Source organism: Callithrix jacchus, chromosome 2 (assembly GCF_049354715.1).
Source record: "Callithrix jacchus isolate 240 chromosome 2, calJac240_pri, whole genome shotgun sequence".
Classification (NCBI taxonomy): domain Eukaryota; kingdom Metazoa; phylum Chordata; class Mammalia; order Primates; family Cebidae; genus Callithrix; species Callithrix jacchus.
Window position 1 is genome coordinate 66,960,183 of NC_133503.1, and position 72,089 is coordinate 67,032,271.

Here is a 72,089-nt window from a genome sequence, read left to right on the forward strand (position 1 = left end):
GTGTGAAGTTTTTGTATATGATTGAAATTAAAATATTATCAACGTAAAATAGATGCCTATAACTACAATTTAGTTAAGGCAAGCCTTGTGCTATCACAAAGAAACTCTTAAAATAGATACACAAAAGGTAAAGAAAAAAATAAAGCAAATCACTGCAAAAAAATAATAACAAAGGAAGACAGTAAGACAGAAAAGAGGAATAAAACAAGTTTAAAAAGACAGAAACAATTAGCAAAATGGCAATAGTAAATCTTTATCTATTAATAACATTAAATGTAAAGGGGTTAAACTCCCCATTGGAAATACATAGAGTTGCTGAATGGATTTCACGCGCGCGCGCACACACACACAATCTAACAACATGCTGTCTGTAAGAGACTCAGTTTAGATTTAAGGACACATATAGCCTGAAAGTGAAGAGATGGAAAAATATATCTATGCAAATGGTAACCAAAAAGAAAGCAAGGGTAACTATATTTACATGAGAAAAAATAGACTTCAAGTCAAAAACTATCACAAGAAACCAAAGGGGACACTGTATAATAATAAAAGGGTCAGTCCATCAGGAAGAGATAACAATTATAAATAGATGTGCATGCAACACCAGAGCACTAAAATATGTAATGGAAATATTGATATACCTTAAGGAAGAAATTGACAGCAATACAATAATAGTAGGAAACTTCAATACCCAACTTGCAATAATAGCTAGAACAATCAGACATAAAATCAATAAAGAAACTGACTTGAACAATGCCCTGGATCAAATGGATCTAATATATATACAGAGCTTTCCATCAAAAAGCAAAGAATACATCTTCTCAAGTGCACATAAATGCTCTCTAGGATAGATCATATTTTAGGTCACAAAGTGACTCTTAACAAATATAAAATGATCAAAATTATATCAAATATCTTTTCTGATCACAATGAAATAAAACTACAAATCAATAGCAATAAGAAACTGGGGGCCAGGAGTGGTGTCTCACTCCTATAATCCCAGCACTTTGGGAGGCTGAGGTGGGCAGATCACAAGGTCAGGTGTTCAAGACCAGCCTGGCCAATAGTATGAAACTCTGTCTCTACTACAAATACAAAGCTTACCTGGGCATGGTGGTGCATGCCTGTAGTTCCAGCTACTTGGGAGGCTGAGGCAGGAGAATCCCTTGAACCTGAGAAGCAGAGGTTTCAGTGACTGGAGATTGTGCTACTGCACTCCACTCCAGCCTGGGGGACAGAGCGAGACTGTCTCAAAAAAAAAGAAACTGGGAAAATTTACAAATGCATTGAAACTAAACAAACCACTTAAACAACCATTGTGTCAAAAAGAAAAACACAAAGGGTAGCCAGTTTTCCCAGCACCATTTATTAAATAGGAAATCCTTTCCCTATTGCTTGTTTTTGTCAGGTATGTCAAAGATCAGATGGTTGTAGGTGTGTGGCATTATTTCTGAGGCCTCTGTTCTGTTCCATTGGTCTATATATCTGTTTTGGTACCAGTGCCATGCTGTTTTGGTTACTGTAGCCTTGTAGTATAGTTTCAGGTCAGGTAGCATGATGCCTCCAGTTTTGAGAACACATGGACACAGGAAGGGGAACATCACACACTGGGGCCTGTTGGGGGCGGGGAGCTAGAGGAGAGATAGCATTAGGAGAAATACCTAATGTAGATGATGGATTGATGGGTGCAGCAAACCACCATGGCACATGTATATCCAATAACAGACCTGCATATTCTGCACATGTATCCCAGAGCTAAAAGTATAATTTATAAAAGAAAAAAAATACAAAGGGTACATTAAATAAACAAAACAAAACTATTCCTTGAGAGATAAACAAAACTGAAGGAATAGTGCACCAAAACTTGTGGGATACAGTAAAAACAGTAGTAAAGGGACATTCATAGTGATAAATGTCTACATTTTAAAAAGAAGAAAGATTGCAAATAAACAACCTAATTTGACACCTCCAGGAACCAGAAAAAGAACAAACCAACTCCCATATTTGCAGAAGAAAGAAAATGATAACAATGAGAGTAGAAATAAATAAGAGAGATAATCAAAAAAACAGTAGGAAAAATCAAGGAAACCAAGATTTGGTTTCTTGGAAAGACAAACAAATTTGACAAATCCCATAGCTAAACTAACTTAGAAAACAAGAAAGAAGTCTCAAGTAAATAAAATCAGAAATGAGAGACACTACAGCAGATACATCAGAAATAAAAACGATTATAAAGAATTATTATGAACAATTATATATCAACAAATTGGATAACTTGGAAGAAATGGATAAAGTCCTAAAAATATCCAACCTGCCAAGACTGAATTAAGAACAGATAAATTTTAAAAATTTAAACAGACAAATTTTTTAAATTAAAAGATCAGATTTAATGATTAATTAAAGCCTTCCCAAAAAAGAAAAGCCCAGAATTAGGTGGCTTAATGGTTGAATTCTACTAAATATTTAAAGATGAATCAATACTGATTCTTAAAACTTTTTCAAATAATAGAATAAGAAAGAGCACTTCTAAACTCATGTTATGAGGCCAAGATCACCCTGATGTCAAAGCTTAGCAAAAGCACCACAAGGTAAGAAAACTACGGGGCAATATCCCTTAATTAACATAAACACAAAAATCCCCAATAACACAAACCAAATTCAAAAGTACATTGAAAGGATTATACACCATGAACAAGTAGGATTTATCCCTGAGATGGAAGGATGGTTTGACATATCAAATCAATGTAATATACCACATTAACAATGAAAGATAAAAACCACATGATTATCTCAAAAAATTCAGAATTAATTTTACAAAATGTAATATCCATTTATGATTTAAAACTCTGTAAAAAATAGGTATTGAAGAAACTTACCTGAACACAATAAAGGCCATATATGAAAACACCACAGCTAACATTATAATCAATGGGGAAAATTTGAAAGCTTTTTTCTCTAAGATCTGAAGCAAAGCAAAGATGATCAATCTTACCACTTCTACTCAACATGATACTGGAAGTTCTAGCCAGAGCAGTCAGACAAGAAAAAGAAATAAAAGCTATCCAAATGGAAAAGAAAGAAGTGAAATGATCTCCTCTTACAGGTGACATGATCGTATATGTAGAAAATCCTAAAGATTCCATACAAAAAATTATTAAAACTAACAAACAAATTCAGTAAATTTGCAGTATACAAAATCAACTTGCAAACATTAGTGATATTTTTGCTATATGCTAACAACAAACTATCCAAAAAGGAAATTAAGAAAACAGTTCCACTTACGATAGAAACAAAAAGAATAAAATACTTAGGGTAAAGTTAACTAAACAGGTGAAAGACTTGTACACTGTAAGTTATAAACCACTGAAGAAAGAAACTAAAGGAGACGTAGAAGTGGATAGACATTACATGTTCATAGATTAGAAGAATTAAACTCTTTAAAATGTCCATAGTGCCCAAAGAAACACACAGATTTAATACAATCTCTATCAAAACCCCAATGGCATTTTACATTAATTTTTAAAAAAGCAATCATAAAATTCAAATGGAATCACAAAAGACTACACATCTCCAAAGCAATCTTGAGGGGGGGAAAAAAAAGCTGGAGACATCACATTTCCTGATTTTAAAATATATTACAAAGCTATAGTAATCAAAACAATATGGTATGGCATAAAAACAGACATGTAGACTAATATAATAGAACGAATATATTCATATATTTACAGCTAACTGATCTTTGATAAGAATGCCAAGAGCTCACAATGGGGAAAGGATAGTCTCTTCAATAAATGTCATTAGAAAAACTGGGTAATTATACACAGAAGAATAAAATTAGACCCTTATTTCACATCATATACAAAAATAAACTCAAAATAGATGAAAGACTTTAACATGAAGACATGAAACTGTAAAACTACTAGAAGAAAGTATGGATAAAAGGCTCCTGACATTGGCGATGGCAGTGATTTTTTGGACGTGATACCAACAGAACAGGAAACAAAAGCAAAAATAAATGGGATTGTATCAAACTAAAAAGCTTCTATCACATGGCAGCTCTTCACTGTACACTTCGAAGCAGGTACAATGAGTCTTCTGTGGGCTGGTCTGGGCTCCTCAGGTCCTGACCCAACCACTACCCAGCCAGTTTTTGGAGAGGAGAGGTACACTTTACAGGTCTCTAATGAACCAAGAGAATCCTCCACCATATCTGGGCCCTAGTCCATAAGCCCACCTTATCCACAAAAAAAAACAATGGGCCCAGGACCTATGGGGGGGCCTTACATCAAGGGTACCCCTACCAAGGATACACACAGTACAGCTGGCAGGGCAGACCTCAGGAGCCTCCTAAAACCACAGTGTATGTGATAGAGGACCTAAGAAGAGATGAGCTGGAACTATCAACCTGCCTCACAGCCTGCTGGACGGCTCTCTGTTGCTGCTGTTTCTGTGGCATACTCATCTGACCAGCCCAGCTCAGCTATTCTGTCCTGCCAGCTCTGCTGCCACCTTTGATAGGTGTGCCTGCCCCCTTCTGATTGCTGTAATAAATGACTAGCTCTGCAAGACACCTCTACCTTTGGCACTATGGGATTCTAGATTAGTGGGGGTTGCTGCTGTTTAATTTGGTGACTTACCTTTTTAATGTCCAAAACCCATTTCTTACTGATCTTTAAAAATGTTCTAAATGACTTATTTGGGCTAAAGTCTTAGTTTTGGAAAATATATTTATAATTTTTAAATTACATATTCAAGGTAGTGACAAAATGTAACACACTATAGAACGCTTTCTCTGCTAACACCCTGTATGTTTCAACAAATTTGTCCAAACCTCAAAAACAAAAAAGAAAAGAAAAAAAAAGAATCAACAAAGTAGAAAGGCAACCTATGAAATGTGAGAAAATATTTGCAAATCACATATCTGATAAGGAGTTAATATGTGAAACACATAAGGAACTCATACAACTCAGTAGCAAGAAAACAAATAACTGAATTTAAAAATGAGCAAAAGACCTGAATAGTTATCTCTCATTTGTTTATTTTTGCTTTTGTTTTCTATTCTGTTGGTGTCATATCTAAAAAATCATTGCCATCACTAATGTCAAAAAGCCTTTTTTCTATACTTTCTTCTAGTAATTTTAGTGTCAGATCAAAACTTCAGATTGAGCTTATTTTTGTATATGACATGACGTATCTGTATTCTCGAAAGAAGGCATACGAGTGGTCAGCATGGAAATGAAAATGTGCTCAATATCAGAGAAATGCAAATCAAAACAATTAACATATCACCTCACGCCTGTTCTATTATCAAAAAACACAAAAGTGTTGGTGAGGATGTGGAGAAAAGAGAACCTTTGTACATTTTTGATGGGGTTTTAAAAAGGTACAAGCACTATAAAAAAGAGTATGAAGTTTCCTCCAAAAGTTAGCAATAAAACTACCATATGATCCCACATCTGGATGTGCATCCAAAGAAAATCAAACCAGGATCTCAGAGAAATCTGCACCTCTATGCTCATTGCAGTATTGTTCACAATCGCCAACATATGGAAATAACCCAAATGCTCATGGATGGATAAACAGATACAAAAATTGTGGTATATTTCTACTATGGAATATTATTTAGCGTTTAAAAAGAAGGAAATTTTGCTGCATGTGACAACATGGATGGACCTAGAGAACATTATGTGAAGAGAAGTAAGCCAGACACAGAAAGACAAATATTACATGAACCCACTTATATGTGGAATTTAAAAAATGTGAAACTCATAGGAACAGAGTCAAATGGTGGCTGCCAGTGACTGAAGAGTGGGGAAGATGTTGGTCAAAGTGTAGTTTTAGCTCTGCTGGATAAATGAGTTCTGGAGCTAATGTACAGTGTGGTGACTATAGTTAGCGATACTGTACCAGATACTTGAAATTTGCTCAGAAGGTTTATCTTAAGTATCCTCACCTGGAAGAAGGGAGGGAAGGAGGGAGGGAGGGAAGGAAGGAAGGAAGGAGGGAAGGAAGGAGGGAAGGAGGGAAGGAAGGAAGGAAGGAAGGAAGGAAGGAAGGAAGGAAGGAAGGAAGGAGGGAAGGAAACAAGGAAGGAAGGAGGGAAGGAAACAAGGAAGGAAGGAGGGAAGGAGGGAAGGAAGCAAGGAGGGAAGGAGGGAAGGAGGGAAGGAAGGAAGGAAGGAGGGAAGGAGGGAAGGAAGCAAGGAAGGAAGGAGGGAAGGAGGGAAGGAAGGAGGGAAGGAAACAAGAAGGAAGGAGGGAAGGAGGGAAGGAAGCAAGGAAGGAAGGAGGGAAGGAAGCAAGGAAGGAAGGAGGGAAGGAGGGAAGGAAGGAGGGAAGGAGGGAAGGAAGGAGGGAAGGAGGGAAGGAAGGAGGGAAGGAGGGAAGGAAGGAAGGAAGGAAGGAAGGAAGGAAGGAAGGAAGGAAGGAAGGAAGGAAGGAAGGAGGGAAGGAAGCAAGGAAGGAGGGAAGGAGGGAAGAAAGGGAGGGAAATTAGTGAGGTGATGGTCGTGTTAATTGTGGTGGCTGTAATTATTTCACAATGTGCATATATATCAAACACCGGTTTGTATACATTAAACATATATAACTTTTATTTGTTAATTAAACCTTAAAACTGTTAAATATAAAATAAATCAAACTATTAAAATAACATATCAAAATATTAAAATCAACACTGCCCTCTTTCTTTCTCTAATGAGAAACTTGACTTTTGATGTAGCAAAAATTCAGAGAAGGAAGCCAATGCCCCTAAGGAAAAAGTTGATGAGAAATTATTCATTATCTACATATTTGCTAGTATTTTACAGTCATTTGTTAATCACACCCTCTCAGGGTCCCTTGAAGGGAAATGATAATGAATGTGTTCTGTCCATTTCAGAGGTAGGGTGATTTGGGTCACTCAGGGTCCAGGTTACAGTCTCATCCTTAACAGGATTAACAGAGAAAAAGGAAGCCTGTCTCAAGGCAAAGCTTAGGCAGAACGATGATGCCCCCATTCCCAGTACCATCACTAATAACATTAGCGCTTCCCACTGTTTGCTCCCCAGCACGTTGATCAGACATCTTGCCCCACATTTGATTTATTGTTCAGTTGACATAAAACCCAACAATGGTATAATTAGAAGGCTCGCATGAGGTTGCCTGCAGGGAGAGTAATTATTTGCCAAGAGATGAACAGCGATACAGGAGCAGTGTGGGTGTAGGTTTCCTATTGTACCCAGAGCCTGCTGATCATACGTTGTTGATACCAAAATAGAAAGGTGACTGCACTCTTTTTCCTTAGAGGGTGCAACTTATATTTTCTCTGCTTGAGACTAGGTTTGCAGGGCTGTGCCTAATTCCTTTCCCTCCCATCCCATTCTACAGAGAGAGCTGTGAGTGAGCCTCTCAGGACTAAAACTTGTTAGGAGGCCCTGTCATCTCCACGTTTCCTTCCTCCCAGGGTAGCACCTGCCTGCCCAGGATGTTACTGCCTTTCCCAGTGGACACTAGACTTGCTGCTGGATCTAGCTGGAGAGTTTCTGGGAAGGAGAGTGCTCTGCAGGCAGGCTCAGGCATGGACTTGGGGGAATGTGTAAAATGAGGGGAATTGACACTGACTGAGCATCTACTCCGTTGCTTGCACTAACCCATTTGATCCACATGGCATGTTGTGATTCATCTTACAGATAAGGAAACTGAAGCCTGGGGAAGTGAAAAAGTACAACCAAGACAACTCAGCCAGTAGGTAGGAAGGCCAGGATTTAAACCCAAGGATGTTTTCTGCTGACATCCTGCTGTTTCCTCTGATTCAATTTGCCTCCCAACAGTGGGAAAAGAGCCCCCAGAGGGTCCAGGGAGAACAGATCAGAATGCTCTTCACTTCCACACTGTTGATGGCCTCCCTGTGACTGGTCTTTGGTTACATCCTGGTTAAAAGATTGTTGGTTTTGTAGTTCTAATTTATTGTCCTGGCTCGTGTTGATCTTATAGAGTATTCTGGCCCAGGTCACAGTGACCCTGTTGTTCCCTGGCTTTAGGAGTGGTCCCTCCAGAGGAAAAAGACCAAGCTGTGTGGTTGAGGTGTGTCAAGGAATGGGCTGAGTTTCCAACAGCTGCTAGGTCAGGGCTTTATGCTACACCACCTGAGGCCAGATCTCTCTCTATAGCACTGCATTGAAGAGGTCTGGGCTGCTAACATTAGCCTGTGCAAGCATGGTGGCAGACACCATCTCCTGGGGTCCTTGCCTTTGTTAATGATCTCACCCAAGCCTCAAATGTGCTTTTCCAGGTGGAGATCAGCAGCCCCATTTCACAGAGGAGGAAACTGAGGCTCAGAAAGTCCAAGTGACTGGTTATGCATGGTGGTGGAATGGGATTTGAAGTCAGGGAGACCTGGCTTTGAATGCCAAACCTCTGACTTTATAGCTTTGTGCCTCAGGAAATGTCATATGATATATGATTTTCTTGTCTGTAAACCAAGGTAAAGAAGAAAACTGTCTCCTTAATTGTTGGAAGAATTAAGTATATTTTTATTTAAAATACCTGGCAGGTAGTAGGTACCCAATGAATAATGGTTAGTGTAATTAAAGGAATAGTTACTGAGTTTAATGTCACATGTCATTTCTTATGGCACAAGAGGCCTGTGCTGAAATATATTCTGAGTTCATATCTGGGAAGGAATGCTGCTATTGATGATTCACATTTGCTTTGGCATGGGAGGGCGAGTGGCTGCACATGCATTTCCCCTGCTGCTTTAATATTATACCAGGAGGGATTCGATTTGACTCCTGCTCTCACTCAGATTTTAGACCCCAGACTTAGTATCTGGGCTTTAGCCTTTTCTCTCAAGACCGAGTCCCAGACAGGTATTTTTGCCCATATTTCTTCTTTTTTTTCTTTTCTTTCTTTTTTTTTTTTTTTTTTTGAGACAAAGTTTTGCTCTTGTGGCCCAGCCTGGAGTGCTGTGGTGCGATCTTGGCTCACTGCAACCTCAGCCTGCAACCTCACATGCATTTCCCATGCTGCTTTAATATTATATCAGGAGGGATTCGATTTGAGTTCTACTTTTATCCAAAGCATCCACTCTTTCTACTATATCCACTTTAGCTTTCCCTACTATAATTTCCTGGTTGTTTTAATTTCTTATGGTTTCTGTAACATATTACTACAAACTAAGCAGCTTAGAACAATAGAAATGTATTCTCTTATAGTTATGGAGCCCTGAAGTCCAAAATCAGAATCACTAGGCCGAAGTCAAGCGCTTCCAAGGCCCTCTGGGTGAACCCATTCCTCACCTCTTTCAGTTTCAGTAGCTGCCAGCATTCCTTGGCTTGTGGCTGCAGCACTCCCATCTTTGCCTCCATCTGCACGTGGCTTCCTCTGTGTGTGTTATCCACCTCTTCATTTCTCTTAAAAAGACACTGAGTTTGCTTTTAGAGACTATCTGTATAATCTCTCCATCTCAGAATATTTAAGTTAATCATATCCTCAAAGATCCTCTCTTTCCCTATAAGGTAACATTTATAGGTTCCAGGGATTAGGACCTGATGTGCTTAGAGGGCTGCTTTTCAGCCTTCCATACTAGGCTTTACATCCCAATTTCTAACAAACTTTTTAGTTGACAAACTCAGTATCCACTGAAAGGCTATGTTTCATCTTAGAAAGCTAAATTATAAGAATTTCTGGCTGGGTGCAGTGGCTCACACCTGTAATCCCTGCACCTTGGGAAGCCAAGGCAGGCAGATCATGAGGTCAGGAGCTCACATCAGCCTGGCCAACATAGTGAAACCTCATCTCCACTAAAAATACAAAAAAAAAAAAAAAAATAGCTGGGCATGGTGGTGAGCGCCTGTAGTCTCAGTTACTCTGGAGGCTGAGGCAGGAGAATCGTTGAAATCTGGGAAGCAGAGATTGCTGGGAGCCGAGATCATGCCAATGCACTCTGGCCTGGGCGAAACAAAAAGACTCTGTCTCAAAAAAAAAAAAAAAATTATGAAATAGTGGGTCAGCCTGACTCCTGCTCTCACTCAGATTTTAGACCCCAGACTTAGTATCTGGGCTTTAGCCTTTTCTCTCAAGACTGAGTCCCAGACAGGTATTTTTGCCCACATTTCTTCTTTTTTTTCTTTTCAATTTTTTTTTTTTTTTTGAGACAAAGTTTTGCTCTTGTGGCTCAGGCTGGAGTGCTGTGGTGCGATCTTGGCTCACAGCAACCTCAGCCTCCCAGGTTCAAGCGATTCTCCTGCCTCACCCTCCTGAGTTGCTGGGATTATAGCCACTACACCCAGCTAATTGTTATGTTTTTAGTATAGACGGGTTTTGCCATGGTGGTCAGGCTGGTCTCAAACTCCTGACCTCAGGTGATCCACCTACCTCAGCTTCATTTCCAGCCTGCAGTTTGAACTCCCCATATTAAAACACTCCTCTGGATCCCACATGGAGTGTAGGCCCCTAATCCTGGTTTCAAGTCTTCTGTACCCTCTGCAGTCTGAATAGTAAGTAAGTAAGTAGGCAGAGCTGCTGTAACAAATATACCTTAGCAAATAATGGCTCATCACTGTAGAAATTTCCTTGCTGATATTTATGGGTGGAGTAACCTGACTCTCCTCTACATGGTCTTTAGGGAATTAAACTACTTTCACTTTGTGGCTCTGTGTCCTCTGACCACGGTGAGTAGAAGCATGGATAGTGTTTAATTGCTCTTCTCACCTTTAATGTCAGTTCTTGGCGTTCAGGTGTGGTCAATCAGATGTCCCTGCCTAGCATTTTGACTTTTAAGGAAGTGTGACCCGAAGATACTGGGCTAATTAAGACCAATTCTGGCAACATCATCAGCGCCATTCAGTAGCCAGCAGCAGCGACGCCTCAACCAGGCCATTTCTATAAAAACTTTGTGAATCCTGCCTCTGCTAGTTTCCTACAGTCCCTCGTTTTCTATGCCAGGATGTCCAGTCTTGCCATGGACATCGTGAAGTTCTGAAGATCACTCCATTTCCTTGTCTGCTTGAACTCACTGAAATCCTAAGTATCAGTTTCTGGTACCTGAGCCAAGAACTCTACTGAATTCACCTACCTCACAAGGACTCCTGTGCAGGTTTAATTAAATAAGAGATGGGAAAAATTATTCATTTAAATGTTATATCAGGGAAAAGAGATTAAAAGTAACTGCAACATATAAGATCCAGCAATCCTACTTCTAGGTATTTACCCAACTGATTTGAAAACTTAACCAAAACCTGCACCCATATGTTTAAAGCAGCTTTTGTAATAATTGCCAAATTCTGGCAGCAATCAAGGTGTCCATCAATAGGTGAATGGAATAGCAAACTGTGGACTGTGGTACACCCATGCAATGGGATACTATTCAGAAATTAACAGAAATTAGCTATTAAGTTATGCAAAGACGTGGATGACTCTTAAAGGTATATTGTTTAGTTAAAAAAAAAAAAATCTAGGCTGGGAGCAGTGGCTCATACCTGTAATCCCAGCACTTGGGGAGGGATCACCTGAGGTCAGGAGTTCAAGACCAGCCTGGCCAACATGGTGAAACCTTGTCTCTACTAAAACTACAAAAAAAAAAACAAACTAGCCAGGCATGGTGACAGGTGCCTGTAATCCCAGCTACTCGGGAGGCTGACTGAGGGAGGAGAATTGGTTGAACGCAGGAGGCGGAGGTTGCAGTGAGCCAAGATTGTGCCAATGCACTCCAGTCTGGGCTACAGAGACTCTGTCTCAAAAAAATAAAAAAGAAAGAAAAGAAATCGAAAAAGCTTGTATACTCTATGATCCCATTCATTAATATTGTAGAAAAGACAAACTATAGAAATGACAAGCAGATCAGTTGTTTGGGGTGTGGAGTGAGGATTGAATAGATGAAACACAGGGGATTTTTGAGAGTGGTGAAACTTCTATACAGCACCTCAAGGACGGACACATCACATTGTGCATTTGTCAAAGCATTTAGAACTTAGAAACAAAAACAGTGAACCTTAACGCATGTAAGTTTTTTTAAAAAATCATTTAGGAGGTTTGGCAATACCAGGATGGAATGCATATTGTAACAAAAGCATTTTAAATATATTAAACCACCTCATTGAAGAGAGTGGGGAAATTAAGGCGCTGATTTATGTAACTTCGGAAATGAATGGAATCTATGAAAAGAATGGAATCTATGAAACGAATGGCAAAAGGAACTGCACATAAGCACTATACTCTAGTTAGTGAAATTGTTTCCCATGGAGGTACAGTTTGACAATTCTGAAGCCACTTTACGTGTGTACTTAAATTGGACAATTAAGTAAATGAATGGTGGCTGATGGTAGCTTTCTCACTATTGAGTGGGAGGTTATAGATAAGGAAATAGATAATCTGCTCTCAAGGAGGTGGGGTATAGCTCTCACTCCTTTAGCGTGAGCGTCACATAGTGACTCTCTTCCAAAGACTGCAGTACAGAAGGAAAGGAAGGACAGGCAGTGACTCCACCAGGGAGAAACTTGACAAACACAACCTCCGCTAGATGATCAAGGTCAACATCCACAGGGATAAATCATGTTGACAGTGTATGCCCTTGATAGGATGTGATGAAAACAGCACTTCACTTGCATGGACTTTCCCCAACTTTAACAATGAGAAAACATCAGCTAAATCCCAATCGAGTGACATTCTGCAAATTACCTGATCAGTACTCCTGAAAACTGTCAAGATCATCACAGATGAGAAAAGTCAGAAACTAACATGACCAAGAAAAGCCTAAGGAGACAGATGATTAAATGTAATATGGTATTCTAAATGGGATCCTGGAATAGCAAATGGACATTAGATAAAAACTAAAGAAATTTGCATAAACTAGAGGCGTTAATTACTAATCAAGTATCAATATCAGCCCTTTGGTCCTGACAAATATATCATGCTAAGTAAGGTAATATACTACTAATAAAAGACACTGGTTGTGGAGTCTATGGGAATGCCCTGTACTGTCTTTGCAATTTTCCTGTAAATCTAAATCGATTCTAATTTTTTGTTATTGTTGTTTTTTAAAAGTATAAAAAACATTAAAGGAAGTTGCAAATTCAGACTCAGGAAGGTTGCCCAGGAGCCAGTGTCTAAAATAAAACTACTACTACAATATATCAAGGTAAAAATTTGAGCCCTAGTATACAGATGACATGACTGAGGTCTGAGAGAAACAGCAGGTTTCCCAAGGCCACAGGATGAGCAGAGCTGGGCTGTGAACCCAGCATTACAGCCATGGATTCCCATGTTCCTTACTGCATTAACGGCACATCCACCTGCCTCTGGCTGGTTTCTGTGTTTATATAGGCAGGACTCTTGCATGCGCGTGCGTGCGCGCGCGCGCACACACACACACACACACACACACACACACACACAGAGGTAGTCTTCAGCTCCAGCCCAGTCGGCCTTGCAAATCACCTTCAAACATCCTCAGACCCGCAGGATTTGCATTGGCTTTTCTTCCATTCCAAGCATACCTCCATCTCACCTCTTGGCAGGCTAGGCCATCATTTCCCAACCAGCCTCCCCTAAGAGCTGGGTGTGCTGCAAAGACACCCTGAAGCCTCTGTCTACATCCTTGCTGTCCTTGGCCAACTTCCACCCTGCAGTGGTAGGAAGGAGGAGGGTGCAGGAAGGGCTTGGGCCAGGAGTAAAGGAGTACAGGGAATGAGTGAAGGTGCTTCAACCTGGCAGGAGTGGCTGGGAAATTCCTCTCCCTAAGTGCGATATACACACACAGTGCTTAGAGTAGCATCTGGCTTGAGGGATGTCCTACAATTTTAGAGGTAGACATTTTATAGATGTTAGGTGACTGCTGGTAGGAGCCTACACTTAGATGCCTACCCTATCTGCTCCATGAGCCAGGCTCATTTATTTCTATGCCATGTGAGAGCATTTATTCATTTAGTCATTGAATATTTTCTGAATGCATCCTATGTGCTGCGAACCTGTCTGGATAATACTACAGCCACAAGGACATCAGGGATGACGGAGGACAGCAGGCTGTGTTTCTATTAGGCCAGCGTGCATAAGCCAGTGGGTCCTGGGAATAAGTGGCTATTGAGTGAATATATCTCAGGACTCACAGAAAGACCCTAAATGCTCCTTTTCACATTACTGTGGGCTACGGTTCCACTATCTTATCCCCAGGTTGTTGAACGCTATCCTTGAGCTATAGAGAAGGTATTGCAAAGAGGGGTATGAGTCCCAGGAACTCAATATATCACACTACACCTGGTGGCTGGCCTAAAGCTGAGCATGGTGGAAAGGCCTAGTTGCAAATGCCTTTCCTGAACTTTCGAAACCATTTACAAATGACCCTTCCCATCTTACTCCTCTAGTTCTAATTTTGTAGAATATGACCGTAAACCTGGCAAGGAGTCTTTATGACAGAATATGTTAAATCCAAGGCTTAAATGAACAATAGCTCACCGGCTACACTGGTACTGGGTGCCAGACGCTGCATGGTGGACTTGCTTGTGTGTTGTTTTGTTTCATGTTATCCTCACAAGAAGGCGATGTCAGGCTAGAAATATCAGACATAACATACATACCTTTGATTTGTGCATAAGGCTCAAATCCTAAGTGATTTGATTCCAACGTACTGACCTCATTTCTGCCCTGATGGAGAGAAAGAGAAAACCTAGGGGGATATTGAGATAACCAGGTCTGAGTGAGAATAAAGTAGGGATAATTCTCAGGAGGACAGAGTGACTGAGGTGTTGGCATCATGAAGCTGTTGGAATTGCAGCTGCAGACATGCAGAATCTTGGCCCACCTCAGCCTTCCGAGTAGCTGAGATTACAGGCATGAACCACCACACCAGGCTCTATACTGGAGATTTATTTTCACCCAGAAGCCATATGATGGAAAGGTGACAAAGACAGTTGTACAATGTGAGGAATGACCCTTCCACTTCTGTCCTTTTCACAAAAGTCATCCAGGCAACAGGTGGGAACGAGGAAGTAAATGTAACCCCAGGAACAGGAAAAGAATGGGTCCCTGTTGCTTATAACTCACTGACGGGCCTGCTGGCTACGTGCAAAAAGAGGCTCATCAGCAGGGAAAGTTGATGGGAAGTGACATAGCAGCGAGAGACAGAACACAGGAATACTGTGTGACATAGAAATAAGGCAGTGTGGTCCTTGCATCCACAGCACAGTATCCTAAGTGCACTAACCAGCCCTGTCTCCTTCCCCTTGCATCTCACTGTATGCTTTAGAAGCATTCCAGAAACTGCATGGTTTGAGTATCTTCATTTGGTCCATCAGCTTTTCTACTTGGTAGCCTCTCAGATAGCCTGTCAGGCATTATACTTGAAGGCTACCACTGCATCCATGGAATGGAATTTTAAAAACAGGAACTGGGTGAAGTGGCTCCCCTGTTTAGACACTTCTGGTGGTGTCCATTGTATTCATTGCAAAAGGTAACTTTCTTAATGTGGTGGTGCAGGCACAAACAAGCTCCCTGCCTACCTCTCAGCCTCACCTCCTGCTGCGCCCCCCTCTTGCTCAATGCCTGTAAACACACGGGCACTTTTTGAGTTCACCCCCTCCTGCCCTTTCCAGTTCCAGACATTTGCAGTAGCCATCCTCCCTTGCAGAAAGCACCCCTCCCACTTTCTCCTGGCTTCTTCCTGCTCCTTTCTGGTCAGGGAGTCCTGACCCATCTGGGTCAGAAGGTTGTGTTCTTATTGCAGCATTACCACAATGCATAGTTTCTACAGTTGACTGTTTGAGGTCTCCCTCCCCTACTAGATTTAAGCTCAACTAAGACCAGAGACCATGCTTGGCTTTTTTTGGCCTGGTCCCCAGAACGTAGCACAGCGCGTGCTATCATAAGCACTCAATCAATATCTATTGCATTAACAAATACATAAGTGAGTCTCTGCCATTCTACTATCTGCAAAGCTCTTTACATGCATATTTTCAAATTTCAGTGTTGGAAGCTCAGAGAGGGAAAGTCACTTGCTGCACGTCTCCCAGCTGGTAAACAATAGAACCAGGATTCTAACCTAGGTATATCGGACCCCAAGGCCTTGTTCTTAACCAAGGCCGTACCATTCAGAAGGGGTCAGAGTTGCTGGGAGTCGGAAACTTGATCAGCTTGTGGAACAGGAAGCAGTGAGACTGAGTCAACAGAGAATGCCTCTCTGTCCTCTGGAACACTCTCTCCAGATCTTCCCATGTCTGGCTGCAGCTCAACATTCAGGTCTGTTGTGTGTATTTCTTGCACTAATAAGAACATTCAGTTTTGATTTACTGAGAATAAGAGGAAAAAAATAAATAAGGTGGTGGGGAGAAACTAAATAAGAATAGCAAGTAAGCAAGAAGGTCACGAGACCTGCATTAGGCACAGCTGAAGTGAGTGGAGCATGTGTGTGACCAGGGAAAGAAAAGGATAAAGGGACCCAAGAGCACCCAATCATAAATATCTATGGGTACTCCATGTCCACACAGTCTTAAATTGTCCACCATTAGTGACACCCTTTCTGGCCAAATGTATCCTGTGTCCAAAACCCTGAGATAAAAACCCATAACTTCCACTGGCAAGCCACAGCTCAGGCCAGGTGGCCTGGCCTGCCACCTCTCAGAAAGAACAAGTGTGCTGGCTCCAGGCACGTCCCACCTGCTGAGTCCCCTAGCTCACCCTCCATTCTGGTCTTTAGAACCTCACTATCAGCAGAGTAGGCTCACAAGACAGAAAGAAGGAGAGAGAGAGACAGGATGTAGAAGCATTGCATAGCCCAGGACCAGACCCTGTGGGCTTCTGCCCTGTGGCATCCTGTCCTGAGTGTATTAATCAGCGTCTTTTCTTCCCCTTGTTTCTCACTGTATATTTTAGAAGAATTCAATAAACGGTGTGGCTAAGCATCACTGTTTGGTCCATGAGTCTTTCTGTTTGGTGGCCTCTGGGAGAGCCTGCCTGGCAGGCTCCCCCATGACAAGGTCTCAGCTCAAACGTCACCATCTCGGTGAGGCTTCCCCAGCCTCCCTAGCTCTCTCCCTCTACCTCATTCACTACTCCATCACCTGCTTTATTTTCTTGGTGCCACTCACCACTCTCTAACATCTTACCTATGCAGTGGATGTATGCATTTGCTTACTAGTTTGCTGCCCAACCACCCTAGAAAGTAGGTGCAGGAGAGCAAGAGGTTTGCCTTCTAACTGCTGGATCCACAGAGCCCAGAACTCAACCTGGCACACAGGAGATGCTCCTTGTAGAAGTGGCCACTCAATGCATTCAGCAAGGACACCCTACCACTTCCATACACCATGACTGTGCCAGGTTAGGGCACTATCATCAGTAAGCTGTTCTAGGTTGAGAGGTGGTGAGAAGAGACCCATAGGCTATCGGCCGATGATGATTCTGTCACAGAAGGAGAGGAGGGGGCCTTGGAGGAAGGCTTATCTCATCCTGGCAACCAACGATTTTCTTTCCTGGTGTGGCCCAGGAGAGTGAGAAGACGTTTCCTCCTAGCTATAGACATGGAGCCACAGAGTCGGGATTCAAGGCAAATTAGCTGCTGATTTGTATGTTAAACAAGGTTAATTCCATCCATTAGCCAAAGATGTTTTCAAAAGCGCCTGGCACAATTGCTCCTAGCAATTAGTGTCTTTGTATTAGTGGATTTGGGAGTGGGGCCAGGACTTTAAGGGGAGGGGGATGCAATTTATGCACTCTTTATGATATCATCAAAAGTAAATGAATTATGAAAACAAAAGAGGCAATATGAGACTGCCAGTACTAATTACTGGGTAGGACAGAAAGTTCACAGCAAAGGAGGAAAGAATGATCTGAGAAGGACAAGGATCCGGATCATCTGGCCTGCAGGTGTCTTTAGACAAGGTGGGGCTTCCACAACTCCACCTTCCAACTTCAGGGAAATAGCTCTGCTTTTGCTCCACATAAAGAAGCTGGATTAGGAGGGGGTGATTTCAGCTGCTGTTTGTGCTGGTTGTTTCTTGGTTTTGGTTTTGGTCTTTAATTTTTTTCTGGTCTTAGCCTTAACAATGCTGGACAAATTAGTCAACCTGATTCAGAGGCAACTTTAGGCCTTTAGAGAAGTCAACTAATAACAGACCTAGAGTTAGTTGCTTTGGGAAATGACTGCAGAGCGGGTTGCTTTTGTAACCATAATATATCCCCTCAACAAAGGTCTGGCCAGTCTGTCATGCACTACACGGTGGAGTCTGGTGCTGTCCACAGGGCCAGTCTCAGGTGTAGATGGAGGCAGCGGGCTCACACTGATGTGGAAAAGATGGTTTTATGGGCACTGTGGTGCATTCATGTGACTTTAAAAAACGTCAAACTTACCCAACAGAAAATGATTTCTCTTTCATTTTCCTTCCAATTCTTCTGATTAGATCAAGGAAAAGGATTAGGTGCTAGCCTGTCTTAACACCTTCCTCAGCAATGGATAGACATATTTTTAAATAGAAGTCCGGCAGACAATGATATCAAGCTAAAAGTTAATATCCTTCTGTTATTAATGTATTAATTTGTACAATTGCCTTCTGTTCACATAAGATGATTATTTTTTTCCATTTATGGTAATGATATAAAGTTTTATGGAAAAATAGTGAATTGATTTTAAAAAATGTTAAAAGTACATAATTTTATGAGTGATGCAATAATACAGGAGAAGTTATGAAAACGGTGCTTGAATAACTGATGCCTGAAAAACACATGTGTAAGGGAAGGAGTGCTGGCCAGAGGGACAAAGAAAACAGCTTCTTAGCTCCTGTTCCACTGCTGTGTAATCTTGGGCAAGTCCCATAACCTCTCTGAGCCTCATTTTTCCCAAACACACAATGCCAGTTGAACAAGATGCTGTCTCAGAGATGAAGGAGCCATGATAGAATTCCTTCTATCCCCGGGGTTTAGCTGAGAAAATTTAAGGCTCAGAAAAGGCCAGAATGGGCCCGGGACATAGTAGGTGACCAACAAGCTGGTCACTTCCTCCCTCCCCTTCTGATCTTGCCAGTCACTAGAAGGAGAACTCTGTTACCCACAGATAGAAGTTCTACAAACATTGGAGAGAAAACTAAGGGGCAATTTCATTGAAGCAACAAGTTATTTTGAAAACTATTGGTCCCTGTTACAGCTGATTGTTTAGAAAGCAAGAGATGTGTGTCCCACACAGTAAACTTCTGGGAAATGTTACTAGTCTTTAAAAAATTTGGTAACAGTAACTGATTTCAAAATAATTGGCTGTACTACAGGCAGAGAGGAAAAAGAAATCAGCAGAAATGCACTGTATGCAGAAAATTGGTAACAAGGGGCATGAAGTCTCAGCAGTGGGGATTGGAGTGACATTTTATATTCTCATATATTGCTTTCTGTAATTGAAGGAAAATACCCAACAACATAGACATACATATTTCTATATACTTCTAATGTTTGGGAATCAGTTTGGGTGGTACAATGTCTTCAATAGGGATAAAAACTCGAATATTTACAAGGTTCACATATAGAAACTGTCATGAATAAGCCTAAATAGATAAGCACGCAGATAGAAATGGCAGAATTGAGGCGGACCAGCAAGCTTCAAATGATTGCAGCATTTGAAATGTGGGCCCAGAGATGTCAGCTCATTCCATTGTTCCCCCTCTCAAAAAGAAATGATGGAAATCCAAATTTTAATTTGAAACCTTCCATTGTTTTACTGGTAGCTTATATCTTAAAGATTGAATGTAAATTAAACAAACTGACCTGAAGATCACCAGTTGCAAGTGTCTCCAAATCCCTTTAAATCCATTCAAAGGCTTCACTTTTGGTACCTGGGAGAAGAAGCATGGTTCAATCTCTCCATGGACTTTCTGGCTTCTTCAGATTATGGTGGGGTAGGGGAATCTCTGGTGATTATTCAGATGTGCCCCACTCTGTGTCCCCACATTTCTAGTGCCCCAGCTTCCAAACTGGTCCCTGGGGTGCAATTGCTCTCCTATTCTCTACGTTCCCTCTCGGGCTGTGAATGCCCAAGGGCTGACACCTGGGGACTCATCTCTGTCTCCTGACATCTGCACGCTGCAGATGCCTAGCAAAGCTCTGCTGAATGCATGAACAAATAAATAAAGAGAATAAATGAGTTGCTTATAAGGGAAACTTAGTTGAACTTAGGTTAACATAGTGAATGAAGGGCAAAAAAAGAAAAAAAAGGCCGGGCGTGATGGCTCACGCCTGTAATCCCAACACTTTGGAAGGCCAAGGCGGGTGGATCACGAGGTCAAGAGATCGAGAGCATCCTGGTCAACATGGTGAAACCCTGTCTCTACTGAAAATATATTAAAAAAAAAAAATTAGCTGGGCATGGTGGCGTGTGCCTGTAATCCCAGCTACTCAGGAGGCTGAGGGAGGAGAATTGCCTGAACCCAGGAGGCGGAGGTTGCGGTGAGCCGAGATTGCACCATTGCACTCCAGCCTGGGTAACAAGAGCGAAACTCCATCAAAAAAGAAGAAAGAGAAGAAAGAAAGAAAGAAGAAAGAAAGAAAGAGAGAAAGAGAGAAAGAGAGAAAGAGAGAAAGAGAGAGAGGGAGGGAGGGAGGGAGGGAGGAAGGAAGGAAGGAAGGAAGGAAGGAAGGAAGGAAGGAAGGAAGGAAGGAAGGAAGGAAGGAAAAAAAGAAAATCTTGGAATTGTGGGTGTGTCTGTGTTCATGTCTGGGCCATGTTTCTTTACTAATAGGCCTACTTAGTGTTTCACCTTTGAATGCCCCTAGACAAGAATTTCCGTAAACATAGGCTGTAGATGTTACATGGGAAAAGACCTATCCTCAAGGCAGTTTTGAAAATCTTGGGTTTAACTACATTAGACATGCTTTTTAAATTGCAGGACTTCTCTGAGTGCTTAAATGCTAATGATTTCCCAGCTTTATTTCATCTTTTGATTGAACAGTAGCTACTAGAACAAGTGTTTCAGGGTAAACAATTTCTAAAATGTTGTTCTGGGAAATAGTAAGTCTAAGATCGAAAAATATATGCTTGTGTGTATGCTTTACGCATTTGTAAGTATACAATTTAATGGCATTAAATACATTCAAGATGTTGTGTAACCATCTCCACTATCCATTTACAGAAATTTACAGAACTTTTCATCATCCCAAAGAGAATCCCAAATTCTGCATCCATTAAATAATAACTCACCATTCACACCTCCCGCAGCTCCTGAAAATCACTAATTTACTTTCTTCTTTATAAATTGACTATTCTAGGCACTTCATATACAGAATTAGTCCTTTTGTGTCTGGCTTATTGCACTTAGCAAATTGTTTCAAAGGTACATCCATATTATAGTGTGTATCCAAATTCATTCCTTTTTAAAGCTGAATAACATTCCATTGTATGGATATAGCACAGTTTGTTTATCCATTTATCCCTTAATGAGCATTTGGGTTGTTGTCACCTTGTAGCTATTGTGAATACTGCTACTGCTATGAACATTGGTGAACAAGTATATGTTCAAGTCCCTGCTAGTAATTCTTTTGAATATATATCTGGAGTGGAATTGCTTAATTCCACGTGTTTAATTTTTTGAGGAATTGTCACACTGTTTTCCACAGTGGCTACATTGTTTTGCATTCCCACCAGCAATGCATAAGGGTTCCAATTTTTGCACATCTTCATCAGCACTTGGTGTTTTCTGTTTGAGTTTTCTGTTTTGTAATTTATTGTAGTCATAGGTATGAAGTGGTATCTTGTAGTTTTGATTTGCAGTTTCCTAATGAGTGATGCTGAGCATCTTTTCATGTGTGATATGGTTTGGCTCTGTGCCCCACCCAAATCTCATCTTGAATTCTACTCCCATAATTTCCACATGTTGTAGGAGGGACCCAGTGGAAAGATAATTGACTCATGGGAGCAGTTTCCCTCATACTGTTCTCATGGTAGCAAATAAGTCTCATGAAATCTGATGGTTTTGTAAGGGGGTTCCACTTTAACTTCTCGCTCATTCTCTTTTTCCACCACCATGTAAGAGATGCCTTTCACCTTCTGCCATGATTGTGAGTCCTCCACAGCCATGTAGCATTGTGAGTCCATTAAACATATTTTTCTTCCCAGTCTCAGCTGTGTCTTTATCAGCAGCATGAAAACAGGATAATATAGTAAATTGGCATGGTGAGACCCCGTCTCTACTAAAGATACAAAAAATTAGCTGGGCATGGTGGCGCGTACCTGTAATCCCAGCTACTCGGGAGGCTGAGGCAGGAGAATTGCCTGAACCCAGGAGGCGGAGGTTGCGGTGAGCCGAGATCGCGCCATTGCACTCCAGCCTGGGTCACAAGAGCGAAACTCCGTCTCAAAAAAAATATATATATAGTAAATTGGTATCAGGAGTGGGGTGCTAATGAAAAGATACCTGAAAATATGAAAGCGACTTTGAAACTGGGTAACAGGCAGGGGTTAGAAGAGTTTGGAGGGCTCAGAAGAAGACAAGAGAATGTGGGAAAGTTTGGAACTTTCTAGAGACTTGTTGAATGGCTTTGCCCAAAATTCTGGTAGTGATATGAACAATAAAGTCCAGGCTGAGGTCATCTCAGATGGAAATGAGGAACTTGTTGGGAACTGGAGCAAAGGTGATTCTTATTATGTTTTAGCAAAGAGACTGGTGGCATTTTGTCCCTGCTCTAGAGATTTGTTATACTTTGATCTTGAGAGAGATGATTTAGGGTATCTGGCAAAAGAAATTTCTAAGCAGCAAAGCATTCAATAGGTGACTTGAGTTCTTAAAGGCATTCAGTTTTATAAGGGAAGTAAAGCATAAAGATCAGAAATATTTGCAGCCTGACAACGCAGTAGAAAAGAAAATCCCATTTCCTGAGGAGAAATTCAAGCTGGCTGCAGAAATTTGCATAAGTAACTTGGAGCCAAATGTTAATCCTTAAGACAATGGAGAAAATGTCTCCAGGGCGTGTCAGAGATCTTCCATCACAGGCCCTAAGGCCTAAAAAAAAAAACAATGATTTTGCGGGGCCAGGTCCAAGGTCCCATGCTGTGTGCAACCTAGGGACTTACCACTCCAGTTGTGACTGAAAGGGGTCAACTGTATCCCACCCTGCAGGTGGGATGCCACCTGCAGCGCAGCCACTCCAGTTGTGGTTGAAAGGAGCCAACATAGAGTTTGGGCCATGGCTTCAGAGCTGCAAGCCCCAAGCCTTGGCAGCTCCATGTGGCGTTGAGCCTGTGAGTACACAGAAGTCAAGAATTGGGGTTTGGAAACCTCCAACTGGATTTCAGAGGATGTATGGAAATGCCTGGATGCCCAGGCAGAAGTTTGCTGCAGGGGCAGGGCCCTCATGGAGAACCTCTTCTAGGGCAGTGTGGAAGGGAAACATGGGGTCAGAGCCCCCACACAGAGTCCCTACTGGGGCACCACTTAGTGGAGGTGTGAGAAGAGGGCCACCATCCTCCTGACTCCAGAATGGTAGATCCACCAACAGCTTGCATCATTCACCTGGAAAAGCCACAGACACTCAAAGCCAGCCTGTGAAAGCAGCCAGGAGGGAGGTTCTACCCTGCAAAGCCACAGGGGCAGAGCTGCCCAAGGCCATGGGAACTCAGCTCTTGCATCAGTATAACCTGGATGTGAGGCATGGAGACAAAGAGATCATTTTGGAGCTTTAAGATATGACTGCCCTGCTGGATTTTGGACTTGCATGTGGCCTGTAGCCCCTTTGTTTTGGTCAGTTTCTCCTATTTAAAACCACTGTATTTTCCCAATGCCTGTACTCCCATTGTATCTAGGAAGTAACTAACTTGCTTTTGATTTTACAGGCTCATAGGTGAAAGGGACTTGTCTCAGATGAGACTTTGAACTGTGTACTTTTGAGTCAATGCTAAAATGAGTTGAGACACTGGGGGATAAGTTAATGCTAAAATGAGTTAAGACATTGGGAGAAGGCATGACTGTGTTTTGAAATGTGAGGGCATGAGATTTGGGAGGGGCCACAGGGCAGAAAGATATGGTTTGGCTCTGTGTCCCCACCCAAATCTCATCTTGACTTCTATTCCCATAATTCCCACATGCTGTGGGAGAGACTGATTGGGAGATAATCAAATCATGGGGACAGTTTCCCCCCTGCTGTTCTCATGATAGTGAATAAGTCTCATGAGAGCTGATTGTTTTGTGAGGGGTTTCCACTTTCATGTCTCTCTCATTCTTTCTTGCCACTGCCAGGTAACTAAAATTAACTCCAGATGGATTAAAGACTTAAACATGAGACCTAACACCATAAAAACCCTAAAAGAAAACCTAGGCAAAACCATTCAGGACATAGGAGTAGGCAAGAACTTCATGACTAAAACACTAAAAGCATTGGCAACAAAAGCCAAAATAGACAAATGGGACCTAATCAAACTACAGAGCTTCTGCACAGCAAAAGAAACAATCATTAGAGTGAATCGGTAACCAACAGAATGGGAAAAAAATTTTGCAATCTACCCGTCTGACAAAGGGCTAATATCCAGAATTTACAAAGAACTAAAACAGATTTACAAGAAAAAAACAAACAAGCCCATTCAAAAGTGGGTGAAGGATATGAACAGACACTTTACGAAAGAAGACATATATGAAGACAACAAACACATGAAAATGCTCATCATTGCTGGTCATTAGAGAAATGCAAATCAAAACCACATGGACATACCATATCACGCCAGTTAGAATGGTGATCATTTAAAAAATCTGGAGACAACAGATGCTGGAGAGGATGTGGAGAAAAAGGAACAATTTTACACTGTTGGTGGGAGTGTAAATTAGTTCAACCATTGTGCAAGACAGTGTGGTGATTCCTCAAGGACCTAGAAATAGGAATTCCATCTGACCCAGCAATCCCATTACTGGGTATATATCCAAAGGATTATAAATCATTCTATTATAAGGATATATGCACACATATGTTTATTGCAGCATTGTTTACAATAGTAAAGACTTGGAACCAACCCAAATATCCATCGATGACAGACTGGGCAGGGAAAATGTGGCACATATACACCATGGAATACTATGCAGCCATAAAAAATGATGAGTTAATGTCCTTTGTAGGGACATGGATAAACCTGGAAACCATCATTCTCAGCAAACTGACACAAGAACAGAAAATCAAACACCGCATGTACTCACTCATAGGCAGGTGTTGAACAATGAGAACACATGGGCACAGGGAAGGGAGCATCACACACTGAGGTCTGTGGAGGGGAACTAGAGGACGGACAGCAGGAGGTGGGGAGTTGGGGAGGGATAACATGGGGAGAAATGCCAGACATAAGTGATGGGAAGGAAGGCAGCAAACCACATTGCCATGTATGTACCTATGCAACAACTTTGCATGTTCTTCACATGTACCCCCAAACCTAAAACGCAATAAAACATATATTTAAAATAAAAAGAAGTGCCTTTCACCTTCTGCCATGATTGTGAGACCTCCCAAGCCACTTGAAACTGTGAGTTTATTAAACCTATTTTTTCTTCCTAGTCTTGGGTATGTCTTTATCAGCAGCTTGAAAATGGACTAATACAATATGCTTATTGCTCATCTGAATATCTTCTTTTGAAAATGTCTATTTGAGTCCTTTGCATACTTTTGAATTGGATTGTTTGTTTTTATGCTTTGGAGTTATAGGAGTTCTCTACTTATTTTTGAGATTATTAGATTACTTGTTATTCTGATATTACTTAATAATTTGATAATATCCAAAATATGTAGAGAATTCCTATAACTCCTATATCAATTATCAATTACAAATATAATTTGCAAGTATTTTTTCCCTTTCTGTGAATTGTCTTTCTCCTCTCTTGCTAGTGTCTTCTGATGCACAAAAGGTTTTAATTCTGATGAAGTACAGTTTATCTATTTTTTTTCTTTTGTTGCCTGTGCTTTTCATCATATCTAAGAAATCATTGCCAAATCCAATATCATGAAGATATTCTCCTATCTTCTTTCTTAAGAGCTTTAGCTCTTACGTTTGGGTCTTTGATTCATTCTGAAGTGAATGTTGTATATGGTATGAGGTATACAACTTTATTCTTTTGTATGTGGATATCCAATTTTTAAAGCCTCATTTTTTGAAGAGACTGTCTTTTCCCCCATTGTGTGGTCTTGGTACCCTTGTCGAACATCAATTAACCAAATCTGTGAGGATACTGTTATTTTTAGAGACTCTGGAGCATAATATGTGTGATGTCATGTGTTTGCAAGTGGTGATAATGTATCTGAGGTCACACAGCTGGCAGAAGCAGAACTCATGACAATAACATCCATGACAATGACAATGATGAAACAATGACAATTAGCACCTATTTAGCACTGGCTCTGTGTAAGGCACATTGCCAAGAGCTCTTACTCGCACACTCTCATTATGTCCTCCTGACAACCCCATTATTACTTTGCAGATAAGAAAACAGGACAGACACGGTGACTCATGCTTGTAATCCCAGCACTTTGGGAGGCTGAGGTGGGTGGATCACCTGAAGTCTGGAGTTTGAGACCAGCCTGGCCAACATGGTGAAACCCCGTCTCTATTAAAAAAAAAAAATACAAAAATTATCTGGACATAGTGGCATGCACCTGTAATCCCAGCTCCTTGGGAGGCCAAGGCGGGAGAGTCACTTGATCCTGGGAGGTGGAGGTTGCAATGGACCAAGATGGCACCATTGCACTCCAGCCTGGGAGACAGAGCGAGACTGTATCTCAAAAAAGAAAAAGAAAACAAATTATCAGAGAGGCAAAATAACTTGTCCAAGTTCACACAGCAGGTAGGAGCAGAGGCTGATTCCATAGTCTGCTGGCAGCCACTGGGCTGTCCCTCTAGCAGCCATTCTTGGGCTATATAATGATGATGATTTAGAACAACCACAGTCTCCATTTCTGTCCAGTCCTGCTGATGTCTTACCAGAGCTAGTTCCATAATTTGCAGGACCAAGTTCAAAATAAAAACTCAGGGCCCTTGTTCAAATAATAGGGGGAAAGCTTATTTTCTTTCTTCCACCATCTCTCTCTTGACTTGCCATGGTGTTTTGAGTTTGTTATTTAATGCCACATTCCCTTGGGCATGTGGATACTCATGATGTGAGTAAAGACCCTACAGATGCCAGGACCGTGTCTCCACAACTGCAACCCTCCCTGCTTCTGTACCTAGGCTCCTGCCAGAGTCAGAGGATGGCAGTGGTCACTCGGTAGAGACAGAGAAGCGGACGCTGAGGACTCATCCCAGGTAGGCAAGGAGGAAACAGGAGGTGGAACCAGGTGGGAGCTGAGGCTCCAAGTCTTCAAGTCTTCCTTGTCCCATCAGACTTCACTTACAAAACACAAAATCAAAGACAAAGCTACTAAAAGTTGCAGCACAATGACCATGAGCATTAAACTCCAAGTGTGGGGCCCATTTGAGTACCAACTACACCGATTACACAGCCATGTATTTCTTCAGTAGAAAAACAGAAAATGAGGCTTCTCCAGTTCTCTTTCCTCAGTGCACAAAGGGTTTTAATTCTGATGAAGTCCAGTTTATTTATTTTTGAAAGTGTGATTCTCCCATGGTCTGATTCCATCACCTTCAGAAGCCCTTTATCATGGGAATGGTTCCAACCTGGGATTCAGAGAGATTACCTACTCCCATGGCTTGGAGCCACACAATGCCAGAATGTGAAAGGGAAGTCAAAGCCCTTTGCCTCCATTTAACTAATAACTAAGACTGATTCATCTGCCTGTCAGGATAAGAGTCCCACAAAACTCAGCTGGGGAGCATTCACCTTCCTAAAAAAGCCAGGGACTCGGGATCCAGCATGTGTCTGGAGTTGTCCCCTAAGCAGGAGGTAGAGGGCTGGCTTCCCTATTTATTCCAGAAGGCCTGGTGTGATGGGAAAGACTAGATCTAGTGAGTGGCCCTGAGTAGCCCTGAGTAGTTGTGTGAAAACTGTCTCTTCACTTCCCCTCACAGAGCCTCAGGTGTTCCTTTAAAAGTGAGATGGTAATATAATAATCCCCACAACAGATGCTTCCTGTGACTCTGTGAAAGGGAGATTATTTGAAAGCTGTTACTCATGGCATAAAAATTTGTTATTACCACTACTCTTCTTCATTTAGCAAAGACTGATTGGGCACTTGTTGCTGGACCCAGGGCAGTGCCAAGCATGGGACTGAACCCTACAGAGGCTCCTGGGGAGACACAGAAAGAGCATGAGCTTTGGGGGCTGGAGGCTGTCTATTCCCACTCCACTCCACCCTTTCCTACCACGTGTACCCCTGACCAGCCCACCTCTCACCACCCATGACTTGACTGGAAGAACACAACTGGGCTTGAGATGCCACTTCATTTCTTCACTCAAGGAGAAAGCAAGGATGTTCTCACAAAGGGCATGTTTGATTCTTCCAACTTGATTCTCCAAGAGAGAGAAGGGAGGTGGACAGAGGTGGTGTTCACCATTATAATGTGGCGTGTCCTTTCCTCATATTCTGTGACAGTTAACTTGACATATGTCTGTCTCCTCATTAAACTGTCAGCTCTGGAGTCCGAGACCCTGATGTGAATATCTTTTATCACCTCCACATTGCCAAGCGTGATCTCCTTCCTTCTCTCCTCTCATTCACTCATTCATAAAATCAATTAACAATGTGTAAGTGAGCCCTGCTCTGAGTACTAGGGAAACTCACTGAATGATGATGATGATGATAAGGTGAAGAAGTAAGAGGAGAAGAAGTTGGGTAAGGAAAAAGAGGAGGATGAGAAGGAAGAGGAAGAGGAGAACAAGGAGAATTGCTAACATTTATTGACTACTTTGTGCCAGCCATTTGGCACATATGTTCTCAGTTAATTATCCTGGGGCTCTGTGACATGCATATTATTATTTTCATTTTATGGATGAGAAAACTGAGGCTCAAGAGAGGCCAAGCTTCTCTAGTAAATACCATCTGAGCTGGGATCCAAAGACAGGTGTGTCTGTTTCTAAAGCCATACCCTCTTTACCATCAGACTCTGGAGATGGCAATAAATAAATGATGGTGGCAGTTTATGAAAAACACAATGCCTGGTATCCAGTAGGTGCTCAATAAATGCTTCTTTAAATTGGGTTGTGTTGGTTGAAACACTGGCATCCAAGATTGCTAGACTCATGGGGACCAAGCTAGATCCTTTCTGACTTCCGTCTGGGAGACTAGGGTTTGAGGGGACAGGGAAAGATGGGCTTTGCAGCCCCCAGAACCAGCTAGGAGGCAGCTCTCACTCCTCCCGCCCACACAGAGTACCCTTTGTTTATTGTGCCTCCGCATCCTACCCAATAATTAGCATTGGCAGCTTCATATTGAGCTTTTGTTTTCATAATTCATTTGCCCGCGATGACATAATAAAGGGAATATTGATTCAATCCCAACTCCTCTTGGCCAGAAGCCCGCATCAACCAATAAAAAAGAATTGCTAATTGCAGAGTACACTTGCCCAGCTGAGGCACTGGAGCAGTGCATTTTGATAGCAGCTGGAGGACAAGCAGCTGAACCTCTAAACGCTCCAAGTCTGGGCACCAAGTCTTGGGCGCCAAGCACCATGCTCCAGCGAGACCAAACCCAGCTCCTCTACAGCACCAGGAAGAAGGCAAGCAGGGCCACCAGGGTGGGGCCCCAGGAAGGAAAATCCTCCACAGGCCTGTTGACAGATGTGGTATCAAATGAATTGTTCTCTGCTTAGACAGGACTTTGATATTTATTGGTTCAAATTGCTCGGCTGACTCAGTCTTGCGTAAGTCTCCCTGGTCCATTTTAATCTTGACGTTTTGGGAAGCCATACTGATATGGGTAATGACTGGGTTTACCTGGGATCAAAATGAAAAGGGAGAAGGGGGGTCTGGAATAATTACAGTCGGGCAATGTATATTTTTGTGTAATCTGGAAAGGCGATTTATGAGGCTGATAAAAATGATGTGTTCTGTGTGGAGCCAGCATGGATTAGCTGCAACAGAGCTTTCTTTGCAGGAAACGAAGGGGGTGGTAGATGCTGTTTACTAGACAAATAGTTGTTCTGAATCTCTCTCTTTTTTTTTTTTTTTTTAGCTTCTCTTCTGAAATTACTGAGATAAGGCACATTGGAATATAGATTGTGGTCCTCCTTCAGTTACTGTGAATTAGAATTTCTGTTTCCGGAGTGCAGGGAGGTAGGGGTGAGATTTGCGTAATTAATACCAGAAAAAGTGATGGGGAGGAAAGGGAATAACCCAAGCCCCATTTCTGCTCTAGCTTTTTAGAATCAAAGCACAGTCCCCTGCTGATTTTGTTAAGCTTGGCTGGAACAAGGATTCGTGGTTCTGTGAGGAAGCTTATATAACTTCCTGGGCGGTCTCCTCCCAGCCAATGCCCATTTTGCTGACCCAACTGTAAATGAATCAGAAACCTTTCACTTCCATCCCTCTGAATTTGTAGTTTACAATCTCACGGGAAAATAGTAGCAGAAAAAGCTCCCAAGTATTTGCTCAACTCAAGATGGGAAGAAAATTGTGATAGAGGTTTAGTTTTACTCAATGTAAAACTAAACATTTACATTGAGTAAAACTAAAGGTACATTGAGGGCCCACCAAACAACAGGCCCTCCTGGGTCTACCTCTGCATCAGGTGGGACACAGTGACCATGGAGGCAGTACCCGTGAGTCTCATGCAGAGCCACCTCCACCATGGACGCGCCTCCACCAGTAGATGCATTCTTCTGGGTTCTCAGACTGCGTTCATTCTGGTCCCAGCAGTGATGCCTTGAGCTCTCCTGATATCCAGTCTCTCTTACCCATCACTCTCCCTGCTTTACTTCTCTGATCTTGATTAAGGAACATTCTTTTTCCTAAGAGGTGGCTCTCTTTCCTCCCATACTCCGAAGGTAATTCAAATAGGGGGCGAATGTTTTCTCTAAAGATATTTAAAGGTCTCCAAAGGGTGACATTTTGAAGTCAGGGCTGGGATGGACTCAGCAAACACTCCCAAGAAAGCCAAGATGCTCATCCTCCCATCCACCATGACATAGATATCACAGCCCTTCTTCCTTGTGAGACCAAATGTGGTCCCAGAAAACTTGACAGAATGTTTCCAGTAGACTCTTCACCCCATCGGAGTTGGCCCTTGGGCAAAACCATCTCCCCATCCTTGCCAGAAGTCATAAGGTACATGAAGACACCTGAGCTCATGTCCCTGGTGCTGGTACTTGGTGCCTGATACCTGATATCTGCCTCTGGCATGATGTTAGATACTTGGCACCTTTGATCCACCCAACTTTCACAGCACCCGCAAGGGTCAAAATTTATTCTGTTTTATAGGTGAGGGAAGTGAGGCACAGAGAGATAAAATCACTTCTCAAGTTCACACAGGCAGTAAATGGTGGTGCTTAGATTAATGTGCAAGTCTAATGTTGTTTTAAGTTCACAGATACCAACTTTTCCTCCCCCAAGGCGTATTAGATGGGCTTGTGTCTGAGTGGGGTGCTTTGGGATGATCATGGAAAATATAGAAAGAACCTTTTGAAAATGATCTCATTGTCCTACTAAAACACTCATATGATAGACCTGGAAGTCATCCAGGTACAACGAGTCTTGTAAGTCACCTGGCTGGGGAGAGAAGCAGTGAAATTGGGAGCCACCTCCTCTGAATCAATCAACAGGGTTCTGAGGCTTTCCTGTGAAGTTTTTATGGGTTCCTGGTAGATTTTGGTAGGATTATGGTACTGGATGGACAGAGATACATTAGGTCTGAGGCACAGCCCATCTCTTCTCCCCAAGGGGAAAATAAAGGACAGTGGGTGTATTCATGCTTACGGTCATAAAAAGGTAAGAAACCATTTTTAAAAATCATAAAATTTTCTTCAGCAACAAGGAAAGTATTATGGACATGTAGAATTCTATAAAATGAAATGCAAAAGGCCTTGTTCCCTTTAGGGCCAAAAAAGTATTTAATTATGTGTTTACTTACTGTAAAGTTGTGATAAAAATAGGTATAACAGTAGACATATCTATACATGAGACAATGCATCTGAATGCCCTGAGCCCTGGGCTTGCCATCAAGTGAATGCTCCTTAAGGATTAGGTTCATTCACTGAATGAATGATTCTTTGCGTTTACCAACTGCCAGACCCAGTGCTAGGCTATGGAGGATACTGCAGTCACAGGACGCAGTCCTTGTCCTCAGGGAGGGAGGGGAAGTGTTGGAGGCAAACAGAAGCACGTGTACAAGGTCTAAAGCAACTGAGGTCAGGCCTCCCATGCAGCAAGAGGGAAGTTGGGGGTCAATAAGCACCAGGCAGGCAAGGGCAGCAGGTCCAGGTAGAACAGCCTTTCCAGAAGGCCACAGAGGCTTCTGAAGAAGGTGATGTGATAAGATCCTTTTGGGTGAAATGGAGAAATTGAATTGGAAAGGAACAAAAGTGGAAGTAAAAAAAAAAAAACAAAAAAAAAAAAACACAACAGGAAGAGGCTATTGCAAAAATCAAGACAAGAACAACAGTGTGGCTTGGCATGGTGGCTCACGCCTATAATCACAGCATTTTGGGAGGCCAAGGCAGGCAGATCACCTGAGGTCAGGAGTTCGAGACCAGCCTGATCAACATGGTAAAACCTCATCTCTACTAAAAGAACAAAAATTAGCTGGGCATGGTGGTGGGCGCCTATAATCCCAGTAACTCAGGAAGCTGAGGCAGGAGAATCGCTTGAAGCTGCGAGGCACAGGTTGCAGTGAGCCAAGATCACGCCACTGCATCCCAGCCTGGGTGACAGAGCAAGACTGTCAAAAAAAAAAAAAAAGTGGTGGCTGGAACTAAGGCAGGGCAATGAAGGGGAGCACATCACTATTGTAATAAGCTCTTAGACCTCCACACTGCTCTTCAGTTCACACTGTGCTTTCGGACACATTATCTTATCTAATTTCTATGTGACCTCTACAAAGAAAGGACTGTTACGCCTCATTTGCTAATAAGGAAGTTGAAGCTCATGAGAGTTAAGGGACAGGCTCAGGGTTCACAGCTGAGGCAGGCTTCTAATCCACATCATCTTATGCCAGCTTTAGGTTTATGCGACTGAGACTAAAGTTGCCACTATGATAAAGCGGTAACTCCTTGAATGTTATGCTTTCTGAAGGGAAAAGAAATCTTCAGCAAGTGACTTTATCAGCTTTTCAACTCCTCACCTATGTTCTTTTGCTGGTTATTACAATTGCTTGTGGTCTTATTTTTTCCCCTTTTTATTTTATTTTATTTTTTATTTCCATGGGTTATAGGGGAACAGGTGGTATTAGTTACATGAGTAAGTTCTTTAGTGGTGAGTTGTGACATTTTGGGGCACCTATCACCCGGGAAGTATACACTACACCCTATTTGTGGTCTTTGTCCCTCGTCCCCTTTCTACGCTTTCCCCCTTGGTCCCCAAAATCCACTGTGTTATTCTTATGCTTTTGCATCCTCATAGCGTAGCTCTCACTTATGAGCAAGAACATGGAACGTTTGGTTTTCCATTCTTGAGTTACTTCACTTAGAATTTGTCAACAATTGTTGACTCATTTACCTAGCACACCATTTAATTTTGAGGAGCCACAGTTCCTAGTTTTAATCCTTTCTCTGCCATCACTCATGGGAGAGGGAGGTCTTGGTTAACTCCTTACACATCTCCAGGCCTTAGGGTGTAAAGCCTTATAAAGGGTGAAAAACCAAGATTAGATTAGTCTGACTTTCCCAAACTTTCCTAATCAAAAGGATCACCGAGTCACACAGAAAAGGAGTTACAAATTGCTGTTGGATATGTGAAAAATTGCTCAGCCTCATTGTCATGAGGAAATGCACATTAGCTTGGTGGAGATAGCTAAAAGCTGATAACGTGGAGGGTGTGAGGGCAGAGGTGTATCTCATCTGTTGCTGGTGGAATGGGCACTATTCCGGCCTCTTCGAGGCAATGTGGCAATACCACTCAAAACCACGAAGGCACAGACTTTTGACCCAGTCAGGCCACTTCTAGGAATGTTTCTTAATCATGTACAATGTGAAGTGATGTAGGTACAAAACTGCTTCTTTGAACATTGTTTGCATTGGCAGAAGATCAGAAACAATCTGAACGTCCATCAACAGGGGATTGATTAAATAAACTATCGTTCATCTATACAATAGGTTACTACACAGCCATTAAGACATTGTAAAGAGGGTAAATCTCTTGTTAAGTATTCTTGCCACAACCATGAAATGAAATGAAATGAAATAGAAGACAATAAAATATAAAATAAAAGAGAGCACTTTATCTAATGGTGTGCTGGTAAATGTTTAACATACACCTCTCTAGCCGGGAAGCCGGGGTGGGGTTCTCTCTGACTGCAGCATTTGCTTATGGTTTAAATACTTCCACCATGGTCAACTTAAAGCAACCAACATGAGGTCACTGAATTTGGACTTGAGAAGAGATACATCTCTGTTGACTCTAGCCAGTCACTGCCTTTATTCACTGATATGAAAAGATCTCCAAGATGTATTGAATAGAAGAAAAGGCAAAACACAGTTGGCATGCATAGTAGGTATCATTTACATAAAAAAAGAGGAGAGGATTTAAAAATATATACATATATACATACCGGCCTGTAGATCACAGATTTCACTGGAAGAATACACACATGGAACCACTAATTTTGTGACTGGGGATGGAAACCAAGAGGCTGGGGGGCGGGCAAGGTGGATGGAAATGTCTCTCTGTCAGAGATCTATGATATGAATGTCTCATATCTAAAAGACTGTTAAAGAATGCCATGGATCACCTAGAAGATTTATTGAGCACTAATTCCATGGCCTCTCCTGGGAGATTTTAACCTGAAATTCTCAGTGTAATCCTGGAGAAATCAGTTTTTAACAAGTTTCTGAGATGAATTTTAAAATTAGGCAAATTTGAGTGGCACTGTCTAGTCCAGCCTTTCCATTTGATGAGAAATGTAGTACATGTGGGGATTTTACATGACCCACCAAAGGGAAGGGCCTGACCTCTGGGCACTGGGGGAGTCAGGGCTGAAGCCAGAGCTGACGCGCTGCTTCAAGCCCTCGCCTGGGCCATGCCCCATGCTGTCCAGGGCCAGAGCCTAGGGATGGCCCTAGATGCAGCACTGAGACCTAGAGAGAGATGTAGCCTGTCTGGACTCACACAGTCACAGATCAGGAAAATTCTGCCCAATACACCCACAGGAATAATCCACAGGAGCTCTCTGCTCCTTCTGTTTGACAGACAGCCATAGCTTCTCGTGCATCGCCAGCTGGAGTCAATGAATTTGGTCGTACTGACGCCTGGTCACCAGGGCTGCTTTTAACTCCGATAAAGTGGATATTGTCACCATCAGAGATCCCTTTATTGACCTCAACTACATGGTCTTCATGTTCCAGTATGATTCCACCCATGGCAAATTCCATGGCACTGCCAAGGCTGAGAACGGAAAGCTTGCCATCAGTAGCTCATCATCACCATCTTCCAGGAGCGAGATCCCTCCAAAATCAAGTGGGGCGATGCTGGTGCTGAGTACGAGGTAGAGTCCACTGGTGTCTTCACCACCATGGAGAAGGCTGGGGCTCTTACAGGGAGGAGCCAAAAGGGTCATCATCTCTGCCCCCTCTGCTGATGCCCCCATGTTCGTGATGGGCATGAACCATGAGAATTATGACAACAGCCTCAAGATCATCAGCAATACCTCCTGTACCACCAACTGCTTCGTGCCCCTGGCCAAGGTCATCCATGACAACTTTGGTATCATAGAAGGACTCATGACCACAGTCCACGCCATCACTGCCACCCAGAAGACCGTGGATGGCCCCTCTGGGAAACAGGCATAACGGCCACAGGGCTCTCCAGAACACAATCCCTGCCTCTACTGGTGCTGCCAAAGTTGTGGGCAAGATCATCCCTGTGTTAAACAGGAAGCTCACTGGCATGGCGTTCTGTGTCCCCACTGCCAATGTGTCGGTTGTGGACCTGACCTGCCATCTAAAAAAACCTCCCAAATGCAGTGACATCAAGAAGGTGGTGAAACAGGCATCGGAGGCCCCTTCAAGGGCATCCTGGGCTGTACTGAGCACCAGGTTGTCTCCTCCAACTTCAATAGCAACACAACACCCACTCTCCACGTTCAATGCTGGGGCTGGCATTGCCCTCAATGACCACTTTGTCAAGCTCATTTCCTGGTATGACAGTGAATTTGGCCACAGCAACAGGGTGGTGGACCTCACGGCCCACATGGCCTCCAAGGAGTAAGATGCCCTGACCACGAGCCCCAGTGAGAGCACAAGAGTTAGAGAGAGGCTCTCACTGCTGGGAAGTATCTGCCACACTCAGTACCACCATATTAAGTATCTCCCCTCCTCACAGTTTCCATGCAGAGCCCCCTGAAGAGGGAGGGTCCTAGGGAGTCCCACCTTGTCATACACCATCAATGAATACCCTGTGCTCAGCCAAAAAAAAAAAATTACAATCCACAGATCTCCATTCTACATGCTGAGCAATGGACTCAAACCCACTAATCAGTGTCAATCAAGGCTTTAATCCTCAGAGGATCAGAGGACAACACTGCCCTAGCACCCTGGCAATCCCTCCAGATGAGTGACCTGGGACAGGGCAGAAGACTCTTTTGTGTTAGCTCTGGCATGTAAAGTATCATCTCTTACCTTCCCAGCATTCATCGCCAGCTGCTATTTCACAAAGATGAGAGGTGGGATGGGGAGGGGACAGAGAAAAGAAAGAAAAAGAAAAGCTATTTCTCCCCAAGTGCTTTGCCATTGATATCTGATATGCTTGGCTGCCATTCAGTCCCTCTGTGTCTCCTGTGTCACTGTACCTGCCTTTTACACACATAATTAACTGTGTGTTTTCAAAAATGGCAAATCATGCCTCCATATAAAACAACAAACTCAGTCCAGAGACAAATTAAATCAAGTTCTTTGGGTGTTTTTTTTTTCCTCTTCAATTAACACAAAGACGGGCATATATCTATCAGAGGTGCAAATCTCCTAGCGTTATGTGACCACAAGCAGGGATGCAGCAGAATATACACCCCGAATTATGTCTTTAAGTGCTCATTGGAGACACTTGTAATCAGGTTTTATTACTGGTCTCCTCCCCAGCATAATGAACTTTGATGAAATAATGAAACAGCCCTGGCGCCTGAGCAGTCAGGCTGGCGGCCTCGCCAGCTAAGACCTCCCATGAGTACAATAGCCTGAGCAGGGCGCCGGGCTCCAGTGGCAGCGGGGCGGAAAACCTGGCACCCCGCCCTCAGCTCCCTGCCTCCTGGCTGCTGGGCCTGCCCCACTGAGTCACAGAAATGCCATGGCCAATTGGAGATGGGGAGCAGGCCAGGAAAGCCAGGGCTCACAGAGTCTCAGAACGGAAATGCTGGACCGGAGATAGGTGGAGGACACCTCTTCTACCCCATCTTGTCAAGATGGGGAAACTGAGGCCCAGAGGGGGAAAATAATCTCACCCTGAGGCCACACAGTGGCAGAAAAGGGACTCAAGGAGGGGCTTGAAAGACCTCTCCAAATCCAAGGTCTTCCTTTGGCTTTTACAGGATTCTCTTAACCAGTGTCTCCCAGCCCTAAAGAAGCTTTGAGAAATCTCAGATTTCACGGCCCCACCTGGGAGATAATAATTCAGTAGGCCTATTGGCAAAGCCAGGCATCTGTGCTTCCCAAGCAATTCCAAAGAGCAGCAGACATGGTTGATTGAGAGTGACAGGAAGTTTAAAGTCCTCTTGGATGAAGGTTGCTATTTCTTTTTGCAACTCAAAGTCGGGGCATGGCCCAGCAGCACCAGCACCGCTGGGATGTCCTCAATCAGAATCTTTGTTTTAGCATGATCTCCACTTTGAGAAGCACCACTATATCCCCTCAATGCATCCCAGATAGTCTGCTGAGGAACTGACTCTGTCATGACACATAACCAACACCTTTCTGCAGAAAGCCTGGGGAATATCAGCTTCTGCCATGAGCCCAGGTGCTGATGCCCTACAGTGAGCCAATGTTATCCCCATTTTGCAGTTGAAGGAATCAGGGCTGAAGAACTGACTTGAAACTTAATATCCAAGGCCTTCCATAGCATTTTTCTTTTCTTTCTTTCTTTTTCTTTTTTTTCTTTTTTTTTGCTTCCTAACCCCGCTTCCCTGTTGTATATGTGTAGACAGGAGAAGATAACACATGTAAAATCTCAGCTTCAAGTTGTATTTTATAGCTGCTTTGTTTAGAGGCCTTTTGAGGAAATTCCCAAGCTTCTCTTGTATTGGGATTGAATACATTTATTATTTTAAAAACTCAAATAGAAGGCTGGATGCAGTGGCTCACACCTGTAATCGAAGCACTTTGGAAGGCCAGGGTGGGAGGGTTGCTTGAGTCTAGGAATTTGAGATGTTATCTCAGAAGAAAAAGCACAAAAGGTAGGTAAAAATGTCTAAACTTCCTGTGGAAAGAAACTTTATTTGTGCTACGTCTGTAATGTATTTTTAAATGCATTATAAGTAGTGTAATGCATATATATGTTAATTTTTGTATTTTATAAATAATGGCATTGAGGCACATTTTACATATCATTCATTCATTTCAAGTGCACAATTCAATGACGTTTTAGTAAATCTACAAAGTTGCACATCATCACAGTAAATCAATTTGGGAACATTTTTATCCCTCCAATAATATCACTCATGCATATTTACTATAATCCCTCCCCCCGTCCCAGGTAACCCTAATTTTCTTTCTATCTCTATAGATTTAATTTTTCCATCTAAACGGAGTAGTTTCTTATGTCTGGCCTGTTTCAGTGAAGAGTGTTGTTTTTGAGTTTCATCCATGTGGTTGCTTATATCTGTGATTCATTCCTTTTCATTCCTGTATGGTATTCCATTGTATGGATATACCACATGTTGTCTATCCATTATATGTGAATTAATTTTATCTACATTCAGAAGGAGTAGTTAAAATTCAAAGGACCTTTATTAGGAATCCATGTCCACAGGGTCTTCAAATATTCAGTTTGTTATCTAAAATAAAGGATGTGGGGGATCATTTTTCTTTGGTGAAATGAGTGTTGCTCAAGAACTGAGGTAGGACAGACAGACTTTACAGGCACTGAGGTCCTCTCTGTCTGGTATGGTGCCTTTCCAGCCTGGACTCTGCCACCTGGTTGTACTGTAAGGTCAGTTAAATTTTCCATGAGAATATGCAGCATCCACTGTGGAGTGAACCTTTCCAGAAAATATTTCTCATGACAGAGAGCTAGGACTTCACTAATTGTATAGGCACTCATAACCATTTGTGTCTGCTTATTATTAGGTGATATCCCGCCCCCTGCTCATTTGCTAACAAATGTCATACATGTAGCAAAATTCAATCTAAGGCTCATTTTCCTTATACCCTACTACCCAGAAGTGAAGCTGTGGAGGGAGAAATACACAGCCTCCCCCTCCCCAATGTCCCCTCTGATATGTACCAAAAGAAACTTGTAACTGGTGAATGGTCAAATTGACTTAGATCGGTTTGCAACACTTCCAAAATTATGCACTGCATCCTTCAGTACTGGGTGTTAGATACCACCAGGCTTTGACATTTGGCATGGCCACGTGACTGGTTCTGGCCAAGGAGGTGTGAGCAGGAGTGGCAGGTGTCACTTCCAGTCCAAAGCAGTTCAATGCTGGTCTCAACACTCCACCCCTCCTACAGTGAGCTCTGAAGCACTGTATTGAGAAGCTGCCTAAGAAGGAGGCGGGTCCATCAGCCTGGGTGCCCGATTGATTACCCTGAGCAGAGCTCTTCTGCCCGCCTATGATGGACACAAGAAGCTTGAGCAAAGAGTAAACTTTTGTTGCTTTAAGCCACTGATACTGGGAGGTGCTTGTGGTTGTAGCATAATTCAGCTTCTCCTGCTTGACTGCAAAGGTAAGCACATTCAAGCTTGGCCCTAGACTCAGAACTGCCAGTCAAGTGGGGAAATTCAGCCTTAATTAGACCATTAAAGGAAAAAGAAATGAACAATTGCAAATTGATTGCAAACTAACGATAATGCATGGTCTGGGTAAGTCAGAGAAAAATCAAATTCGAGTAAAAACCCCCAAAAGAGACAGTGTGTTCTCTGACAAAGGCAACACCAGTGCAATGGCCCAGGAGCTCAAAGACCTGATGGGATTCATCCACCAATCACCAGGTGCTTCTGCCCTTCCAGCCCCACTAAAGTGAGGAAACAAAGGCCATGGGAGAAGCCACATCTGCCTGGGGCTGCTGCTTTCTGGCTGGGCTCACTGCCTGAGTTCTAGACTGTCCACTCTCTTTGAGCAGCCCGTGGCCTGAGAGGCAGTCCCAAAGCCCTCGCATGCCTGGTCTCACAGGATCTTGCTCCTATAAGTTTACACTGAGGGAACTGGAAGATTAAGCTGCCAATTGAACAGTTTTAACTACGACAGAAAGTTGTTATACACAGATGATAATAATAGTACTTTCCTTTGTGCTTTCAAGTTTACAAAACACTTCTACCTATTTTTAAAATACTTTTGCCTGTATTAAATACTCTCCAGCAGCTTCCTAGCTCATTTGGAATAAAATGCACATTCTTTAGCATGATACAGGAGGCCCTGTGTGATGTGGGCTCTGCACCGCCCTTCCCCATGTCCCCCAGTAAGATGGGGCAGCCTCGCTGTTCCTCACCCCACCTGCCCACCCAGAACCTTTCTACAACATCCATTTTGCACACATTGCAGGGTGTCCCTTGCTCTTCTCCCTTGGCTCAAACCTTATTTCTTCAAAGAGATATTTCCTTGCCATGAAATTATTTCTCCATTCCAATAGCCCTCTCTACAAATCCCCTATTTCATTGTTTTCATCACAGGTACCGCCATTTAGTGTGAATTGTCTACTTATCAATTGGCTGCTTCCCTGACAGACCTAGGAGATAATGAAGACTTCCTTTTTTTCTTTTGAGACTGAGTCATGCTCTGTCACCCAGGCTGGAGTGCAGTGGCATGATCTCAGCTCACAGCATGTAACCTCTGCCTCCCGGTTTCAAGCAATTCTCCTGCCTCAACCTCCCGAGTAGCTGGGATTAGAGGTGCCTGCCACCATGCCCTGCTAATTTTTGTAATTTTAATATTGACAGGGTTTCACCATGTTGGCCATGCTGGTCTCGAACTCCTGACCTTATGTGATCCTCCCGCCTCAGCCTCCTAAAGCTCTGGGATTACAGGCATGAGCCACTGCACCTGGGTGGAGATTTATTCTTATAAACTCAGTGTCTAGGATAGCTCATTGAACTGCTACCCTTTGAGGGATACATTTATTTCCATTTTTGCTTGTGGAGAAGGTGGAATGAAGTTTGAGCAAGGTTGTAGGGCTAATAGAGTGGAAATGAGATTCTAGATCTTCCAGTCCCTGAGTCTGTGGCTTTTCCCACCCAGTCAAGCCAAGCCAAGCCTCTTTGTCCAATGTCTGGTGCCCTGTGCTTCTGTGTTACAGAGAACAGCAGACAGCCAGATTGCAACAGGGCTGATGAACTAATTCACCCTCAAAGGCAACTGTCTAAAGGTTGCTTTATTGCAGCCTCTCCCAGGAGGACGGGGATTTTAACAAAAAAGTGAGAGGAACGGTGTGGGCCTCAGTATAGGGAACTTTAAGCCTAGTTCTGAACAAAGTCACCTTCGAAGTAAGGGTCATTATTACCTGGAAGGCATTTCATGGGACTTTACTAAGTGCCCAGATTAGAGCAGTGAAATCCTGGCCTATCCCTGAAAAGCCTGGGTGGCCTCAAAGCCCAGACTGCTCACCCACCAAGGATCTCCAATTTAGACTTCTCAGCAAACACAATACCTGTGTCATGTGGATTATATGAAGAGGATGCCCACTTCAAAGCTTTCATTCAGTGTCCCCCATCTGGTTCCCACTTTATATTTCCAAAAATAAACCTACTCCATATCTTATGAATAGCACAGCTTGATTACATTGTAACATTCTTGGCTATTAGCATGCGTTGTTCCATGTAAATTAGTATCATCATATTTGTAACTCTCATTTGGCATTTCTTCCTTTTTTTTTTTTTTTTTTTTTTGAGATGGGAGTTTCGCTTTTGTTGTCCTGGCTATTTTGCAATGCTGCGATGTCAGCTCACCAGATTCAAGATTCTCCTGCCTCAGCCTCCCGAGTAGCTGGGATTACAGATGTGCACCACCAAGCCCGGCTAATTTTTGTATTTTTAGTAGAGATGCAGTTGGGGGGATCACCATGTTGGCCAGGCTGGTCTCGAACTCCTGATTTCAGGTAATCCACCTGCCTTGGCCTCCCAAAGTGCTGGGATTACTGGCTTGAGCCACGGCATCTTCACTTTTTAATAAAAAAGTGGCGGCGACCCAGGCGGAGGAGTCCGCTCTGGCGGTGGTGGCGGCGGCGCTCTTCCCTGAGTGGTCCGCGGAGCTGTGTCTGGGCTGCCAGACGAGGGGCGGCGGCCGCACTAAGGCGCCGACCCTGGGTCCCCTCCTCAGCCGCCCCCCGCCTGGCCGCCCGCCCCCTGGCCCTGGGGCTGCCCCCCGGGCCCTCGGTCCCCTACCCCGCTGACGGGGCCGGGACAGGTGGTACAGAAGAAACCAGCCGAAATTCAGGGCTTCCACTGTTCGTTCAAGGGCCGGAACCCCTTCGAGTTGGTGTTCTCTCTAGACCAGGCCCACCACGGAGACTCTGACTTTGCCCTGCCCTGCTCAGCCCGCCCTGGTGAGGGGCCCGAGGGGGAGGAGGGCACGGGACAGCCGCGGTTGCCGCCATGGCAGTGGTCCACGCCTGCAGGAGGGTGGGGGCTGGCCAGCCAGGGCCCCTTCCTGAGCCCCCTGGGCGTGCCTCCTGGGACAGACATGCCAGCCAGCCCATTGACATCCCGGACGCCAAGAAGAGGGGCAAGAAGAAGAAGCGCGGCCGGGCCACCAACAGCTTCTTGGGCAGGTTTGAAGACATCCACTGGCTACGGGAGGATGTTCTGGGTGAGGGCGCCCATGCCCACCTGCAGACCTGCATCAACCTGATCACCAGCCAGGATTACGCTGTCAAGATCATTGAGAAGCAGCCAGGCCACATTCGGAGCAGGGTTTTCCGGGAGGTGGAGATGCTGTACCAGTGCCAGGGACACAGGAACGTTCTAGAGCTGATTGAGTTCTTCGAGGAGGAGGACCGCTTCTACCTGGTATTTGAGAAGATGCAGGAGGCTCCATCCTGAGCCACAACCACAAGCGCCGGCACTTCAACGAGCTGGAGGCCAGTGTGGTGGTGCAGGACGTGGCCAGTGCCTTGGACTTTTTGCACAACAAAGGCATCACCCACAGGGACCTAAAGCCGAAAAACATCCTCTGTGAGCACCCCAACGGGGTCTTCCCCGTGAAGATCTGTGACTTCTACCTGGGCAGCGGCATCAAACTCAACAGGGACTGCTCCCCCATCTCCACCCCGGAGCTGCTCACCCTGTGCGGCTCGGCGGAGTACATGGCCCCGGAGGTGGTGGAGGTCTTCAGCAAGGAGGCCAACATCTACAACAAGTGCTGCGACCTGTGGAGCCTGATCGTCATCCTGTACATCCTGCTCAGCGGCTACCCACCCTTTGTGGGCTGCTGCGGCGGCAACTGAGGCTGGTTCCACGGCGAGGCCTGCACTGCCTGCCAGAACATGCTGTTTGAGAGCATCCAGGAGGGCAAGTACGAGTTTCCCGACAAGGACTGGGCCCACATCTCCTGCGCCACCAAAGACCTCATCTCCAAGCTGCTTGTCTGCGACTCCAAGCAGAGGCTGAGCGCTGCCCAAGTCCTGCAACATCCCTGGGTTCAAGGGTGTGCCCCGGAGAACACTCTGCCCACTCCCATGGTCCTGCAGAGGAACAGCTGTGCCAAAGACCTCACGTCCTTCGCAGCAGAGCTCATCGCCATGAATCGGCAGCTGGCCCAGCGCGACGAGGACCTGGTGGAGGAGGAGGCTGCGGGGCAGGGCCAGCCTGTCCTGGTCCGAGCTACCTCATGCTGCCTGCAGCTGTCACCGCCTCTGAGTCCAAGCTGGCCCAGCGGCAGCAAAGGGCCAGCCTGTCCTCGGCCCCCGCGGTGTTGGTGGGAGACCGCACCTAACCCTCTTGCTCCCCTCTGTACATGGGTCACCCGAACCCAGATCAAATCGAAAGGTTTTCTAAGCTATCTCCAGCTGGTGTCCAGCGGGCTGCCTCTCCTCCGGCTGGATTCCCAGGCACTAAGCTCAGCTGAGGGGGCCGTTTTATAGAAGGTTTTTGCTTTGGGTTTTTTTTTTCCCGTTTCCACCCCCACCCCTTTATTTTTTCTCCTTTTGATGGTTAAAAGCAATGCAGGCACCCGGGGAGGTGGGCAGAAGGTGTGGGGCTGGGCTTTCTCCATTGCCGGGTCCCCCGGCCCACTCACCTGAACTGAAGGTGTCCCAGGTCACCTGTGTCACCCACCACCTGCCCACGTGGCTTGCAGCGACAGGAGAGCAGGCCCGCAGCGTTAGCCATCTTCCAGAGGTGGGGAGGGAAACCGGACCCTGCCGTGTGTCCTCTCCCACCCGCAGTATTTCAGGGACAGGCTCTTCACTTCTATCCCTCACCCTGAGGGCACCCCATGTGGCTTGGTCGGGGAGGAGAGGGGATGCCTGTCTCCAGATGGGCCAGGAGGGCAGGTGGAGGGCAGCAGACCCACCCCACCCCACTGGATACCCCAGCCCCTCACCCGCACCTGTGTCATCCCTGTGATGGTTGACAATCGGGCTTCCTGCAAGGCCCACCTGTCCAGGACCCGTGGTGGCCCAACTCGGCCTCCGACCTTGACCTTAAGCTGCATCTGACCCCGGGGGTTCGCCGCTACCCTCCCCACTGCGCCAGGGCCTGAGACCTCAGGAGCCCCACCCGGCCCGCAGTCACTTCCACCACTGCAGGCAGAGGGGCTGACAGGCACTGTCAGCCAACGTGGGAGTCCCGAAGACAACCCCTCTGGGCACCCGGTGCCCCTTCTCAGGGCTCAGTCTGACTGTGGCCACATCCTGCCTCGCGCCGCTCCTCAGGCCTGGCACAGGAGCTCTGTCAGGTCCATCCTCACTCTTAAATCTGGGCCCAGACCCGGGGGTCTGGCCAAATCCCCACCCCCAGGGCAGCATTTTAGGTCTGCCGCCTTCAGGAAAACAGCCGCAGCCTCAGCCTCCCTTAGGGCACCCAGGAATTGGGGGTGTCTGCTCAGCCTCCCCACCCTCCACACTCCGATCCCTGGGGGCTGCGGATCCTGCCACCCCTTCCGGAGGGTGGGTACGTTCTATGCAATACAAGCTTCTACTGCTGAGTGCGAGGCTGTGGTGGCAGGTGGCAGCGAGGGCAGTGGCCCTCCAACTCCATGCCTGGGGCAGCCCCTCTGGCTTCTAAATCCGTGGTCAGGATTGTTCCTCATGTTTAGTTGTTTCTTTTTTCTTTTTTTAAGAAAGAGAAAACATCGGATGACTTTGCTTCCCTGTTCTTGAAGAATACTTGAATACAGGGGGAGTCCTGTGGGGGGACCTGCCCAGCCCCACTGTCCCTCGCAAATCTCCTGCGATGGTCACAGTCTGGTGGCCATGGGGGTGCTGTGCCCTCCCTGGTCCCCACTGCCCATATCTGTGGACTGCCCCTTCCAAAGACCCCAGGGAGATGGGGAAGGCTGCCCCGCTACCCCATCATGTCCGGCCCGTCAGCGATTCCATATTTTGCAAACACCCCCGCCCGCTGCAGGCGCCCACAGCCATCCCAGCTCCAAAGCTGAGCGGCTAGCAGCTTTTTTTTCCCGCCAAAGGTAGGACAGTCACTTCCTCCTCCACTCCCCGCCCCCATTGCATCCACCTGTGACCTGGAGGACTGGTCAGAACCATTACTGTGAATGAGCGGAGATCCTGGGGCGCTCAGGCCAGCTCCCAGCACTGGGGGACAGAACAGCCATGTGTCAATGTTATGATGTTTTTAAAAGACAAAAAAAAAAAAACCTCGAAGTTTTTTTAAAGTGGGGGAAAAACATCCAAGCACTTTAATTCCATTGTACCAGGTGAACTGATAGAGCTCAGTTTTCCTTTACACCAACTGTCAATGCCGGAATTTTCTATTCTGTTTTGTAAGGATTTAATAAAAATCAGAAAACCTGCCAAAAAAAAAAGCTGTTAAAAGCCCAGGCTTTTAAAAAGTCACTCCATTTCTGCAAGGACCAAAAAGAAAATGGAAAAGTGGAATATGAAATGATTTGGTGTGCCCCCTTTTAGTCTTCATGAAGAATCCCTGAGTGTCTGGAGTGAGAAATGAGTATGCATTTTATAGAGGGACGGTCAGGCAGGCCCCACCTGGGAAGGGCTTGTTTTACATCATGGGTGACCAAGGGCCAGGATTAGAACCCAGCCTCACTTAAACCCTTTCAAGGATCTTTGTGATCTCTTTCCTAGTCCGGAGAACCCAACCAGAGATGAGAACAAATGTCTGTTTGGTTGACCCTTTTTCAGATCCCACCGCCCACTAGAGGTGACAGTCCCTCCTCTCCCTGCCCCCCTTCCTGACCCTCAGCTCTCAGCGGGTGGGATCTAAGCCCTCTCCTGCTGGACTCGTGGTGCTTAACTGAACAATCTCATGTTGTTGTCTGCCGCTGGGAGAGAACACTGATAAGAGAGATTAGGTGACTAAATCTGCTGGCTGCCCTTACACAATGCCAGCAGGTAACTCATTTGAAGCTTAATAGCTGGATTTAGTCATAAAGGAGACCAGCAGAGGGAGTGATGTCAGAAGTGCAGGAGATTGGAGGCGATATCTCAGCTTTCAACTGATAGGTGGAAAAAGATTTTCAGCAGTAGAAATGTGTTTGTGTGTAAGAACATAGCATGTCACGTGCACTTTCACATATGTGTGTAAGAGAGACAGAACCAAAGAACCCAAGGACTGAAAAACCCTTGGTGATTCTAGTTCCAGCTACCCTATTTTATAAATGAGGAAACTGAGGAAGGGAACAAGATCTTGGGCAAGAAGAAAGGATTTGCCCAAGATCCGGTGTCTGGGAGTCTGGGAGTCCATGGCAGGAAGTGGGATTTCTCTGATATTATTCACTTGCCACTTTTCATCTCCAGGAGTCATAGCCATTTTTATCTCTCCCCATACATCTGTTCATCCCTGGGAATAGCACTGTGCCTGAGGCCTGGCTGCTGAGAAATGAAATATTCCTAACATATGGATGGAGGCATAGTCACTGAAGGGCCAGGCAGTAAGATGCATCATTGAATAGAGAAGCCCACAGGGTGTGTAACGTTTGGGAATGGTGGGGACTGTGGCTTGCAGGCAAGAACACACTAGGTTTTAGAGCAACGACTGCCACTTAGTGCCAGGCAGTTTTAGCCTTGAAAATGCAAGCCCAGGTTTGCTAGAACTTAGGAGTTTCAAGAGAATGCAGAAACCAAGATTTGCTTTTGGTTTTGTTTTGACAAACTCTCTATTTTATTTTTAACATAGGCAAGAGTTTAAGTCTTTTGTTTTTCAATACTTTGGATCAATCAGCTCATCTGCAGTCAGGATGGGGCCCATAGTCCTCAGCTGGTGACCACTGATCATTTTATTGATGGGAACACTGAGGTCCAGAGAGAAGAACCAAAACTTGGGTCTCATGCTTCCCTGTACTGGGTAATTATTTTCTGCTGCAGCACACAGTGTGTGTGAGTGTGTGTGTGTATGTGTGTGTGTATGTGTGTGTGTATACATATATGTGTAGGCACAATCTGATGGCAAACCAGAGTTATACAAATCAATACTTGTGACCATTCATGGTAAAGTGTGATCTTCAACCACATAATCTGCACAGCAGCCACTGGCCATAAACGTTTCTGTGTTTGCTCACTCCTCACGCCAGACCATATGTGCATCTGTTATTCATCACTTCGCAGACTCCTTTACATGTATTTTCTCCTTTGTATTCCTAACACTAGGACAAGGAGCCTTAACTAATATTGTTCTACCCATTGGGCAGATGAGAAGACTGAGGTTCACATTGGTACAGGGAGCAGCCCAAGGTCACATGGGGAGTGAGAGGCAGAGATGGAAGTCAGACCCCAGTCTCCCAGGCAGGTGACCTCCTTCCCATACCAACCTGCATTGGTGTTTTTCTGCTTCCTAACACACAGGACCTGTTTTTGGTTCTTCCTGAGCACATGAGCCCGGGATCCTCCTCAAGCCCTAGGAAGACAGAACCTCCCCTGGAGAAACTGGGAGGCAGCAGGACTGAGAGAGAATTAAGAGAAAATCCAGGTCTTTTCCTTCTCATGGCCTTGGAGCTCAGTTTCAGCATTCTCCATCACCTCCCTGGAGGAGCAGGACCTGGCTGAAGAAAGAGATCCTAATTTTAACTCGTTAATGCCTCCCCACTTCTATATGGAACTAAAGCTGAAGCTGAACTTCAGTAGCATACATTACCCACAAACTTCTAAATATTTTCAAAATGTGTGCAAAATCTCATCATGAATTCCCCAAGGACAGACGCCTGGTCTTCTCACTTTCAGTATACTCTCAGAATCTTGGACAGAGCCTGGCACATAAGAGGTGCTCAATAAATAGAAAAAAGGAAGAAGGAGGGAAGGAAATAATAAAAGAAAAGAGAAGAAGGAGAGAGGGAAGAAGGGACAGAGAAAACAGAAAAAGAAATATGTGTATGTCAGCCCAATGCTTAGAATTAAACCTTCCAAAATTAAGGCAGCAACTGGGTACCTGCAAGTGTCTAGCGTATTGTGAATAATTTATTACAAAGGAGTCCAGCTTCAGTTCTGGGCCATAGAGAGGTGGCAGTGGAGAGCAATGAAGAGTTAAGATTTTATGACCTCAATCCCAACTGTGCCTCTGACCTTGGCTGTGTTATTTTATCTTTCTGAGCTTCAATTTAGCAATTGCATTTGTTTCCTATTGTTGCCATTAAATAATTATCACAAACTTGGTGGCTTAAAGCGATACACATTTATATACTTAAGTTCTGGAGCTCAGAAGTCTGAAATGGGTAAGCATTCCTCCTGGAGGCTGTAGGGGAGGCTGTGTTCTCTCACTTTTTCCAGCCCCTCGAAGCTGCCTATGCCTTTTGTCCTGGAACCGTGCATATCTCCAACCTCTACTTCCGACGTCACATCTTTGACTCTGCCCCTCCTGCCTGCCTTTTATAGGGACTCTGATTACATTGGACCTATCCGAGATCCAAGATATCAACTCGTCTCAAAATCCTTAGGTTGACCACAGCAGCAGCATCCCTTTTGCAGTGTAAGCTAAGATATTCACAGGCTTTAGATCATTTTCTGCCTACCATATCCACCAAAAAAATAAAAGATATCATTTGCCTTATAGGATTATTCTGAATGTTAAATTTAAAAAATGCATATCCAGTACTAGACATGCAGAAGGAGATTCATAAATATAACTTCTTACCAGGTCTCAGAAATACACATCTGGCCCTGCCTTGGGGACCATATAATCCCAAAACATCTTTATCGTAGAGGAAAGTAGGAAGCAGTATCAAAGGAATAGTTGGAAAACAAACTCTTTCACATCTCACTCCCTGAGAGTGACTCTATTTACTGTTGCTTGCTTCCTTCTCATCTTCACCCAAAAGCAGACACTTTTGGCACTGCTGCAATCATTGTGTGCATGCCTTTTTATCAACCTTGTGTTCCCCTCTTCTCATGGACCTACTGACCTTGTTCCATGTTGTTACACCACCATGAAGTCATAACAAAGTGTCATGTGAAGAGAGGTCTTTGCTCTCTATTATACTGTTCCATTATCTTTTTTTGCCATCCCCTGGAGTTGGACAAGCTCGAGGTTATTCTAGTTTGTTTTTTATATAATTGTATTTTTGCTGTTTGCAATAATGTTGCTAAGAATATCTTAATTGAGCTGGGAGTGGCAGCAATGCCTGTAATTTCAAAGCTTTGGGAGGCCAAGGCAGGCAGATCACGTGAGGTCAGGAGCTGGAGACTAGCCTGGCCAACATGGTGTAATACTGTCTCTACTAAAAAAATACAAAAATTAACCAGGCATGGTGGCAGGTGCCTGTAATCCCAACTACTCGAGAGGCTGAGGCAGGAGAATCACTTGAACCTGGGAGGCAGAGGTTGCAATGAGCTGAGATCATGCACTTGCACTCCAGCCTGGGTGACAAAAGCAAAACTCCATCTCAAAAAAATATCTGTATATATATCTTTATTGAACTCACAGTAAATGTATTGTATACACACACATATGTATAAAAATTTGTTGAGTAAATGAATAAACAGAAAAATACATGAATAAGAGTTCATATATAAATGAATGAAATTAGTTGATAGACAAATTTCTGAGTCATTTAATCATGTTACAAATATTTGAGTAACTAATAAGAATAAATACCAGATAGAAATCCTGTCCTCATGAAGCTTACATTCCAATGGAGAGGGAGAAAGATACACAAATAAGTAAATGAGCAAAGTAATATTAGATTGTGTAAAAAGAAAAATAAACCAGGGAAGAGGATTATAGGTGAGAAGTGATAGACAGTGAATCGCTGTAGATAAGGTGGTTTGCAAAGCTCATCTGACTGGTGCCCTGAGCTGATACTTGAATGTTATAAGGAAACCAGCTTTGCGAAGTCCCAAGGGAGCAGGATTTCGAATAGAGACCAAAATAAGTGCAATAGTACCTAAGCCAGGGAAGAGTGAAGTGTGTCCCAAGGCAAGGAAGAAACCAGGGTGACTACAGCACGGTGAGTGAGGGTAAGGGTCTTAACCAGCAAGTGCTCAGAGGGGTCAGAGCCCAGGTCATGAAGGGCTCAAAGGGCCAACAGAAGTCATTACAGAGTTCTCAGCAGAGGAGATGAATTTATAAATTAAATCAATGAGTGAGTCATTATGTGAAGCCAGAGACAAGAGTGCATAAACAAGTGACTATATTAAAGGATGTATGCATTGAATGCTACAATGTGCCACTCAGATGTCCCTTCGGGAATAAAAGACCCACTACCCCAGAGGCTGGCAGTGCCGCCTGCAGATCTCAGCTCTTGGCTGAAGAAAGCCCCCTTGCCCTGTGTCCAGTGCCCTTCACAGGAAAGCCCACATCGGATGATTGACCGGCATGGAGGTATAAAGGCCTGGTCTTCTGGACTGTCAGGAGGGCTCTGAAGTCTCCTCCCATGTTTAAAACTCCCCCAGTCAGGGCTGGGCCTTCACTAAGACTGCATCACAGCTCCTTGTCTCCCTAAGCCCAATCCCACTTCTTTTCCCTCCCTTCCATTGGAGTTGATTGCAAGATACTTCCTAATAAAGCTCCTGTCTTCTTCCCAGGGAACTCAGTTGGGTCAATGTGTGAATCAATGCATGAAGGAGTGAGTGAGCAGCTAACCAAATGAAGGAACAACTCAAATATCTGGGGTACATGTCCCCTCCAGGTTTGCACAGCATCTGCTGAAGTCTCCACTAGAAGCTAAATGGAAGGTCCCCACCAGAAACTGAAAGTCTCCTATAGCACTTTGAGTGGTGGTTTCACCCTCCCTGCAGATCCACAGGTGAGGTCAATGCTTGACTATGAGAGCTGGGAATGGCCATGGCAGGTGGGGGCATCTGGAGGCCCTGGTGTCCACCTCAACCTGACTTCTCAGCCCCCAGCTGGCCCAGCTCCCACCCCGAGAGCCACTCCATCTTCCACCAGCATGCAGGAGAAGCGCAGCAAAGAGTGCTCCTTGGGAGACATTTTTAAAACAAAGTTTTGTTTAACCCTCTCTGTGACCCGCAGAGTAAATAGGTTCCTGAAATACACTCAGTTTCTGTGTTTTTAAAGAATGCTTGCTGATTTGGTGCCTACTTGAGTAGAATCAATGTGATTATTCACTTCACTGTGAGCATTAACCTGGCAGGATTTGCCTGACATCCTTAATTATCAAAAGATTATTTTTCCCCTTTTTTTTATTTTTCACTCTTCTATTTTTAGAGGAGGCTGGGGCAGATGAAAAATACCAACTTGAGGGTCTGTGACCACACCATGCTGCTCCTTCAAGTCCCCTTAGAATTTCACTGCCCAATATGGCAGTGCCCAGCCTGAAATGTGGCCAGTGTGAATTGAAATAGGCTGTAATAGTGCCAGACTTCCAAGAGCTGGACAAAAACCATAACATGTAAAATATCTTATTTGTACATATTTATACTGATGACATGAGGAAATCATATTTAGGGTGTTTTCTGTTACATAAAATACATTACTAAAATTAGCTTACCTGTTTCTTTTGAAGTTTTTAATGAGGCTGGTAGAAAATTTAAACTTTTCATTGCCTGGGCAACATAGGGAGACCCCCATCTCTAAAAAAAAAAAAATTATTAAAAACTAGCTGGGCATCATGGTTCTTGCCTGTGATTCTAGCACTTTGGGAGGTCAAGGCAAGAGGATCCCTTGAGCCCAGGAATTTGAGACCAGCCTGGGCAACATAGTGAGATCCTGTCTCTAGAAAAAATAAAAGAATCAGCCAAGCATGGAGGTGCATGCCTGTTATCCCAGCTACTTGGGAGGATGAGGTGGGAGGATGCAGTGGGAGGATGAGGTGGGAGGATCACTTGAGTCTGGGAGACTGAGGATGCCGTGAGCTGTGATTATGCCATTGTACTCCAGCCTGGGTGACAGATCTTGTCTCAAAATAAAAAGAAAGAAAATTTAGACTTCACATACGTGGTTCATGTTATGTTTCTATTGGACAGGGCTGGACTGGCCCCCATGCACTTGTCATCACAGACTCTTCTGCCCATTTTCACCAGCCGGGCAATGCCTTGGGATGTTTGGGAAGTGGCACTTTCCACCTGAATGTGGCTGGAGGGGCCTTCTTGTGGTCTGAGCTATCAGAGCGGAAGGCAAAGATCCTTTGCTGATGACATCCTTTTTGCTTCCTCATTTGTCCCCTCCTTTTTCACTTGGGTCTGCTATCCTGCCTTCTGCTGCCAGCCAGGAAGCACATCGCAGACCGACTGTTTCCCCTGCTGCATTTGCCATGGCTTCCACTTCTGCTCTCGTTGTTTTTGTCTAGCATTCAAAAGGTGTCAGGAAAGGCAGGGGGTTGCTGAAGCTAGCGTGGGCGTTTGTGGGATGCCAGACATCTGGGCTGCTGGAAAACATTTGCACCAACTCTGATTTCTTCTATTCTCAGTTTCCATCCAGCTGTTTGGCATTGGATACTGCTGTCTCTGCTTGACTTGAGAGTGTGTGAGAAAAGCTGTGTTTAGACAACTGAAAACCATGAGCTTGAAAGTAGTGGGGGCACCCTCTTGGAGACTCCAGTGGCTCACCAGCTTGGACAAGCCACTGGATTTAGATGATCAGGTAGAAGAAATTCATCATGGGAGAGAACACAGTGGAATGGCTTCTGCCAAGTTACCTCTGATGGTCTGTGGGGCAACTTTAAGACTTGCCCCGGCTTTTTGTGTGACAGACTTTCTATTTACAGATGCAATATTTATCTACTTAGAGTCTACCAACTCTATATACTCTATATTACTCAGAGTCTGGCTCATATGCCAGCAGTATTGGTATCTCCTGGAGCTTGCAGGAAATGCAAAATCTCAAACCCCTGTATTAGGGTTCTCCAGAGAAGTAGAACTAAGGGGATAGAGACAGAGATAGGGATGATAGAGATGAAGATGAGATGGAAATAGAGATAGAAATCCATTGATTCCTTTTTGAATAAATTGGCTCATGCAGTTGTGACAGTTTCAAAATCTGCAAGGCATGTCAGCAAGCCGGAGACCCAGGGAAGAGCTGATGACATCCTTTTTACTTCCTCATTTGTTCCCTCCTTTTTGCAAAAAGGATGTCATCAGCAAAGGATCTACAAGGCTGTCCGAAGCCATGGTATCTTCTTCTTAGGAGGACTTCAATCTTTTCTCTTCTAGCCTTGAACTGATTGTGTGAGGCTCATCCCCATTATAGAAGATAATAGTCTGTTCTCCTCCGAGTCTACAACTTAAATGCTAATCTCATCCCCCAAAACACTCTCACAGTAACATCTAGTCTGGCATTTGACCAAACAACTGGATACTATGGCCTCCCCAAGTTGATACACAAAATTGACCATCATACCCTCCCCACCCCCAGTCTTACTGAATGAGAGAGAATCTGGGCTTTAACAAGATCCCCAGAAAAGTTATAAGTGCAAGGAAGTGTGAGAAGCACCACCTTTGGGGTTTATCCAGGATGTCCCAGATGGGCCTTCTCTGAATATGTCAGATCCCCTTCCTGGCTCCCTAGACACCTCCCTCAATCCCCAAACTTGGAAGCAACATTGTGGAGAAGCAGGCAGTGATGTGCTCAGTCTACCACATTGTGTGATACACAGTCCAATCTGTGTACCATGATTCGACCCAAAGGAAAACAAAAGACCCAGAAACATACACACTTTCTTATGAGCTCTCGAAAACTTCCTGTGACAAGATCATGTCCTTAATGGCAAGAGCCACACTTGTTTCCTTTTCCTCTTTGTCCTCTACCCCTGAAATAATGCTTAGCACATAATAAAAATCTAATAAACACCACTGAATCAATTATATAAGCCTCAGTTTCCCACTTATAATATGTAGATACTTATCTGATTGTGGTGGGAAAGCAGCCAGGCATGAAAAACACTTAAAAGCCCAGGACCCTGAGCTAGGCACATGGTAGGTACTCAGGAAGTCATTACCAAGTGCTCAGTGCATGCCTGTTGAATGAATACATGAGGTCAGGCTTCAGAGTGCAAACACTCACTATGAAACAGGAATCCTGTGTCCTGAGAGCAGAGAATGGATACAGGTGAGTGCATATGGGGGCACTGAGTGTATGCATTGGATACAGGTGGGTGTATATGGGTGGAGTAAGTGGATGGATACAGGTGGGTGTACATGGGGGAGTGAGTATATGGATAGGATACAGGTGGGTTTATATGGGGGAGTCAGTGTATGGATTGGATGTAAGTGGGTGCATATGGATGGAATGAGTGTATGGATTGGCTATACATGGGTACATATGGAGGAGTGAGTGTATGGACTGGATATACATGGGTGCATATTGGGGAGTGAGTGTATGGATTGGCTATAGGTGGGTGTATATGGGGGAGTGAGTGGATGGATTGGATACGGGTGGGTGTATATGGGGGAGTGAGTGGATGGATTGGATATTGGTGGGTGTATATGGGGGAGTGAGTGGATGGATTGGATATTGGTGGGTGTATATGGGGGAGTGAGTGTATGGATTGGCTATAGGTGGGTGCATCTGGGGAAGTGAGTGTATGGATTGTCTATAGGTGGGTGTATATGGAGGAGTGAGTAGATGGATTGGATATGGGTGGAGTGAGTGTATGGATTGGATATTGGTGTGTGTATATGGATGGAGTGAGTGTATGGATTAGATATTGGTGAGTGCATATGGGGGAGTGAGTGTATGGATTGGCTATAGGTGGGTGTATATGGGGGAGTGAGTGTATGGATTAGATATTGGTTGGTGTATATGTGGGAGTGAGTGGATGGATTGGATACGGGTGGGTGTATATGGGGGAGTGAGTGGATGGATTGGATATTGGTGGGTGTATATGGGGGAGTGAGTGTATGGATTGGCTATAGGTGGGTGTATATGGGGGAGTGAGTGTATGGATTAGATATTGGTTGGTGTATATGGGGGAGTGAGTGGATGGATTGGATATTGGTGGGTGTATATGGGGGAGTGAGTGTATGGATTGGCTATAGGTGGGTGCATCTGGGGAAGTGAGTGTATGGATTGTCTATAGGTGAGTGTATATGGAGGAGTGAGTAGATGGATTGGATATGGGTGGAGTGAGTGTATGGATTGGATATTGGTGTGTGTATATGGATGGAGTGAGTGTATGGATTAGATATTGGTGGGTGTATATGGGGGAATGAACAGATGGATTGGATATGGGTGGAGTGAGCGTATGGATTGGATATGGGTGGGTGTATATGGATGGAGTGAGTGTATGGGTTGGATATTGGTGGGTGCATATGGGGGAATGAGTGTATGGATTGACTATAGGTGGGTGGATATGGGGGAGTGAGTGGATGGATTGGATACAGGTGTGTGTATATGGGGGAATGAGTATATGGATTGGATATTAGATTGGATAGAGATGGGTGCATACAGGAGTGTGAATGTACGGATTAGTTATATGTGGGTGCATATGGGGAAGTGCATGTCTGGATTGGATACAGGTGGGTGCATATCAGAGCAATGAGTGTACAGAACGAATACGCGTGCATACATATGTCAGGAGTGAGTATACAGAGAGGATACAAGTGGATTGAGTTGTTACAACCAACAACAGGAAGCACGTGCAAGGCTGTTGGCATTTCACAAAGCACTCCATAGGCAAAATCACATTGGCACCTATAGTGATCCTGTGAGGTACAATTATTATTAATAATATTGTTGTCATTTTATAGAGAAGAAACACAGGCTCATACAGCAGTGCTGCATCTGAAGACATTCAGCTAATAACAGGATGAAGCCCAATCTGGTAACGCATTTTTTCTAACTTTAATATTTCCTACCACTTATTTCTTTTTGAAAGGAGATAGAGGTGAGGTAGAGGAAACAGAAAGAGAGACTGTGTACACACCTGTGCCTGGATGTCTGTGCTGGTGTATGCACATGTGCCTACATGTGCTGGCATGGGTGTGCGTGCCTGAGAGTACACACAGGGGCTGGAGGGTGGGGAAGAGCTTAATCTAATCCTGAAAGTGCCAGCAGAACTCTTGAGTGTCCCTCGAAGTCAGGCTTCTTTCCAGGTCATCAAAGTTTTCACTTGGGTAATAATGCACGCATAATTAACTGAACAAATATAATGAATATAACTGTAGTGACATGATAGTTGGTGCTGAATCCTATTAGAGCACATTTAATTAAAAATGCATTAAACCTTCAAGCTTCTGAACACACCCTGCACTTCTTCAAAGCCGCCCCTCCATTGAAGTCTTCCCCACTATTAACTATGAGTCAGGCTGTGACCCTTTGGGCATGACGGGGTGAATTGAAGTGGCTCTTAAATGCCTGCGCCAGTATATCACAGGCACTAATGGATTTAAATCAGGGAGATTAATTCCATTCACTCGGCTTCTCATTTCAGAAACAACTGTCTTGCTGAGCCTAATTGCTGGAGATAGTTGAAGGCACTGGGAGGCTGGAGTTTCCTGAAGGTGGTTGGTGGTCAACCGTCAATTATTTGGGCTATTGTGCAATGGGGATAGAAGAATGGTTAGAATCCACGGACAACCCGTGGGCCTTTGTTTACCATTAACTTCTGTTTCCTCCACAGCCAAGCTTCTTCAGACCCAGGAGATGACTCTTCCCCTCTGTGTAGCACACTTCTTCCAGCCACAGGGTCTTACACTACTATTTCCCCTTCTTCTTTGATTGGTTCATTCTTACTGGCCCTTCAAATATTGAATGAATGAATGAATGAATGAATGAAGTAAATGAGAGGAGTGACCAAGAGTCTCCAAGAGAGGAAATTGAAAAATCCTATACCTGTGAGGAACTGGCCGGTTTGCAAAAGGCTGACTCATTTGTCATTGGGTTCGCTGGGTCCTCCCACCACCTAGTTTCCAGCCTGGGCATTATTTTCAACCTCTTTTTCCAAAGGGTATTTCTCAGGTACAGAAAGCAGACATAAAATCACCCAATGTAGTTGAGAGGGAAGGAGTAAAAGTCGGAATTGGAACTCCTAATCTCCTGCCACGATTTCATGCTGCCTCTGGGTAATCTCCCAGCAGGTTGCTTAAATCAGCTGCTGAGTCATTGAGAGCTGGCAGAACCAGCTTCCTGCAGAGGCAGAGTGGGAGGAGGCCTGTCTGGGAGCAGCACACTGAAGAAAGGGGAGGAGGAGGTGACGTTTGGCACAATCGATTGGTTCCCATGAGGTCCAGGGCTGCTGCTCCTCCAGAAGGCATTTTTGCACACGATAGACTTCACAGGGGTGGAACCTATGTGTTGTTAAAAGAGCCCCCTGCCCACTTTAACGCTCTGCTGTCATTATCTTGAAATTCTTAGTAACATTTAAACAAGGGAGCCTACGTGGTTATTTTATACTGGACCCTGCAAATTAGCCAGATCTGTTGCTGAAGGCAGGCCCTTGAGTAACTCCCACACAGCCTGCATCCTTTGGTAAATTAGCCTGCCTGATTTACCAAATGCCTTGCCAGAAAGCCTTTTCCTTGAGGATGTTTTAACTTTTGTCTTCCCTCACAAAGCTGTTTCCTTATGGTAAAGCACGCAGCTCATAGCAGATATTCAATACATGAAGTAGCTCTGTCAGCCGCTGTCACCATGAAGCCTTTGCAGCCTGCGGGTGGTAGCATTCTGAATCATCAGTCTGTCTCACTCCTACTAAGAATGCAGGATCTGGGAAAGCATGTCCCAAGCTTTGTTCTGGAGAACATTTCTCCAGCTATCAGACAGTGTTCTGTGGTCACAATAGTTTAGGAAACGCTGCTCACTCCATTCTCCTCGCCAAGCGTCACAGTACACGTGGGTATGTACAAGTCTCTGAGAAGTCCAGCAGCAAAGACACCTTTGTGCTTTGCTGATTCTAGCTTTTCCTAGACTAGAAGTCTTTTTTCCAGTCTAGGAAAAGACTGTGGAATCTTTTTTTTTCCTCCTGATACACACATTCACACTCCATGGAACATTTAGAAGGCAGTTATCTGGTCCTAAAGTAGTGAAGATGAAGATGTTGGGGGATGTGCAAGAAAGAGAGGCAAGGAGTAGAAGGGCGCATGGCAAAGGGGGATAGCCGCATACCTAAGTCAGTATCAATAACTACTAACAAAACTTGGCCAAAACTCTTTTGCCTTTGTTTTGTTTCTCTTTTACCCTGATTATATTAAGAAATACGTGATCGGGTGTGATAGCTCATGCCTGTAATCCCAACACTTTGGGAGGCCCAGGTGGGCAGATCATGAGGTCGGGAGTTCAAGACCAGCTGGGCCAACATGGTGAAACCCCCATCTCTACTAAAACTAAAAAAATCAGCTGGGCATGGTGGTGCGTGCCTGTAATCCCAGCTACTCGGGAGGCTGAGGCAGGAGAATTGCTTGAACCAGGACCGGGAGGCAGAGGTGCAGTGAGCTGAGATAGTGCCACTGCACTCCAGCCTGGGCTATAGAGGGAGACTCCCAGAGACTCTTGTCTCAAACAAAAAAAAAAAAGAAAGAAAGAAAGAAAAAGAAAAGAAATATGACAAACCTGTGACTCACTGATTAGACCATCTTAGTTGCTTTGGGTTGTCCCAGCAACAGGGAACTTAACTCTGACCATAGGTAAGGAGCCCAGACAATAGAAGAGCAGGGATTTCTGAGGATTTAACAAATGCTTATAAACAAATGATATCACTTAGAACAAAGTAATCAAAGTATCAAATGCTATAAACACCACAGTTAGGGTAATGTGTGAATCATACTTGTGGTGAGACATACATAGATCAGCTGCAAAGAGGAACTTAATTATGCAGAATTTCAGCTACAGTGACTGATGTGACGCAGGGACAAAGAAATGGAAGGAAGTCAGTGAACACAGAAACTCTAGGAACTGAGCTTTGACAAGGAACACCTTCCGTAATCCCAAGTCATATGTCTTCATAGAAGAATAAAACCCTAGTGGAACAGAACAGGACCTCATAGATGGGCACACTCCTCAGTGTGGAGAGTTTGATAGGACTTCCTTTGCTAATAAGGAACAAAACCAGTCTCAGGTCCAGGTTTGTAGAGCTAATTTCATATATTTGCTGCAGATGCTGTCAGTGTCCCTCCCAAATCCCCTCAGAACTCAGCATTCATAGACACCTTCATCTTGTGAGCACCCAAGTCTCTCTTAGTAAGGGTTCTCTTGGCTGCAGGGCAGACCAGAACGCCAAGGAAAGAACGATGACGGGAATTGGTGGAAAGCTGATGGCTTTCACGCTGTTTACGGGGACCGATGCTGAGGCATGCTCCCTATGATCCCCGGTGAGACTGGGCATCAGGTGTGTGTTGCAGCTCCTGTTCATTAGTGTGACATGTTCAGGCTTCCTTCCGTCTTCTGGCTCCTTTCTCTACTTCCCAACTGTGCTCCCTGAGACATACTCAAATCCTTGTCTCACAGTGGGCTTCTGGGAGAATCCAGCTGCAAGTGATGTGTTTTATTTATTTTTTTATCTATGTATTGATTTATTTGGAGATAGGATCTCCCTCTGTCACCCAGCTGGAGAACAAGGGCCTAATCCTAGCTCACTGAAACCTCTAACTCCTGAGCTCCAGTGATCCTCAACCTCCAGGAGCTGAAACGAGTCATACACAGCAATGCCAGCTAAATTTGTCTTTAAATTTTTTGTAGAATCAATCTTGCTATTTCACTCTGGTCTCGAACTCCTTGCCTCCCAAAGTGCTGGGCTTATAGCGCTCAGCCTCCCAAAGTGCTGGGATTACAGGCATGAGCCACTGCATCCAGCTGTTTATTACATTAAAATGATTTAAGGAGTCTCTTGCTCTGGGATTTTTGTTCCTGTGGTAAGAACACTATGGGAATGACATCTCAAGTATGTGACTCCTTTGAATAAATTTAAAACGGTCTTTCTATTTTTGTCCAGTGGTTACAATAGCTGATGAGCTCAAGGCAAGGAGATGCTAAGCTCCATTCTTTCCTTCAACCCATGGCATTTACTGAGCTTCTAAACCAATCAGGCCCTGGGCTGGACCCTGCAGACTGAATCAGAGCTTTCAAGACTAGCAGGAGAGACAGGTATATATAGTGGCAATGACAATATTGATTCACTCATTCATTCTTTTTCCTTTTTATGTGCCAGATCTTTAATGAGGGCCTACCTTGTACTCAGGAATGCTAGGAAAATAAAATAAAACAAAAAGATATCATTTCTGGACTCAGTTCACCATCCAGCAAAAAAAGAAAAAAAAAAAAAGACCCGCCTGAAATGGACAAAGACAGTACTGTTTGACAAGTGCCACGTGAGAAGAAGCCCCTGGTGCTGGGGATGGTATAGGAGGGGCTGTATCCAGGTTGAAGGGGTCAAACAGGACAGCTGCTGTGAGAATTACAACCAGAAAACCATGACCAGGATGCTTAACCTCTTCATTGCTTGAGCCTGAAAACACAAACACACAGAGTATGGCTGAAATTCCTATGGAATTGTACTGACTTGAGAAAACTGGGATCTTGTGTCAAAATGTGAATCATACACAAGGATGCAAAACAGTTACCACTGACCAGAAATCTAGGCTATCAGAATGGAATCTGATGGCTCATCTACCAGACCGCTTTGTGAAAACCATCAGGGAGATAGACTAACCACTTACTAAGTACCTCTGAGACATCAGACACCCCGTGGGGTGCCCTATTCATCATCTTGTTTAATCAATTGATTGGGAATAGCTCCATTTCGCAGAGAAAGACTGACAGGTAGCTTTCTAAGACGACCCTAATTATTCCCTCCTTCTGGTAATTATTCCCTCCTTCCCTTCCTTTAAATGTGGGCTACACTTAATTACTTGCTTTTTAACAAACAGAATATAGCAAAAGTGATTGAACGTCAGCAGACTGAATCAGTAACCAAAAACCTCCAGACAAAGAAAAGCCCAGGGCCAGACGGCTTCACTGGTAACTTTGCCAAACATTTAAAGAATTAGTACCGGTCTTTCTCACTCTCAACAAACTGAAAAGGAGGGAACACTTCCAAATACGCTTTATGAGTCCAGCATTACCCAGTATCAGAGCCAGACAAAGACACAAGAAAAGAAAACTTCAGACACACACACACACACACACACACACACACACACACACACACACACATATATATATTTGAGACCGAGTTTTGCTCCTGTTGCCCAGGCTAGAGTGTAATGGTGCGATCTCAGCTCACTGCAACCTCCACTTCCCGGGTTCAAGTGATTCTCCTGACTCAGCCTCCCAAGTAGCTGAGATTACAGGCACCCACCACCATGCAGAGCTAATTTTTGTATTTTTAGTAGAGATGGGGTTTCACCATGTTGGCCAGGTTGGCCTTGAATGCCTGACCTAAAATGATCTGCCCACCTCGGCCTCCCAAAGTGCTGGGATTACAGGTGTTAGCCACCAGGCCTGGCCTACAGACCAATATTTCTAATGAATCGTGATGCACAAATCCACCTGCCCCCTGGCCCCCCCCAAAAAAAAAACAAACTAGCAAATAGAATTCAGCTGCACATTAAAAGGATTAGGCACCATGACAAAGTGGGATTTGTTCTTAGCATGCAAGGATATTTCAACATTAAAAAGTCAATGTAATACATCACATTAATAGAATGATGAGAAAAGAAATCCACAAGATTATCCCAATTGATGCATTTAACAAAATTTAATACTCTTTTATGAAAAAAAACCCTCAACAAACCAGGAATACATGAAACTACCTCAACATAAGAAAGTGCATAGATGAAAAGCTCACAGCCAACATAATACTCATGGTGAAAAAGGAAAGCTTCCTGTAAGATCAGGAGTGAAACAAAGCATCCACTTTTGAAACTTTGATGCAACATAGTATAGGAAGTCCCCACCAGAACTTTCAGGAAAAAAATAAAAACAAAAATAAAAGACAACCAAATTGAAAAGAAAGAAGAAAAAATTATCTGTGTTCACAAGTGACATGACCTTATAAAATTCCTAGAATTAATAAATGGATGCTACAATGTTGAAGAATACAAAAATCAGTTATGTTTCTATATACTAACAATGAATGAGCCAAAAATGAAATTAAAACAATTTCATTTACAATAGCATCAACAAGACTAAAATATCTAACAATAAACTTAACCAAGAAGGTAAAATTCCTAAGTATTTAGATACTAAAAATTGTAAGGCCTACACAGTGGTTCACACCTGTAATCCCAGCATTTTTGGAGGCTGAGGGGGGTGAATCACTTGAGGTCAGGAGTTCGAGACCAGCCTCGCTAACATGGTGAAACCCCATCTCTACTAAAAATACAAAAATTAGCTGGTATAGTGGTGCACACCCAAAATCCCAGAAACTTGGGAGACTGAGGCAGGAGAATTGCTTGAGCCTGGGAGGCAGAGGTTGCAATGAGCCGAGATCTCACCACTGTACTCCAGCCTGGGTGCAGAGACTCCAGCTCAAAAAAAATAATTATAAAACACTGCTGAAAGAAACTAAAGACAATACCAATAAATAGAAATATATTCCATATTCATACATTGAAAGACTTAATATTGTTAAAATGTTAGTACTACCCCAAGCAACCTACAGATTGAATACTATCTCTATCAAAATCCCCATGGTGTGTTTGTTTGTCTGTTTGTTTGTTTTGAGACAGCGTCTCACTCTGTCACACAGGCTGGAGTGCAGTTGCCCAATCTTGGCTCACTGTAATTGCCTCTTAAGCTCAAAGGACCCTCCCATCTCAGCCTCTCAAGTAGCTGGGACTAGAGGCATGCGCCACCACATGTGGCTGTATTTTGTAGAGACAGGGTTTCCCCATGTTGCCCACTCTGGTCTGAAACTTCTGTCCTCAAGCGATCCACTCTCCTCAGCCTCCCAAAGTGCTGGGATTACAGTCATGAGCCACTGAACCTGGCCTGATGGCGTTTTTTTCAGGAAGAGAAAATTCAAAATTCACATGGAATCTCAAGGGACACAAAAAATGAAATTAACAAAAGACGAAGTTAGAGGTCTCACATTTCCTGATTTTAAAACTTATTAAAACCTACAGTAATCAAAACAGTGTGGTACTGGTATAAACATAACATAGAGATTAATGGAATAGGATAGAATAGATAGTCAGAATTGAGTCCTCACATATATGGTCACCCTTCAACAGGGCTACCAAGACTATTTAATGGGGAAAAAGACAGTCTTTTCAACAAATGGTGTTGGGAAAATTAAGTATCCACATGTAAAGTAAAAAAGTTAGACCCTTACCTTACATCATAAACAAAATTAACTAAAAATGGATCAAAGACATAAATATAAGACATAAAACTATACAACTATTAGAAGAAATATAGAAAGAAAACCTCCTGACATTGCATTTGGCAACGATTTCTTGGCTATGAAAACAAAAGCAAAAGACAACAATGTGTTAAGTGAAAATAGATAAATTGGACTACGTCAAAATTTAAAACTTCAGTTCATCAAAGGACACATCAACGGAGTAAAAAGACATCCTATGAAGTGGGAAAAGACATTTGCAAATCATGTAACTGATGAGGGGTTACTATCCAAAATATATAAAGAACCTCTAAATTCAACAACAACAAAAAACAAACAATCCAATTTAAAAATGGTCAAAGCCTGGCATGGTGGCTCACATCTCTAATTTCAGAACATTGCGAGACCAAGGCAGGCAGATCACTTGTGCCCAGGAATTTGAGACCAGCCTGGGAAACATAGGGAAACCTTATCTCTGATAAAAACTTTTTTTAAAAAATTAGCCAGGTCTGGTGGCACACACCTGTAGTTCCAGCTACTATGGGGGCTGATGTGGTAGGTTGAGGCTAGAGTGACCTATGATCACATCACTGCACTCCAGCCTGAGCAACTAAGAAAGGCTCTATCTCAAAACAAATAAGTAAAATAAAATAAAATACAAATGTACAAAGGACTTGATAGCCATTTTTCTAAAGAAGATATGTGAATGGCCAGTAAGCACATGAAAAACATACTCAGCATCACTAGCCATGAAAGAAATGCAAATCAAAACCACAATGAGATACCACCTCATACCCATTAGTATGGCTACTATTAAAATAAAATAACAAATGTTGGTGAGTATGTGGATAAATTGGAACCCTTGTACAATGTTGGTAAAAATGTAAAATGGAGAAATTGCTGTGGAAAATAGTATGGCAGTTCTTATAAAGCAAATATATATATATATGATTACTGTATGATCTGGCAAAGCTACTTCTACATGTATAGCCCCAAAAAACTAAAAGGAGTGTCTTGAAAAGATATTTGTACACCCATGTTTGCAGCAACACTATTCACAATAGCCAAAAGGTGGAAGCAACCCAAGTGTTCAAAAGATGAATGGGATCAACAGAATGTGTGTGTATATATATATATATACACACACACACACACAATGGAATATTAGCGTTAAGAAGGAAAGTAATTCTGATACATGCTACAACATGGATGAACCTTGAAGACATTATCTTAAGTGAAATAAGCCCTTCACAAAAAGATGGATACTATATGACTGCATATATATGAGGCACCTAGAGTAGTCAAATTCAGGGAGATAGAGAGTAGAAGGATAGTTGCCAGGGACTTGGGGGAGGTGGGAATGGGGAGTTGTTGTTCAATGAGGACGGAGTTTCAGTTTTACAAGATGAAAAGAGTTCTGGAGACGAGTTGCAAAACAACATAATGTACATAACACTACTAACTTTCCTATCTTGACAGTGGTTAAGATAGGAATTTTCATTGTGTGTATTTTACTACAATTGAAGATTTAAACTATTTCATTTGCTTTTGAGACAGGGTCTCATTCTGTCACCCAGGCTGAAGTGCGATGGCACAATCATAGCTCAGTGCATCCTCGACCTTCCGGGCTCAAACGATCCTCCTTCCTCAGTCTCCTGAGTAGCTGGGACCACAGATGGCATCACTGCACCCGGATAATTTTTTAAATTTCTTTTTTTCAGAGAGGGGTCTTGCTATGTTGCCCATGTTTATCTCAAACTCCTGGGCTCAAGTAATCCTCCTGCCTCAGTCTCCCAAAATACTGGCATGACAGGCATGAGTCACTGTGCCCAGCCTAAAAAATTTTTAATATTAAAAAGACATCATAAGGAGAACGTCACAGAAAACAACAAAACCCAAGAGAGATGGGATGTTATTTCTGAGACATAAGTTTTAAAAGACTGAGACTTCAGTCTTACTCTGGCTTAATTGCACATGAGTGAGTCCGCAGCCTTAATTCCCGCCTGGGAGGAACCCAGAAGCAGGCCAAGGATACACTGCAGAAGATACACGGAAAATGCAAGATGATTGATATTGTCATTTTAAGGTACTAAATTTTGGGGTAATTTGTTACACAGGAATATATAAGTTGAGGACACCAAAGCTGGAAGAAAATAAGCATGTAGGCCGGGTGCAGTGGGATTACACACCTGTAATCCCAACACTGGGAAGCCAAGGCAGGGGTGGATCACCTGAGGTCAGGAGTTCAAGACCAGCCTGGCCCACATGGTGGAACCTCATCACTACTAAAAAAAAAAATACAAATATTATCCAGGTGTGATGGCACACCACTGTAATTCTAGCTACTTGAGAGGCTGAGGCAGGAGAATCACTTGAACCCAGAAGATGGAGATGGCAGTGAGCCGAGATTGTGCCATTGCACTCCAGCCCGGGTGACAGGGTGAGACTCTGTCTCAAAAAATAAAAGAAAGAAAGAAAAGAAAAAGGAAAGAAAAGGAAGAAAGAGAAGAGAAGAAAAAAGAAAAGAAAAAGCAAAGAAAGCATGCAGCAAGTGGGAGGCATCTGAAGCCTGTCTGGCTCCAAAATCCCCTCCTGTTCCGCTCATGTCCTTCCCTCAAGAGCATCTTCCCTGGTGGGGTAAAAGAACTGACAGAGATCACACAGAATTCCAACCTGTTCCACACACATGGGTCTACCAGCGAGGACACATGGTCCTTGATGTTCAGCTTTTTGCACATCAAAATAGCAACAATAATAATTACTCCTCACATTTATTATTGAGTTGTTATTGCTCTTGCAGGAAGGACACAAGTGGAGTAGGAAGGGGAGTTTGGAGCCAGAGAGGCTTCAAACACCTCCCACTTGCTACATGCTGATGCTGTTTCAGCCTTGGTGTCCTGCACTGAGTTATCTATTGCTGTGGAATAAAATCACCCCAAAACTTAGTAGCTTAAAATGACACCTAAAAAAATCCTGCTACTCGGAAGCTTAGCCTTAAACATCTCCGTCTCAAAATAAAAATGAAGGCTGCCTGCTAAGGACAAACAGAGCCAAGGATGCTGCCAGTCATCAGCAAATTGGCCAAACCTCTTCCCAGGCAGCTCTTAACAGCATTGGCAAAAGACGCCTGATCATATCATCTGTGGGCTGGGAACACTGACCATGGTAATGACCATCATAACAACCCTGTTCCATGCACCTCAGATGTACCAGGTTTTGTGTCTAACTGTTGTGTGATTTTACCACTGTGCTGTGGGAGGTAATGCAGTGTCATGGTTACAAGTGTGGTCTCTAAAGTAGAAGACCTCAGCCACAACTCAGGCTTTGCCACTCTCAGCTGTGTGACTTTGGCAGCTGTTTTGTCCCTTCTTGGTTTCCTCACCTGCAAAATGGGATTACAATAATTAGCATCTCATAAGGTCACTATGAGGATTAAATGCCACAAAGCACATAAATCACACAGAATCATGTGCAAATAGTTAATAAATGCGAGGAGTTATTCTTATTGTTGCTATCATCATTCTTGCCTTTGTTATTGTCTATAATTTGCCCAATAGTGGTAGCTAAGATTTGGAAATTAGAATTTCTGTGTTCCAAATGAGAAAATGGAGGCTCAGAGCAGGGACATACTGTTTCCAAGATCACATAGCCTCAAGGATGACTCCGGATCCACTCTGGGTGTGTCTGTCTCCAAGATCAGTGTAATATTTCCAGTATACCAGGCTCAGATGCTCCCATGTACCATTTCTCTTCTCACTCACTAGAAGCCTGGTCCTCCTTGTTTTAAGATATCCCTTGATGTATTTCGATTCTGAAGGTCTGGTGCCTGGTGGCTTAAGGAGAAGCCAACATGGGGACAAATAAAGCAATAAAATGCTACACTAACTTGTGTAGTGGGAAGAGGAGGGATGCTTTGTGTGATATAGGAACAGCTATTTTATGAATGCCTTGCCTTTAAATAAAGTTTCTATGTATGAATTTGTGAACCTTCATAACAACCCAGGGAAATATAAATTATTATGCCTATTTTAAGGTCAAGTTTTCTCATTTGAATGAATAAATAAATTTTCCAAGATACAGAGAAGTCCTTTCCCAGAGTCTCACTATTCGGACCTAGCAAAACCAGTGCTTGAACCCTGCTCACCTGACTGCAAGCCCAGGGCTCTTTTTTCTTGTGCTACAGCTGGAGTTAATCATCACAGTGGCTAAATGTACCGAAATTCCATCACCTGCAAGTTTCATAGGCATTATCACATTCAGTCCTCATAACCATCCAATCAGGTCATGATTGTAATAGGCTGGTGCAAAAGTAATTATGGTTTTTGCCATTTAAAAGTAACGGCAAAAACTCAATTACTTTTGCAACAACCTAATAATTATTTCCCCCATTTTACAGATGGAAAAATAGACTGTAAGAGGTGAAAGGACCGGTTCTTTTTTTTTTTTTTTTTAAGAAAGAGAAAGAGAAAAGGGGAAGAGAGAACAGGAGTCTTGCTCTATTGCCCAGGCTGGAATGCACTCTTGAAATAGGTATTAAAAACCTCTTTTATGCTGATGATTGTGCTTAACAGCAGAGACAGGAAGGAATAAGGGAAGAAAATAACAAACAAACAGCCAACCAGTATTTCATTTAAATCTGTGAAATGCTGTGCAAGTGCTGAAGAATGATTTGCTTCCATTTGTGTGGTCACTTTCAAAATAGGTGTCATGTGATACTAAAAAAAATGTATGTTCTGTGGACCTGGGGTGTAGAATTCTATAAATATTCACTGAGTTTACTTGTTCCAGGTCGGAGTTCAAATCATAAATGTCTCTGTTAATTTTCTATCTCATTGATCCGTCAAATATTAACAATGTGGTGTCAAGGTGAAAGGACTGGTTCTAAGTCATGCAGCTGGAAAGTGAGAAATACAAGATTGAAGCTTACAGTTATTTGGCTCCAAAGATATAGCTCCTTATACAACACCCAGCGGAAGACATTTGGTGAAGTGGAGGTCCCTTCCTTGTGGTCTTCTGTCCTGTTAGTCAGACTCTATATCTGGAAGCCTGTCTACTTAGGGATCTTCCAGAAGCTAGCCAAGCTACTTTCTAGGACAAAAGTCCTTTGGCTGTGCTCATCACAAGCTGATGAGAGTAAACACATATGCACTCTGACTTTGGATAGCTTTTCTTTCTTCTTTGCCTTCGATCATCATTATCTGAAATGAGTTACTTGTTTGCTGTCTGCACCTCCTCCACCACACCCCTGCAAATGAATGTTCCATGGAAACAGAAACTGTTCTGTTCATCCCTATATCTCCAATATCCAATGCAATCCCTGACATTTAGGTGTTCAATACATTTGTCCCGAACAAATGAATGAATGAATAATGAATTTACATGAAATCCCATGCAAGATGGAAACTTTTCAATACAGAAATAATACATTCTGGCTTTATCTGTGGTCTGGATTGTCTTGGCACTGCCAATCCCTCTGGCCAAATGGTCTAGCTCCGCTCCTGCCATCTGTCCTCTCTGCTTAACGTGGCAAAGTCCTTAGACACAGAGATTTGAAGAGTGGTCAGGACCTCCCCAAAACAAAGCACAAAGACACTTATAATGAAGTGTGCTTTTGCCATAGTGGGCCATTTTACCTTCCTTTGCCTCTGGTAAATTGGAGTCTTTGCATCTCTTTCTGCAGCCTTTGGGGCAAGGCTGTATCTAGTCCCTGTGTGGCTCAGGTCTGGAATTTGTTTCAGCCACATAGAACTTTAGGAGTGAAAAGCCCTTGGAGGTTATGTAATCACAACATATCACTTTGCAGATAGGTAAACTGAGCTCATCGAAAGGAAAGCTGAACTCACAGAAAGGAAGATACTTGCCAAAGGTCACTGTTAGAGGTTGAATTGCATCCTTTCCAAAATTCATGCTTTTGAGTCCTAATCCCCAATATCTCAAAATGTGGTTTTATTTGGATATAAAGTCTCTGTAGAGGTAATCAAATTAAACCTGGGACATTAGGGTGGGCTCTAATCCAGTATAACTAGTGTCCATGGAAAGAGAACATGTAGACGCAGACATGCACACAAGGAGAATATCATGTATAGATGAAGGCAGAGACCAAGGGTTGCTTCTACAATCCAACGAACATCAAAGATTGACAGCAAGCCACCAGAAGCTGGGGGAGAGAGCTAGGGACCTGTCACAGCCTGCAGGAGGAACCAGCCCTGCCGATACCTACCTCTCCAACTACTGCCCTCTAGAACTGTGAGACAATAAATGTCTTGTTTAAGCTATCCAGTTGGTGGTACTTTTTATAAAGACACCAGTCCAATGGGATTGGGCCCCAACCTGATATCCTCAGTTTAACATGACCTCTGCAAAGACCCTATCTCCAAATAAGGTCACATTTTGAGGGACTGGACGTTAGGACTTCAATATATGAATTTATCAGGAGGGATACAATTCAACCCTTAATAGTCACTGAGAATGGAGAAAGCAAGGACCCACCATAAACCTGGCTTCCATGAAGATGCTTCCCCCACCTGCACTCCAGAAGGAGGGCTCTGTGGGCCTGGAGTTCATCTCTTCCACTTGTTTAAAGATGTGACATGGTCGCTCCTTGGTCTTTTCTCATTTCCTCTCTGTCTTGGGTAGAGGGGCCTGGCACACAGATCTCAGGGCCATCGCCCCACACCCCATCTCCTGCCCCACCTCCTACCGAAGGTTCTTGGCAGGACACAGGAAGTCCCAACAACTCCCTGGCTCTCTTCAAAGCATTTTTCTCCTACCTTTGATTTTTATTGGTTTGTGTCTTAAATGCTTTGTCTGTAATTACACAGTTTGCTGCATGTCTTCTTTCATAATGACTCACATGAAGTTCATATACAAGCAAAGGGAAGCACATAACTAAATGAACATTTAATAATTAGTATTTATTAAGGCAATTATTTTAATAAATTATGCTCAGTTAAATATAACCATGTTTTCCTGATTTAAAAACAAAACAACAACAAAAACCACCTTCCTAGTCTAACATTGCAGTGAGGGAAGAGAAGTCGCTGAATGAAACGAATCAAAAGCCAGACAGAAACAAGAAGGGGTTGGAGAGAGCAGAACAGATCCACATGAATGTCTGAAGGAGTTTAGAAAATCTAGCTTACCATGTGTGATATATCAGTAATGAAAGCAAACAGTTATAAAGTGCTCACTATAAGTGCCTGTGTTACCTTATTTAGTCCTCATACCAAAGCAAAGAGGCAGAGTCTTTTATTCTTATTGCCATTTTACAGATAAGGAAGCCGAGGTCTGCCCACACTCACACATCTAGTAAGTAATGGAACCAGATGTTGAACCCGCATAACCTTATCCAGAACCTGTCCTCGCAACCTCTGGACTCACGGCCTTTACATTTCAGGTGCTAGAAAATGGAGCAAACCATCTCCCTTGGAAGGGAGAAAGATGGGAACATGAGTTTGTACTCGACTGTCACTGTCTTGAAATTCTTAATCATTTTCTCTTTATTTTCTTTCTTTCCTTCCTTCCTTCCTTTCTTTCTTCTTTCTTTTTTTTTTTGAGATGGAGTCTCGCTCTGTCACCCAGGCTGGAGTGCAATGGTGCTATCTCAGCTCACTGCAACCTCTGCCTCCTGGGTTCTAGCAATTCTCCTGCCTCCACCTCTCGAGTAGCTGGGATTACAGACACCTGCCACCACACCCAGCTAATTTTTGTATTTTTAGTAGAGACAAGGTTTCATCATGTTGGCCAGGCTGGTCTTGAACTTCTGACCTCAAGTGATCAGCCCGCCTCAGCCTCTCAAAGTGCTGGGATTAAATTTTTACCGCAGCTGGCTTAAATTTTTACTCATTTTCTTACAAGAGTGCCCACACTTGCATATTGTACTGGGCCTTGCAAAATAGGTGGTCAGTACTAGGTACAAGTTTTGCTGTTATAACAAAGAGATGCAGAAATACAGTGCCTTAAATAAGAGTGAAGTTTTTTCTCTTACCTAACAGCCCAGAAGTAGGCAGTTCAGACAGTAAGATGTCTTTTCCATCTTTGGCATGCAGCTTCTACATTTGGGTCCAGGACGACTGTCCCATTCTCACTACCTCCTAGTCGGTGGCAGGGGAAAGAAGGTAGGCAAGCATACACCTAGTCTT

At 43.7% G+C, this 72,089-nt stretch overlaps 3 pseudogenes across 1 annotated transcript; all 3 read left to right on the top strand.

Moving 5' to 3' along the window:
- Positions 1-4,183: 4,183 nt before the first annotated feature.
- On the top strand, positions 4,184-4,466 carry LOC103790734 (cysteine-rich and transmembrane domain-containing protein 1 pseudogene; annotated as a pseudogene).
- Positions 4,467-29,530: 25,064 nt separating this feature from the next.
- LOC100410280 (glyceraldehyde-3-phosphate dehydrogenase pseudogene) lies at positions 29,531-39,972 on the top strand (annotated as a pseudogene). Its single transcript, XR_013532721.1, has 2 exons — positions 29,531-29,644; positions 35,199-39,972. The product of XR_013532721.1 is annotated as a glyceraldehyde-3-phosphate dehydrogenase pseudogene (transcript).
- Positions 39,973-43,032: 3,060 nt separating this feature from the next.
- LOC100409923 (MAP kinase-interacting serine/threonine-protein kinase 2 pseudogene) lies at positions 43,033-44,082 on the top strand (annotated as a pseudogene).
- The last annotated feature ends 28,007 nt before the right edge of the window (positions 44,083-72,089 follow it).